The 61,670-nt window shown below is 54.1% G+C and overlaps 4 protein-coding genes across 6 annotated transcripts in view; 1 reads left to right on the forward strand and 3 right to left on the reverse strand.

The window, feature by feature from the left end:
- ALS2CL (ALS2 C-terminal like) overlaps positions 1-14,829 on the reverse strand; it is a 26,472-nt gene extending 11,643 nt beyond the window's left edge. For all 3 annotated transcript variants that reach the window (XR_005781498.1, XR_005781499.1, XM_040445138.1), the window contains exons 1-16: positions 14,750-14,829; positions 10,822-10,947; positions 9,895-10,087; positions 9,528-9,593; positions 8,881-9,046; positions 8,248-8,379; positions 7,570-7,689; positions 6,306-6,364; positions 6,101-6,167; positions 5,462-5,658; positions 4,348-4,413; positions 3,825-3,923; positions 3,560-3,721; positions 2,713-2,824; positions 1,543-1,620; positions 556-686 (exon numbers count right to left, since the gene is read on the reverse strand). Coding sequence is in view for 1 of the 3 variants with exons in the window: in XM_040445138.1 (XP_040301072.1) it covers positions 556-686; positions 1,543-1,620; positions 2,713-2,824; positions 3,560-3,721; positions 3,825-3,923; positions 4,348-4,413; positions 5,462-5,658; positions 6,101-6,167; positions 6,306-6,364; positions 7,570-7,689; positions 8,248-8,379; positions 8,881-9,046; positions 9,528-9,593; positions 9,895-10,087; positions 10,822-10,924 (1,751 nt within the window). In the remaining 2 variants the exon portion in view is untranslated. The remainder of the gene's footprint in view (positions 1-555; positions 687-1,542; positions 1,621-2,712; positions 2,825-3,559; positions 3,722-3,824; positions 3,924-4,347; positions 4,414-5,461; positions 5,659-6,100; positions 6,168-6,305; positions 6,365-7,569; positions 7,690-8,247; positions 8,380-8,880; positions 9,047-9,527; positions 9,594-9,894; positions 10,088-10,821; positions 10,948-14,749) is intronic.
- Positions 14,830-19,929: 5,100 nt separating this feature from the next.
- Positions 19,930-28,826, forward strand: TMIE (transmembrane inner ear). Its single transcript, XM_040445140.1, has 4 exons — positions 19,930-20,173; positions 23,694-23,811; positions 27,092-27,241; positions 27,548-28,826. Exons 1-4 carry the CDS (start codon positions 20,078-20,080, stop codon positions 27,646-27,648), a joined length of 465 nt encoding a protein of 154 aa, XP_040301074.1. The 5' UTR covers positions 19,930-20,077; the 3' UTR covers positions 27,649-28,826.
- Positions 28,827-29,977: 1,151 nt separating this feature from the next.
- Positions 29,978-35,188, reverse strand: LOC121011114 (probable threonine protease PRSS50). The gene is made up of 6 exons (XM_040445139.1): positions 35,024-35,188; positions 34,731-34,922; positions 33,311-33,473; positions 31,981-32,264; positions 30,695-30,861; positions 29,978-30,337 (listed from the first exon to the last, which is right to left on the reverse strand). The coding sequence occupies exons 1-6, from the start codon at positions 35,130-35,132 to the stop codon at positions 30,107-30,109; spliced, it is 1,146 nt and encodes a 381-aa protein (XP_040301073.1). The 5' UTR covers positions 35,133-35,188; the 3' UTR covers positions 29,978-30,106.
- A 1,498-nt stretch (positions 35,189-36,686) lies between these two features.
- On the reverse strand, positions 36,687-60,641 carry LOC121011116 (putative serine protease 46). Its single transcript, XM_040445141.1, is given in 6 exon segments — positions 36,687-37,119; positions 55,757-55,917; positions 56,725-56,824; positions 56,826-56,985; positions 57,166-57,343; positions 59,526-60,641. Coding segments are annotated over 6 exon segments (930 nt in total). The 5' UTR covers positions 59,608-60,641; the 3' UTR covers positions 36,687-36,870.
- Positions 60,642-61,670: the final 1,029 nt, after the last annotated feature.

The raw sequence follows: 61,670 nt of genomic DNA on the forward strand, positions 1-61,670 counted from the left end.
ACAGCAAAGAGTCACCACTTGAACTACGGTTCTCCAAGGAAGAACTCTGTCTCCGTGGGAAGAAGTCTATCCTCTTCTCAAATACCCCACGAGAGTGACAATAAGTCCACTTAGCAAGTTTCCTTCTTCACCTTGGCTACCAGGGAACTCAGAGCCAGGTTCATGCTCAGCCATAACCACTGTGAGGCCTATCTGTATGTTTCTTTCCTTGAAGTCCAACTCGCACTTTTATTTTCCATTTTATTCTTGTCTACGTGTGTTATTTTACAAACTGTCTTGTACCCTTCCCAGAAAAAAAAGCAGGGTGGAAGCAAAGCCTGTGCCTAATATTTTTCTCCGGTTTTGTGGTGTACGAAGTTAGGCCATAGCCCTTGATTCCAAGAGTCTCTGACTTGAGGGCTGTGTGACCTGGGCCCTCGGAACTGAATAAAGAACAAAGAGAACGTACAGAAAAGGCCCTCTGACGAGACCTGAGCCCTTGGGGTGGAAACAGACACACACAGACACACCCCAGTCAGGCTCCAGAATGCACGGGCCGGGCGGCCAGGCTCTTACCTCTTACGGGTGCCACTTGGTTCTGGCGGGAGGGCGGCCGTGTCCAGCAGGCCCTGGGTATGCAGCCCTCCTCCTGGCCCGCTGCCAAAAGAGCCCTCCAGGGTGAAGCCATTGGGGAAGGTGACCTTGCCCTGCAACCAGGGAAGGAGACAAGGTCTGTCCGTCCAGCTGCCTTCCCATCCAATCATGACAGGCCACCTGCTTGTCCATCCTGGGTCACAGAGGCTAGCGTCTGGTGGGTGGCCTTCCCACCATCCGTTCACTCTGCCCCACCCTGAGGGGCTCCTAATCCCCTCACCTTAGAAGCCCCTGACCTAGAGCTGTGCCAACGGCCCAAAGGGTCACCTCAGGTGGGAGACTGGCAGGGAGAGAGAAAGGGACTCTCAGGTCACAGCAGGAGAGCCACTACTGTGGGACTTGGTGGCGGGGACGGGGGGAGGAGGTAAGTCCAGAAGTAGGAAGAGGCCTAGGCAAGGCCTGAGGGCCTGCTGGCCCTGGGAGGGACAGTCCCTGCCTCATGAGTGTCTCATTCATAGCGCTCGGGGCCCACCCATTAGATGCCTTAGTGCCCTCCAGTCACCAGGAGACTGAAACAGCCCCACATTCCCAAAGGCCCAAGCAGGGACCCAACTGCCTTCTGCTGGGTCAGCCCAGGCAGGAACATTCTGAAGGACACTAACTCCAAGGCGTCAGTGCTGATGGAAGGGGTGGATTCCCAACGAGGGGCCTGTAGGGAGACACGGCCAGGCCGCCAGCACCCTGTGCACCAAGGCAAACCCACCTGTCCCCTCTTGACTCTGACCAGGGTTCGAAGTCCACTTCCACGTTAGGGGGTCACCGTGCCCACCCTCTGGACGCAGTGGACATGAGAGAGGCACCTCCCTACCTTCACCCACCGCCCACACCCTCAGCCCTGGGTCCAAGTGGGGAGATTACAGGCTCCAGCCAAGGCTTGACCAGGAGGGGATAGGTCTCAGTGGCCCTTACCTTCCCCACAAGGGTCAGGTCCCTGGTGAAGGTGCCCTCATACAAGGAGTCGTCTTCAGAGAGGAGGATCCCTGGGCCCTAGGGAAGGAAGCCGGAGAGAGTCAAAGCAGTCAGCTAGGAAGGGCCAGGAGATGGGGCCCGGGGAGGGGCCAGCAGGAGGAGAGGAGGCAGGCATCAACCCGGGTCCTGAGCCCTGTCACACCTCCCAGGACCATGCCTAGGTGGGATGCCAGCCCTTGGCCTGCTAAGCCCTGAGCACCCGTTCCATGGGCCTCATCCCTGGGTTATCCTGAATGACTCCCTGGGACCTGGCTCCTCCTTTCCAGTGGCTTCTCTCAGGAGGCCTCCTGGGTGACCTCCCTTCCCCACCCACAGCTCAAGAAGCCCTGGGCTTCTCCTCACCCATCCCCACTTCCCTATCACTGACCCAGGGGGCACAGTGGAACCAACCAGGCTTCCTTGTGACACTGGCCGCCAGGAAGCTCAGAGCCAAACAGGATCCAATTTGTGTCCTATCTGAATCTATTTTGTGTCCATTCTTAGCTTATTGTCCCCCTTCAATCCTTCCCACATAAACAAATGCACAAGCCATAATAACAGTAACAGTCACCAGGCCAGACATGGAGCAGGGCACCTGGCAGGGTGTGAGTGAGGCAGGAGGCAAGGGCTGGTGTGCCCGGGCTCAGGAGACCTGGTGACACTAGGCAGGTTCTCTGACTTCTCTGAGCCTCACATCTGTCAGTCATATACTGGGGACGATGACATGATCCGCGGGACTACGGGGAGGATCCCACGAGATCGTGCTGGGAGGCTGAACCCAGAGCTGGGTATCCAGTTAGGAGTCTATCAATGTCAGTTGCAGTGACTGCTGGCATCATCCTCACCACGTACCTCATTCTTGCTGATTTCACTGTGCTTACAGTAAGTAGTTAACCTGAGGTGCTGATGGGGAAACCGAGACGGGAGGGGCAGGGACTCGGCCAAGGCCAGGGGAGGTGGCAGGTAGAATCCTGCTGAGGTTCTGTCTCCCTCTAGCACCTAGGAACCCAGCTTCCCCCCCCCATCCACCGCCGCCCAGCCTCTGCTTAGCATCCGGACCCTCAGAGCCGGGGGTTCAGCCCCAGTGCAGGGAAAGGGTGGCTCAGGATACACGCGGGTCACCCCACTCACCACCATCTTGTCCGCCTGGAAGGTGCCCTGGTAGCAGACACCTGCCTGGGTGACCATGACCCCTGGGCCATGGCGCTGGTCAGCCTGCCACATGCCAATATAGCGCTCACCCCTGGGGGAGGAGCCAGAGTTGGATCAGAGTCGTTCCTGGGCACTTTTAAGCTGGCAGGGCTGGGGTCAAGGGGTGAGGGTGGTGAGCGGATAAGGAGCAGTGATATCGCCTGAATCTACTCAACTCAGACATGGGGCAAGTGAGGTCAGGACCTCCAAGAGAAACAGAAAATGGGGAGGGAGGGAGCCTGCCTGGGGGGGGGGGGGGGGGGGTGGTATCCTGGCAGGCTTCCTGGGGCGAGGTGGCAGGAAGGATGATGGAATGCAGAGCCGTGGAGGTAGGAGCCTACAACAGGTACGACAGGTACAAGGGGACATTCAGTGGTCTAGAAGGCTGGTCTAGGAGGGGCACGCAGGCAGCACGGCAGGGGTGAGGTCAGAGAGACAGGCAAGCCTCAAATACAAGGCCAAGGACCCCGGGCTTCCTCTCACAGCCCAGAGAGCCTGGACGGGCTGTGATCCCTACACGGGACTAGACTGGGGGTCAGAAAGTCCTCCTGGACAGCGCGAGGAGGGGCCAGTCTGGGAGCCTCCTTAACCAAGGAGGTCAGGGCTCCCTCATCCTGAGCCTCAGCAGCAACCAAGGCCACGGAAAGGAAGTGAGTGACTTCAGAGAGACTCTGAGGGGGCAAACGGACGGGACGCACTGACCACAGGACCCACGCCCTGCTCAGTCTGGTGTGTGGGGGTCTCCTGAGCCCCCTGACCCTGCGGGGGGCGGCCGTGGAACGCTCACCTGTCACCATCCTCCTCGATGCCGTAGCCGCTCTTTTGGCCCCTCTCCCAGTGGCCCGTGTACCTGCAGGGCTGCGGGGCCTGTGGGGGGCTCTCAAGGACCCCGAATCCGTGCCGCAGGCCCGCCTGGAAGTAGCCTTTGTACACCTCGTCGGTGCTGTACCTGCAGAGGGTCACCAACAGCTGGCCCTGCCTCCCGGAGCTCGGCCCAGGGGACGTGCCCGCCCCAAGAGCCCCCCCTTGCCATGGCGCCGAGGGTCACTTACTCACAGATGCCGTAGCCACACATGCTGCCTTCCCACCAGTGGCACTTGTAACAGTCAAACTTGTCCTCGGAGGCCTGGGGCACCAGGCGGATGCCGAAGCTGTCAGTGTGGGTGCGTGGAGGGGGCGGTCAGCACCAGGCTACCACCTTGACCAGGACACCCCGTGACACCCCTCCCTGCCACCAGAAGCGTCCCCACCTCCAAGGGGCCTTCTCAGACAATGAGGAGAATCGCCCAGGTGCTCAGCCGTCTTTTCTTCCCAAGGGCCACTCTGAGGACGCCTCCCCCTGTCCCGCCCCCCTGTGCATCCTGGGAGCACCTTCCGGTCCTGACCACTCCTTCCATGACCCGCCCCTCCTCGGGGCTTTGGTTTCCCGAAGTGCAATAAGGGGAACTGGACCAAATGGCCTTAAGTTCCTGCTTGAGGTTCGGGGATTTAGGATGGGGCCAGGCTGGTGACGGTGGCGGGGGTGAAAACCACTCCCCCGCCCGCCACATTCTCCCGCATCAGCCCCGGCCTTACCCGTGCTCCAGGCCCTGGCAAAAATTCCCCACGTGATTCCGGCCATCTGGCCACTTCAGGGTGCCCCTGGAAGACAGTTGAAGGGCACACACATCAGGCCCGCTCGACCGGTCCTTTAACACACACACAGCCCCCAGCTGACCTCCACCACAGACACTCTGAGAGCCCTAGCTCCCCCCAGACTGGATTCCCTGCCCCCACCCAGCCCTTCTCTCTGAGCTCCATGACCCGCAGGGGGCTCTCAGTCCTTCTCGACTCCTGGCACAACTAGCCCAGCAGCCTCAGGCACACTCACCACACCCCACAGGGAAAGCTCTGGAAACATCCAGGTTCCCTTTTTCCCTTGACCAACAGGAAGCTCAGAGCTAAACTTCAAGCTTAAGTCAAGTGCTAGCCAGTGGCTTCTAGCAACCTCCTCCCCTCTTCTGACACGGCATTGTTTTTTCTGTTTTTTTTTTTTGTTGTTGTTGTTGTTCATTTGCTTCCTCAAGTCCTTTCTGGAAGCAGGCAAGGTATCAGAAACTAACGTGCTTATGAGCATAACCTTGGCAAGTCCCTTCTGCTTTCGGGGCCCTGGCTTTTCCAGCTGGAGCATACGGTGGGGCCACAGGGTCTTGAAAAGCCCACCTCCCTGTGACTGAAGCCAGACTCACCCTATAACCTGCCCTGAGGCCTTGGGCAGGTCATGCCAGCCTCTGGGCCTCCAGAACGGGTGATGACCCTCGCCCAGGGGGGTCTTGTAAGGGCTGGGGGAGGCCAGGTATCTGCAAACCATTTCCCCCACCAGACGGTGCTACGTGAATATGAGCATTATTCTCCCCCCGCTTCCCGAAAACAGTCACTGCAGCCCTGCAAGCCAGCCGCCTGAAGCCTGTCCCATGCCTTCTGGTGTCATCACCCTCACCAAGACTCTACATGGCACGGACCTACTATGGGCCAGGTCCTGTCCAATAGAGCTTAAGAGAGACCGGGGGACAAACAGGCTTGACCAACTGATTCGGAGTAATAGCCTTTGGTCCGTGCCCTCGGGTGATTAGGTCCATGTGGGTCCCATCTGTCCCCAGACTCCCACAACGACCCCTGCCTCGCTCGGCCCGGAGCTCCGGTCACTCACTTGCCATGGGGCCTGCCCCGGCACCACTCGCCCTCGTAGGTGGCCTGGCAGAGCCGACCCTCAGCGCGGAAGGTGTATGCCCCGCAGCGGCAGGTGGGGGGCTCGGGGGACTCCAGGCCCGCCCCCAGCATGGGGAAGTCCTTCTTCCCACGCAGGGCCTGGCACACAGCCTGAGTTACCTTCCACTGCCAGACCATCTGGTGGGGACAGGGGAAACACAGGATAGGTCACTGCTGTGGAGGCAGCCCCTCTAGGAAGCTCCAGATAGTACCCCCGCCACGCCCCTCCCCCTCTGTTCTGTCGTCTGGGGGAAAAGCCAACTAACGGCTCCATGCTGCTCCCTAGGCCCTGCATCAGACCTCGTGTGCAGTTTCGGTGCCTGCCGGGGGAGCCAGACAGAGCCGCGGGGCAGGCACCCGCAAAGGCCCCAATCCCGGCTTCACAGGGCCAAGTACCCTGTTCTCCACGGCACTCTGAGGCCCGACCCGGGCTGACTGCCGACTCGCTGTGGCCATGGTCCCAGAGCCTCCGGGGGGAGGGGGGGGGGTGGTACACCTGTGCCCTCCCCCTGCCCTCCTGCTGCCTTCCCTCACTCCTCTGGCCCCACCCCGCCCCGATTCACAACCCACCCACACTCACCCGGCCCTGGGGGTCCTTGGAGCAAAAGGAGAGCTCTTCCTCAGGTGTGAGGAGATCAAACGTGCACCTAGACAGATGGAGGTGACGAGTAGGCCCCAGCTCCGTTCCGGAGGGTGTTCCGGGAGGCCCAAGCCCTGGGGTGCGGGCGGTGTCAGGTGGGTGGAGGGAGAGAAGGCCTGGGGTGTGATTGGAGGGGGCCGCTCACCCGTCCTGCCCAGGATCCACCCACACCAGCTTCAGATCAAAGGTGTGGACGCTGTGGCCCTGGAAGGAGATGGGGCACTGGTGTCACCCAGGGCCCAGACCAGACGCTCCCCTCCTGCTCTGGGCCAGTCGTGCTCCAGGCACCAACCTGCTGCCACCCGGCCGGGCGTCCCCAGGCTACTCAGTCCGGCTCAGCCAGCCCGCTCCCCACCTCCCTTCCCATCCAAGGGCCTGGCTGGGAACCCTGGAGCAGCCCCTCCCTCGCCTCCGGCTCCATCCATGACCCTGTGCTGCTCCTTCTATCTGGAACGCCATCCCTGCTCCGGAGAGTTGGAGAGTTGACCAACGCCCCTTCCTCTACAAGACTGCATGCAGCGACCTCCTGCCTGACTTAGGTCACTGCCTCACCGCCGCAGGGGGAGGAGGCACCAGGCCCAGGCCCGAAGGGCAGGAGGAGTGTGCGAGACACAGGCAGGGACAAGAGTGGGCCTGGTACAGGACATGCAAAGGTCCAGAGGTAGGAAAGGGCACAGAGCATTGAAGTATCTCATTGGTGTACCTGGGGCACAGAGTGGAGAGGAGCTCAAAGTGAACCAGATTTCAGGAGATACAGGTTTAGACAGGGCAAGTAGCAGCCCCCGCCTCCCCCCAGGCCTCGGCCTCCCAGTCTGCAGGGGAGCCCCAGCCTGGCATTCTGAGGGGACAGAGAAGACAGCGCTATGGCTATCACAAGGGCCGTATGACTTCAAGGGTGGGGGATACTACAGGCCAGGAAACAATCCCAAACCCCAGCCCTGGCTCCGCCCTGACTTCTGCAACGTCCAGAGCCCAGGCCCTGGATCTACACAGTACTTTTTTCTAGAAGCCTCATGTGTGCCTGGATCCATCCAGCCCTCCTCAGTCACCAAGGGCCACCCCTGACCTCCCATCTGGGGCTCCCCTCCTAAGTAAGGAAGAGAAAGAACCAAGAGTTGTCCGGCACCTGCTGAAGACCAACTCACTCACAAGTGTCCCGTTTTCCAGATGAGGAAACCGAGGTACAGATGGTTAGCAACGATGGCAGCCGGGACTGGGACGCACTTCGCGCGGCCTTGCCCGATAGCTCACCCTGCTCCAGGGATGGCGGGGCCTGCCGCCCCCCACCCCCAGCAATGACTGCCTCTCGGCCCCCATCACCTCCCCAAGTTCTCGCTCCCCACTCCTTTCTCAGCCAGGCCCCCGACCCCCGCTGCGGCCCCAGGACCTCTGGGCAGCCCCACCCCAACCTGCAGTAAGACCAGGGCATCATCGAAGAGCAGCACACGCTCCGCCCGTAGCGGGGTGACCGTCACAGGTATGTCCTGGCTGTCTTGCAGGAGTCTGCGAGCAGGGGTGCAGAGCACATCCTGGGGAGGAGGGCGGGGAGGCACAGGGCTCAGGCGCCCCTGTCCCCCACTCTAACCATCTCCCGGAGGCCCCCAGCTCTGTGACAACAGTGGGGCTCCAAGGTCTGGAGGGGGTGGGGGCAGCAAACTGTCTCAGAGCTTCGCTTTGAGGCCCGTCCCACCTCGAGCCACTGCCCCCGCCGAGCCCCCCACAACACTCACCGGGGCTCTGCGGTCCCTGCCTCTCGCTGGCGATTCTTGTCCCCTTTCTCTGTTCCCCTAATTCTCTACACTGGGTCCCAGGCCGGCCACACCCTCTCAGGGCACAGGGGGCTCCCCCGCCGACCCCGGTAGGGGCAGTGCGTGCCACAGTGGGTGGTGACATGAGGACGTGATCGCCGGGTGGCGTCTCAGGACAGAGTCAGTTCTGACTGCTTTTCCCCAGAGCCGGCTCACGGCCTGGCCCAGGAGGCACTCAGCAAGTGCCTGAGGACGGCTACACAGAGGGCCCTCACAGCCACCTGGCCCCTGCCTGATAAGAGTCCCCTTTCCTGACCCGCCCTGAGGCCTCAAACTCACTCTCAGCCGGCTGCTCAGGGTGTGCCAGAGGGCCTGCGTGGCGGTGGCCTGGTCCAGCGCCTGCCTCATGAAGGACTCTAGGTTCCCAAAGAGGGTGGCCGCGTGCACCACCAGCTCCCGAGTGGGGTGACGCTGCAGGGACACAGAGCAGCTGGTGAGTGGGGGACGGGGGTGGGGGTGGGGGTGGGGGCCTGTCAGAACCTTCCGCCACCCTGTGATGGTTGCCCCGGCCCTGGCCTGGCCCCAGCTGGTCAGAAGGTCTGGATCTAAGCCAAAGTTTGTCCTTTTCTCCCTGCCAGCCCTTCCTTGAGGGAGAGGCCAGCATGAAGGTGCTTCCAGAGGACCACTGGGTGACACCCCCCACCCCCCAAAGCTGGACCTGGGCCAGGTGTCCTCACACCCAGTACATGATTCTCCATCTGCTTCCCAGGTCTCTGCTAGCTCCACTACAGCAGGGCCATGTACCCCAGAACAGGGCCACGTCCCCAAAAGCATGGCTGTGTCTTTCTCAAGCCAGGGTTCCTGAGTCAGATGGGTCCCCTGAGCCAGGACCATTCCTCTCCTGCCCCGGCGTCCCTACAAGTGACAGGCCTATTGAGCAGCACCTGGTCGCCCGACCTCCCTGCTACCTACCTCCCCAACGGTGTCCCCGAGGCTCAGCAGGAGGAGCACGTACTGCTGCACATGATGGGCGAGCGGCTGGCGGAGCGCCTGGACCAGCGTTGTGCCCACGGAGGCCTCTGAGCTCACGCCCGACAGGAGCTGCCGCAGCGCCTTCCGCTGGCCCCGCCAGTACTCGCTGAGTGGAGGAAGGGCCACACGCCGCCTTCATCCCCCTCCTACGTTCTGTCCCTGCCACCATCCCCCACCCAAACCCAGCTAATGCCCCCATATCTCAGGAGCAGTCCCAGACCCCAAACCACTCTCATATCACAGGAACACGGTCGCCTGATTGGAGAAGATTCAACGACAATATCTCGGGGTGAAGAGATCATCGAGGACAACCATCCACCCTGAACAGGACGGCCCCTCCTTCCCCTTCCCAGGGTTGGCCTTGGCTAGTGGATATCTGGATTTGGCTCACAGCCTCCATAGACTTCCCCCCCCCCCACCTTCCGGTGTGGATCAGCGTGGAATTGTTAGAACCAGGAGTGTTCAGGATGAGTCATGGGCTGTGACACGGGCTGCTGTGGCCATGGGACTTCCCCAGCCTTCCCTCCCGGACACCCCCACCGACTCAGAGCCCCCACTCCCCCATCCCCGCAGCACCCTGTGCTCACCTCCTCTTCTTTGCTGCCTTCTGAAAGGCCTGCACCACCATGCAGCTAGTGTAGGCTTCGATGTACCTACAGACAGCACAGGAGACACCCTGCAGGCCCAGCCCACGGCCTCAGACCCAAGCCCCTGCCCTTCCGGGGTCCTCGGACCCCACTCACCGAGTCCCCGCAGCCCTGGCCCAACCAGATAATTCTAACTCAGTCTTTCCTCCCTGGGAGGCCCCAAGGCTCAGGTCTGGGGTGTCTGTGATTGTGCCAGGCTAAGGCCCCAGGCCCTGAGGCTGACCCACCCCAGACCGAACCCAAACCTAAACCTGACCCGGGGAGCCCTAGGCCCAGGACGATCCCCCGCCGTCCTCGCCGCCCGTACTCTACGTGCACCCGTAGAACGCGGTCGGCGCCGCACAACAACAGCAGGGATTCCAGCCCGGCGGAGTCCTGGTGGCACAGCCTCCTCCTCAGCGAGTGCAGGCTCTCCTCCGTCACCTCCCAGAGCTGCTGGGAGCACCTGTGTAGCTGCTGCAAGAGCCGCAGGCACTCTCTGCCCTGGGGGTCCGAGGGCTCTGGAGGAGGGGGGGCGGGGCAACCACGCTGTGAGGGGGCAGGGCCTCTCCGCCTCGAGGGGAGGGGCCCCCACAGCCCAGGAGCCTCGGCCAGGGTTCTGCATCCTCCTGGGGTCTTTGGCTCTGGATAGGAAGCTGACGTGGCCCCCTGGAGCTCACCAGGGACAGGCAGCCGGAGAGCCGGGCAGCACCCTTGAGGAGTAAGTGGGGCACATGTCCCCCCCCCCCCCCCAAGCAGGGACACCACGTACACTAACTCCCCCGAGTCTCTGGACTTCCTGGGGTCTGGGATGCTGGGTCTGTAAGGTCCTATGGTCCCCTCCCTCTCACAGATGAGTGGACAGAGCCCCTCAGTGGAAGGCACCTGACCAAGGTCACTTCACAAGTGAGACCCAAACTGGAAGTAGAAACTCAGCATCCTGCTTTCCAGCCGTGCCCTGGGTGAGAGCAGGCTGAGAATCCAGGCAGAGCATCAGGCCTGTGCCCTGGAAGAGGTGGGACTTTGACTCTATGTACAGCTGAGTCTGGGCTAGGGGTCCGTGGCCTGGCCCCTTGGGGTCCCTTTGAGAAGGGAGCAGCCAGCGACCAGAGGCGGAGCCCCAGTCCCGAGTGTCCCCACTCCCGTCTGAGGCTGAGCAGGCTGTGCGTGCCTCGAACAGTCTAACGAGCTAGGTCCCGGGGTCCCAGGATGGTTCCTGCGTCCCCCGCCCTCCCACTGCAGAGCTGAGACTCACCAGCCGTGAGCAGGGGCTGGAGGACGAGGCTGTTGATGCGGGCGAGGGTGGAGGAGAAGACCTCCTCCAGCCGCAGCAGGGCCTCCTCCTCAGGGCTGCACATGGCCAGAACGCTGGACTCGGGGCCTGCGAATGGGGCCCAGACCAGACAGAGGGCGCCAGCGAGAGCACGGTCAGTGCCACGCTCTCAGCCCACGGCCTCAGACCCGGGACTGCCCACAACAGAACGGAGTGGTGAGCGCGGGGCCGCCTCAGAGGGGAACGCCCGGACCAACCACTGACCCCTGCCCTGCTCTGCACCTGGGCCCAGCAGAGGGGGACCTGATGGAGAGGCAGTGAGGGCTCAGAACTGCCTAGGGAAACACCTCTTTTTAGCCCAAAAGGCAGGTGCTCCTCAAGCCCAGTTCTGGCCTGCTCATTCCCCTGCTCAAACATCCACCATGGCTCCCGAGGTTCAGAGTAATATCTAGTGGTGCTCTGACCTAGCTCCCCCTCCACAGAGTCTCTGGAAACAAGGACACGCTGTCAGAGGAACCCAGCTTTTTTCTCAAGGCCGTGGCTCAGGCCATGCAGATGGGCACAGTGAGAGCAAAGGATCATGGGCACAGTGAGAGCAAAGGATCACGGGCATGAGGGCCCAGGCTCCAGGCGTGGCCCACAAGAGTGGCCTACGTGGCCAGTGGAGGAGTTATGGAGGATCTCAGGGCAAGGGAGCGTGGTAGGACCCAACGTCAGACTTGGGGAGATGGATGTGGTGACAGCTGGAGAGGAGACGGGGCCCGGCAGTGGCAGAGTGAGGTCAGCAGGGGTGAGAGCCAGACCCTCCACGCCCCTCAACCTGGCTGACCCTGCTGTGCCCAGAGGAAAGAGGTAGGGGTTGTGGGGGCGGGCAGGTGGGCTTGAGTCTTTGGACTCCCCACCATGGAGTGACGGACCCACCAAGCAGGCAGAGAATCCCCTGAGAATGTGGCTCTCTGACGAGAGGGAGGGTCAGCAAGGGGCCTGGGCTCCAACCCACCCCCACAGCCGGGCCGCAGCCTCCAAACAGACACAGCGCTCTCCCACCAGAGCCGGGTGCCCTCACCGAGCAAACTTCATCTGCCCGAAGGACCAGACCACACATCTCAGGGTCTCTTAGCCTGAGACCCTCAGACTGCCTGTCCCTGGCTCTGACACTCAGAGGCTCTGCCGTTAGCTGACCTAGGTGGGGTGGGAGATATCATCGGGGTCGCCGGAATGGTGACACAGGTGGAGCCCCAGCGCCCTTTCCAGGCCCCTGACAAAACCTACAACTCCCAGGGAACAGGCTCTGGGGCAGCAGGGCGGGTGTCTCAGAACTCTGGCCAAGGGCCCAGGCCCCGGCATTCCTGCCCCACCTTTCCTGCTGCTGCTGCTTCAGGAGGGCGGGGCCTTGGGAGGGACCGACAGGAAGGGGAAGCGGCCAGCTGCCCAGCTGTGGCCTGCTCTCTCTGTGGGCCCCTGTGGCAGCCCCAGTACCTCCCCCCACCCCACCTGGGGCAGAGGGACAGGTGGCTCCACGTCAACTCAGGCAGATCCGCAGAGCTCAGCCGAGGGGTCAGGGGTACAGCAAGTGGGGCCCGTCCCCCCCCCCGACCCTCCCCCATAGCTCCAGAAACTGACAGAAGGGAAAGGCCCTTTGGGGGGTGGGGGTGACCTTTCCATCCTCAGTTGGCAGCCAGTCAGTAGGGGGTGTGAACTGAGAGGCGAGGACACTGGCTAAATAAAGGTGGAGGAAGAAGGTGCAGCCAGGACAGGAGGTGTGGACTAGGAACCAGATCAGGGCGGGTGGGGACCTGCAGTCGGTAGCTCGAGGCCGAGGGGCCCTGAACACCAGGCATCCCCCACACTCACACTGACCTGGGGTCCACCCCAGCCACGTTGCACCCCAGATAGAGCTCTCTGCCCCTCTCCACCTCAGGCGTCCCCCGCCCTTCGCTGGGGGGCTGGCAGCTACCCTTACCCTGGACCCATGGCCCATACCTCAGCTGCTCCCACAGGACCCCCTGCCAACCCCCTACCCACTGCTCAGTCCTGGCCATGCTTGTCCGGAGCCCTGCTCCCCTCTGGGCTTCAGTCACCACCTCTGCGAAATAGGGGTGCGTTTAGATCAGAGCTTTCAAACTATGTTGAGTCCTCCTTAGAAATGATAAACTGGTGTGGGGAGTTGCTCTGGGTGCAGAGACCTGGTCCTCAGCCTCCTTCACCGCTCAAAGCAGCCTAGGGACCCTCCGGATGAGTCTTACAGACCCAGACTGGCATTTACTCCAGGACCCTTCCAGATCTGTGGCTCCAAAGGGACGCCTACCTCTAAGGAACTGAGGTACACTGCTCAGAGAAAAGGCCAGAAGTTAAGCATGGCTGGCGAGGCAGTGGTGGGGAAGGCTGCGGCTGAGGTTGGGGATCTGGTCTGGTGGTGCCCAGGTCCCCGCTCCCCAGCTAGAGAGCTTGGGCCTTCATCCTGGAGGCAACCAAGAGAGTGAGAGCAGGGAGCAGACCACGCACGAGTATGCAGGAGTGTGTGTGTTTGGGGGTAGGGGGAGGTGCTGAGCCATAACGTGAGAGGGACCCAGCAGGAGTAACCCCTGCTCAAACCCATCACACCCCTAACCCACCGGGCTCTGGTCACGAGTATGGCCTCCATACCCTCTCCCTCCACCCAGTTCTAAGGTTCCTTAGTGTTAGGCTGCACATGAAGCACCTATGGAGAAACTGAGGCCGAGGAAGGCAAGAGAGGGCTGAGACGCTATCTGTAGAGCATGTGCACTGCTCAGACCCAGGCCTCTGGCGGCCGGTCCTGCCGGGTCACCTGAGTGAGGTGGTTCAGAAAGGCTGGGCGACTTGCCTCAGGGCACACAGCAAGTTCCCAGCAGGACCCAGCCTCCTACCTCCTCAGGCAGCCTGGGCGCTCACTGTGGGGCAGGGTGAGGACAGAACTGGCTAGTCTTGGCGTGCCCAGGTGAGTCAGCTGCCCTTCCCCTGTCGATCTAACCAGCCGCCAGACCTGCTGTCTCCCCTGCATTCCTGGCCTCTCTCCACGCCTGGTCGCTCTCAGGCAGGGTCACCGAAGCCTCCCTTGCCCTCTCCAAGACCTGGCCCCCCGAGCCCCTCAGGCCCCTGGGCCACACCCTGTCATGGCACCCACTCTGGTATTTCCTGGTGTGGACAAGCAAGGAAGTTTTGCTTGCTCTTGACGTTTTTTTCCTGGGCTGCCCCAGAGACCCCTAAAACAGCCCAGTGGTAGACACAGGACAGAGGAACTGCCCCAGGGTGGGGGTGCTCAACTGTCACAGCTGACCCCTCAGTCTCCACTTTGGCTTCTCCCCCCAGCACTCCTTCTTGGGCTCTCCATGCCTCTAAGCTTCTTGTCCTATACGCCCCCACCCCCAACCCTTCTCAGTCTCTGACAGCTTCCCTGCCCCTCCCTGCCTGGCACCCGCACAGTCACTGGAGTTTCCCAAACATGGGATCCTGTCCCAGCCACCAGGCATTGCCCATGCCGGTCTCACTGCAGGCGTCACCTCCTCCTGGCAGTCTCTCAGGCTGGATGGGGTCCGGGGGCGGTCCTCGCACCCCAGCCCGGGACCGATCCCCTGCGCGGTGCACGAACCCCGAGCGCTATCTCTGCGCTGCCCGTAATTCCGAGCCGGGTAACCGCGGGGCAGGGAGAACGAGGCTGCAAGGCCGAAGGGCCCTGGCACGGGGCGGGGCGGGGAATGGGGAACGGGGCCGGTGCCTTGGGACAAACTCAGACGGCCCCCATGTGAGCGCCGCCTGGGACCGAGGAGCCGTGGAGGGACGGCGACGCGGCGGCCCGAGGGGGCGCTAGGCGAAAGTCCCACCTGGAGTGAGGGGCAAGCGGGAGCACAGGAGCCCGCCCACAGACGCGCGACCTCCGCCCCGCCCTTACCTGCGCGGTGCCGGTGCCCAGAGCGGGGAGCGTCGCCGCGGCCGCTGGCTCCCCGCCGCCCGCACGCCGCCCCCTCCCCGCTGCCCCGGAGCCCGCCACGCCCACTGCCCCGCCCCTCGCCACGCCCCCACCGCCGGCCCCGCCCACCCCGGGTTGTTGCTCGAGGAAGCTGGGGCGTGAGCCGACCGACCGGCCTAGCGATCTACGCGACCCCCGCACCCCCGCCCGAGGTCTAGTCCTGAGGCCTTCCCTGGAGACCTCCGGGTCCGAAAGCTCCCGGGACCCAGTGGGAGTGGGAGGTAGGGGCCTGACCCCCTCCGCCGCCTTAAACACACACACACTCACTCACTCAGGCCCGGGCTCGCCTAGCTTCCCAGGAAGGGCTCCCAGGACCGCCCGGCAGTGTCCGGGAAGCGGCCTCGCTTCTTCGTCCTTGCGGGGCCTTCCCGGGCATCCGCCCCTATTCTGACCGCTCTGGGCCTGGCTGCAACCCCATGACCTCCTCCACCCGCACCGAATCCCAGAGGCCAGCACAAGCGCGGCGCCGGGTGGGCTCGAGAAACGTACCGAAAGTGGGGTAAACCGAGGCTGCCCCGCACCCCCTTGGGCCAGATGTGTATGGCCAGCGACCATTTCTTTCTGTGTGACCTTGAGGAAGTCCCCCTGCCCCCACTCCTGGTTCTCATCATGGCCCAGTAGAGCATGCAGCCTGCGCCGGTCTGCCGGTCTGCTCCAGGGCCTGTGACCTTGGAAAGGGTGGCGGCCTGTGACCTTGGAAAGGGTGGCGGAAGCCTAGTCCCAGGAGGGGGGGGGTGGGGGCCTGGGAGGACAATGGTTCAGCCTGTAACAAAGGATCCCGCTGTCTGCTGCCTGGTCCCCCTCCAGCCACCATGCCTATGCCCCCCCCCCCCCCATCACTTCCCACGGTACACGGGTTCCAGAGGATGACTGGAGTCATTTCCCCTTTCAGGGTTGACAACACTGAGGCCAACAGGCCCCATACGGACAGTGGAAGGGCAAAAAGGGTACCCCACCAACCCCATACTCAAATCTGAGGGGGTGGAAGTCAGGCCCCACCCTGCCAGGCTGAAGAAAGATCCCCAGTGGAGGGGGCACATGGCAGTTCAAGGGGATCCTTCTCAGATGAGCAGGGTCTTGGTGGGTCTGTGGGTCCTCTGGCACGTGGGTGTGGTCAAGCACGGGGTTTCTGGGGCTTGGGGGGAAGGGCCAAGGGCCATGGAGACATGGCCACATAGAGAGAGCAAGGTTGTCCAGGAGGGTGTGGTGAGCAAGGCAGGCAGGACAGAGCCCTGAGCAGGAGGAAGCAGATTCAGTGAGTGGTGTCTCTGCAGCAGCCCGTCCCCTCTTCGGGCCTCAGTGTCCTCATCTGTACCTACAGCTGAGGGAGGGCAGCGCTGGCTGGGCTCAAGCAGGAAGGGAAGGGCCCCCTCAGCTTCCTCCCCACAGCCCAGCCTTCCTGTTCGGCCACATCTAGGGGAATCGGAAAGCTGGGGGACATCTTCCCTTACCCCCCCCCCCCCACCGACCCCCAGAGTGGGTGACCTCACCAGCATTGCCAAGCCCGGTTTTACTATCTGCCAAGTGGGGCAAGACCTGCCAGGCCTCGCTCCCTCTCTCTCTCTCGGCCAGAGCCAAGTAATCTGTAGTCCCCTAGTAGTGCCCAAAGGACAGCCTCCACGGGGTCCACCCGCCCACACAGCCAAGGGCCCTTGCCCGATCCCACCGCAGATGTGCACACACACACCCACCCCACTCTCGCATGCCCTGCACACGTATGTGATTCCACAGTCACAGGAATGTGCGGCATGTACATTTACTTGTGCCACACAGACCCATCTACTATGAACACACTGGCAGGACTTCCAAGTTGCACAGCTCAGGAGGCAGCCCTGTACGTGGGCACGGGCAGACACTGTGCACATCCACATGGACACGGACTTACATACTGCTCCATGGAACACACACTAAGACTCACAGACACACAGAGAGGCAAGTGCAGAGTGTGCATGCACTCCTGTGCACACGAGAGCCTGGGACACGAGCGCATGCTTCTGTATACACAGGTCTCACCAGGCCCGGCCCAGCCCCAGAGCTATTCTGGGCCAGGCCTGGGGCCAACAAGGTCAGAGATTGCCAGCTCCCAGCAGGCCCCAGCCACCGCGTCTCAGGCCTAGACAGCCCAGCCCCCACTCTCAGCCCAGGCCAAGTCCAAGATATCCTGGATCCCAGCCTGGCTCCGTGGCTGGGAAGATACCTACTCCCGACCCTCTGCTTCCCCAGAGCTGAGCCTTGAGCCCTGGCATTTCTGGCTCCAGGAGAGAAGTGTTCACAGGTTCCCCTAGCCACTGTCGACTGCACTGCCCATGGCTTCCAATCCAGCGGTCCTAGAGACTGGACTGGGCCCCTACAGGAAACCCACAGGAGCTAAAAATAGCATCCGAGGGACAAACAGGGTTCCGCAGGCCAAGCATTCATGCCACCATGCATGGAGGGGACACTGTCTTCCAGGGGAATGAGGCTGGGGAATCTGGGCACCTAGAGCTCTGCCACCCCAGACCTGATGGGCCTTACTGGTAGTAGGGTGCAAGAGAATACAGGGACCTCATAAGAAATAGAAAAAGTGGGGCATCTGGGTGGCTCCGTCTGTTGAGCATCCGACTTCGGCTCAGGTCACGATCTCACAGTTGGTGAGTTCGAGCCCCGCATTGGGCTCTGTGCTGACAGCTCAGAGCCTGGAGCCTGCTTCGGATGCTGTGTCTCCCTCTCTCTCTGCCCTTCCCCTGCTCACGCTCTTCTCTCTCTCAAAAATAAATAAACATGAAAAAATTAAAAAAAAAAAAAAGAAATAGAGAAAGTACTGGACAGGAGACAGAGGCCTGGGTTAGGGGCCACAGATTGAGTTTGAGGCCTCAGTTCCTGTGTGACCTTATGCAGGGCACAACCCCTCTCTGGCCCTCAATTCCTCATAAGTCCACAGAGAAGAGGAAGAAAAGCCTTCGAAGATGGAAAAGGCTTTAGCTTCAAGGATGTTTCGCTCACCATGGTATTTCACCTTTTGGAGAATTGGAAAAAACACCAATGTTTGACAACAGGGAATTGAGACAATACCCACAACAATCATAACGACTAGCATTTCCTGAAGGCTTGTGATGCACAGGTGCTGTGATACCATAGTTACACCCATTTTGCAGATGAGGGATTGAAGCTCAGAGAGGTTCAATCTGAGGTCTGAAAGCTGTCGATGTGATCATGCCCCAGGAGTCTTAGTTTTAGGCTTCAGTACCTTTAGAAGTTATAAAGTTTAAAGCTACAAATCTATAGGAAACCTAATTTGAAAGTTTCATTTCTTAAAATTTCTTCGTGCTCATTTAGTTTTGTGAATTGGGGATAATAACTTCAGTTTTGTTCAGTCAACTTTCGCCGCCTTCAGAGAGCGAAAAAGGAAATTTAAATCATTTTTCCTAGCAGGGAAAGCTAGCAACTCAGCACTCCATAATCCTTAGTTCAATATAATCCTCCTAACAGCCCTTTGATGAAAGTCTTGCCCTCTCCATTCCGTAGACGAGAAGTTCAAAGCAGAGAGGGGTAACGGCTTGCCCACGGCCACTGTCAGGCCCACTAACCTCAGCCTAGTCCAGCCAAGGCCTCTCTGACCCTGTGTCCCAAGGGTGACTTCCCTGGGTGGTCAGTGCGGCTTTCCCTAGCCTGGCCCATGACAGAGGCATGAGGAAGCAGACGCTTCAGCAAGTCATTTGGGCTTTAATAGAATCCCTATTTGCCTGGCTGGGGCAAGCCTGGGGAGGATGGGGTGGCCCAGCCCACTGAGACCCCAGACTTTGCCACTTACTGTTGAGGATCCCTCAGGCCAGCTGTCCTTTGCCAGTGGCTCTCTTGTTTCCCTGCCCGCCTGTGATTTCCCACCCCTGTCACCTGTGGGTGTCCATGGCTGGCCCTCTGCTCTCTGCTGTAGCTCTCACCTTGGCCCTTGCCCATCTGCTGCACCTCCAGGCAGGAGCCCTACGAGGCTCTGAATCTACAGGGTCAGGAAGGAAGGAAGGAAGGAAGGAAGGAAGGAAGGGAGGGAGGAAGGAAGGGAGGGAGGGAGGGAGGGAGGGAGGGAGGAAGGAAGGAAGGAAGAAAGGGAGGGAGGGTGGGAAGAAGGAAGGGAGGGAGGGAGGAGGGAAGGAGGAAGGGAGGGAGGAAGGGAGGGAGGAAGGAGAGAGGGAGGAAGGCAGGGAAGAAGGAAGGGAGGGAGGGAGGGGTGGAAGGAGAAGTGAGAGAAAGGATGGACCAGAGGAGTCTCCCCACCCCAGACCACCCTCCTCCTCCTCCTCCTCCTCCTCCTCCTCCTCCTCCTCTTCATCCTCCTCCTCCTCTTCATCCTCCTCCAAAGCCCTCTGGGTCTCCACAGCTTCTCAGACCCTCCATTGCTCCATCCCTGGGTTGTCAAGGCTCATCCTGGGGTCAGGACCAGAGTACATGTGGGCCAGGTTCAGTACGAGGTCAGGATCATGGCTCAGACTGGAGTAAGAATTGGGGATCAGACTGGGGCAGAGGCTCAAGGTCAGCCAGAGTCAGAAAATGGTCCTCCAGCCCTTCCAGGGGGAGTCGTCCCAGTCCCGTGGGGCAGCAGGTGCTGGCTTCTTCAGGAACCTTCCATAGCACCCGGAACTAGCAACTCTGACCATACCATCCCCTGGTCCCCAACCCCCACTCTAGCTCTGGTGTCCAGAGTGACCAGAGCCATTTCTGGGCAGGAAGCCAGCCCAGAAAACCCAGGACATCCCTGAGCGCCTGTCACTATGGCAACCTGCCTGCCATACCGTCCCCCCACCCCCACCCCCACCCCCTCCGCCAGCCTGGGTCCAGCAGGGTTTTTCAAATTCAGAACGTCAGACTGGGAAGGGCCTCCCAGATCAGCAGATTCTAACTCCTCCCCTTGCCCCAGATGGAGAAACTGAGGCCCAAGTGGGGCAGGGGAGCTGGGGCCTGTTGTTCAAGGACCTGACCCCAGCCTGTCACTCTCACTCCTCTCTGCCCGGCTGGATCGGGTTAGGGGAGGGAGACCTGGACTCGGATCCACCGGGAGGGGGGCGGGCCCTCCATCCGCGGTGATGTGGGGGCGGGCGGCAGGGAACCAGACACCGACGATGAATAAATGATGCCCACTCGCCGCCTGCGACCAGATCGTCACCGCGAGCGCCGGCTGCCTGGCGGGGCAGTCACCGGGCCAACCGCGCCCGGCCCCCCGCGTCGCTGGCTCCCCCCACCTGCGGCCTCGCCCGCCCGGAGCCTCGGGGCGCGAAGATGGCCGGGCAGCAGCGAGGCGCGGGGCCCCTGTGGGCGCTGGGCGGCGTCGCGCTGGGGGTCTGCCTCGCGGGGGCCGCCGGGCAGCTGGTGGAGGTGAGGCGGGGCGGCGTGAGGGGCTCGGGGAGGCTGTGACCGCGTGGCAGAGGGCTGGGGACGCCCTTCTGCCTTGGGAGCTGCCTTTTTCCCTTCCTCCTGCCCTCGGGGACCTGGATTAATGGGGGGACCCCCCCCCCCCCGGGGGGCGTCCAGGGGGGGGGGGGGGGGGGGGACTCAGCCCCCAATCTTAGGGTCCCTGGTCTAATGGGAGGGCACAGCCCCTGACTTCAGGAACATTAGTCGGGTGGGGGAGACTCACCCTGATCATAAGGATTCCAAGTCTGACTGGGGATACAGCCTTGCTCAGTCGCTGGGGGACACAGCCCTTATCCTCTTGCCTTTGTCCTAATGAGGGCGGGGGGTGGGGGGGGGGGGGGTGTAGGGAGAGGCATGATCTTTGGTTTCAGTGACCTCTATCTAGTCTGATAGGGGAGATCTAGTCCCTGATCCTAGGGTCTGCCAGAGGAAAGAGCTTCTGCCTCCAGAGATCCTTCAGGGTCCCCTGCCTAATGGGGGAGACATAGCCTTAGGAAGCAGGCGAGGGCATTCCAAGCTGGAGGGTAGGGGCAGGAAGAGGAGGAGACCCTTTACAGAGCAGCGGTGTGTTGAGTTCAATTCCATGTGGAGCACTTGGCCCTGGAGGGGAGAGGCAGGCAGGCCAGGACCCAGGGACTCACTCGGGGGTCTTACTTGGTCCTGGTGATAATGGAGAGTTGGCAAAGGTCTCTGAGCAGGGGAGAGTTGTGATGGGTCCTGGTGTGGAAGGAGGAGGGTAAGTTGGGAGAGGGCGCACGGCTGAGAGAACTGCGGGGAGGTGCCGTGCCGCCCAGCAAAAGGGAAGGAGGACAGCCCGGGGGGGTTCGGGAGCTCAGCTGGGGCCAGGCAGGGCGGGGAAGGCAAGAATCGGGGCCACCTGCAGCCTCCCTGGCCCCTCCGTACCCCATTCTTGCTGAGCTGAGCAGGGGAGCCAAAGAGGCAGAGCAGACCCAGAATTCTGAAACACGAGGCCAGAGGGAGAAGGCCCAAGAGGCAGGGCCAGGGAGGAGTGGGGGGTTAGAGCCTGTGCAGGCAGAAGCAGAGAGGAGAGGCCAGAAAGACAGAAAGGCAGGAGTCAGCAAGGTGCCCAGGAGAGCCCTCGGGGGCAGGTGCCAGGAGACAGGATGGAGAGGGAGGACAGAGCCTTATCCTGAGGGTCTAAGAAGACACAGCCCTGAATCTGAGGGTCCGAGGGACATGAAGACAGAGCCCTATACCCCGATACTAGCCTGTCCCTGCTGCAGACCAGGGGGTGTGATCAAAATGCTGGGCTGGAGTCGGATGTCAGCTCCAGTGTCCCTGTAAGGGGAGCCAGGCTGGCTTGGGCCCCGCAGAGTGTACCCCTTAGTGGCTGCCCTGAGGCCTCCGGTGCAGAGCTGAGCTGGCCTGGGTGTGGCAGAAGACTGAGGGTGGGTGTTGCATCACTTCTGAGCCAAGGACTCTTCCCCTCAGCCCCCAGGAGCACATCTTCTGCCGGCTCATCAAGGAAAATTGCATTTGGAGTCCATCTGCCTGCCATCTGCCTACAGCCTGAGCAAGGGCCTGGCTGAGCCCAGGGGACCCAGGGAAGCACCAGAGAGATGGGGAGGGCTGAGTCCACGGTACCACCCACCACGATCCCTACAGCCATCATCCTCCATCTGATGGAGGCCGGAGCTCCCAAGCTTTAGAGTTCAGACCCCCCAGCAGTGCCCACCACGAGGAGGTGCCCCACTCTTACGTGTTACCCTCTACCTGAGATCCCTATCAGGGAGAGATCGTAAGCTCAATTCCACCCAGAACAACGCTGGAACAAGGTGTCAGAAGTGGGCTCTCAGCTTCCCCGGGCTCAGAATCCAAGATCTCTTCTCTGGACCTCGGAGTCTTCCAGCCACACAGCCCAGCCAGGCCAGACACACTGAGCCTTAGGACCCCGGCCCTGACTCTACAGACAATATGTCTGACCACACGCTCGTACTCCAACCACACGTGTGCCCCGTACCCACAACTATGTGCCCAAACCCTATGCGCTCCAACCCACACACATGTGCCCTGAACCCCCAGATGTGCCTGACCCCACACACATGTGTCTGACCCTGCAAACGGATCCAGGCCCCTGGGAGGATGCTGAGGAGGGTTATCTTCTTGTCAATTTTCCCACTCTACTTGGGTAGAGAGAGCTTCCCAGAGAACCTTGGAACCACCCCACGTTTAAGTTACAGATGGAGAAACTGAGGCCTAGAGGAAAGGAAACTCCCACCCCAGTTTACCCTGGTTAAGAGAAAAAAGCTGAGGAATCATGTATCAGTCCCAAGCACAGAGATGCCCTGTGTTACCTGGGACAGGTTGCTGATCCTCTCTGAGTGTCCCCAAACATGCCGAAGGGTGGTGTTCATTAGATGAGGAACTTGTGGTAGGTGCCAATCCATGCTCATGTACCAGGGGAAAGACTGGACGGATGGTTGAGTTGTGAGTTGCCTTTCCTTCCCAGAGAGCCAGAAAGGACTCCTCAGGTCGGTCCATATTCAGTTAATCAGGAGACAATGAATTCCACAGATGCCCCAGGGTCCTCTCTCCCTCTAAACGCTAACCGCCTCCCCCCTCCATCCCTCAGCCAAACTTGGTGACAGAGATAGGGTCATATCCCTCTCGGCCCCTTAGGTCAGGGAGAGGTCCTGCCTAGACCCACTAGGACAGGGCTATGTCCCCCAGGGCAGGGCCTTGTTCCCCTAGACCCCCAGGGCAGGGCTGTGTCCCCTCAGTACCCCAGGGCAGGGCCGTGTCCCTAGACACCCAGGGCAGGGCTGTGTCCCACTGGGAAGGTGGGAGGTGGCCTGCTAAGCTCTGCACAGGCTTGTTCCAGTCATGCTTTTAGCTTTCGGCCTCTAGGTGTCGCTGCCTCATTGCAGACAATTTATCTGGTCCTGTCCCAGGAGACTCTGGCCTATCCTTCTGGTCAGAAGAGGTGACTCTGGCAGGATAGGTGACTGTTGAGGTCACCTGGTGGGGGTCCTGGCCAGACAGCCGAGCCACGGGCCCTGAGTCCAGCTTCACAACCCACCCCACACCGAGGGTGCTTGAGAGCAAAGTCCCCCAGGGCAGCACAGGCCTTGCCTTGTCTCTGGCCTTGGTCCTGAGACCCCATCTGCCTGTGGGGCCCAGGACTGGAGCAGGAAGAGACCAGCAGGCTGCCGGAAGGGGCCTTGAACCTCATTGGGACAAGCCATCCACCTTTGACCCTTCAGGCCTTGGTGTCCTCAAGCATCCCAAGTACCCTTGTACTCCAGGTCCCTGGCTCCATGGTTCTGGAGCTGCTTTCTTCCCTTGCTCTAAATCCGGAACTTCCCAAGGTCTAGGACGTTGACTGTGAATGTCGAAGACTCTAGATTCTAGGAGATTCCAAAACACTTGCGCTGAGTCCTTGCTGAAACCTGGGCCTCTCTCGGCCCAGCCCCAGCCCCCGGCCTCTGCCTGGCTCATTCTTCTCTCTCCTGACCTGCAGCCCAGCACGGCCCCGCCCAAGCCCAAGCCGCCCCCATTGACCAAGGAGACCGTGGTGTTCTGGGACATGCGCCTCTGGCACGTGGTGGGCATCTTCTCGCTCTTCGTGTTGTCCATCAGTGAGTAGCTGCTCCCCGCCCTCTACCACCCCACGCCACCCCCTGCACCCCGCCCCCGGCGCCACCCCCAGGGGCTCAGAGCAGCAATTCCGGGCAGTACAAGCAGGCCAGTCGCCCGCAGGAGGCCCACTGTGGTTTCTGGCACCTCCTGATCTACACAAAGTCCCTGTGGAGGGCTGACAGGCTGGTGGTGACCTGAAGTATTCTGCCCAACTGGGACACAGCCACATGGCAATTACGGTAATTACAGGGGACTCCACTGAACCAGGATGAGGACGTGTCATTTTTCCCTATCGCTGGCCTCCTGATGCTTCTCCTGCTGTTTGGCCAGGCTTAAAGGGCCCACACCCAGAAGCCCCAGCAAGGCCATCCTTGGCCGCAGCCCAGCCTGGAGGCTCCCCAGACACCCGGCAGATGTGGCTCCCAGGCTGCAAACCCTGCCTTGTCAGATCCCGTCCCCCTGGAATGACCCACACCCGCCTCCGTTAAGAGCAAGGGACCCCTTCCTCTCCTGGGACTGAGTTGCTTGACTCCAGCTCGCAACAGAGATGGGCTTGGCGTGCCCCCTTCGGCCCTTCCAGAGCAGGGGTCTGGAGTTGGAGAAAGAGGGCAGAGAAATGTCGGTGGATAGGGAGACCACCAGGGTGCAAAGCAGAGTCCGACGAAGGTTCCTACACGTCAGAGGTTTGGGGGAGACGCAGGCAACGAAGGGACAGAAAACCCCCTCGCCCTGCACAAGCTTCATGGAGGAGGGTCCTCTCCGCTGCGGATGCGTGTGGGGACGCATGCGGTTTGGCTGGGTAGGCTGCCCCCCCAAGAATTCCAGGCAGAGGGCATGGTGCGGGCAGAGCAGGGACTGAATGGCCTCCACACAAGGTCTCAGGTGACCCCTAGAGGACTTTTACTGTGTGCCCCCCAAGTCGGATAAGTTCGAGCTGGAGCTGGCTCAGGATGAGGTCCCCTGGAGGGCAGCGCCACAGCAGAGGGCCCACCCAGATGTGAGGACTCTGAGGGAGACAGGGACATATGATTTGCATCTGTTTCTCCTGGCACCAGAAAGGCCCTCCTTATGGGAAAGTCTCCACGCACACCCCCACCACCATTTCTTCATGGCTGGGGTGGGAGCAGGATCTGAGCAAGGGGCTGCATTTCATTCCTAGCCCAGGTGAGAATCAGTCAGGCGTCTCTCTGGAGGCCCTACTGACACACCGTTGTGGCTACAGCCCCAGCCCAGGTGCTCAGAGAGGAAACTGTGCCCCCCAGCCCGCAGCACCAAGAGCATCTGCCCATAAGGAGCAGTTCAGGGTGCGTGTCCAGGGAGCAGCTCCGGGGCACTCCACGGAGCAGGGGTGAAGGCACTGAGGGGCCTCTAAACACAGAACGGCCTCTCCAGACTCTGCTGGGCCCCGGACAGTGGAGGTGCCCAGGGCCACACAAGAAAGTTGCAATGACAGACCCGAAGAGGGGCTTGGACATGAAGCACGCAGACCAGCCCCTACTCCTCACCCTGCTTCCTAGGAAAGAGGAAGGGAGAGTAAGGGAGAGTCCCAAAGTCTTCTGAGCAGCAGGGCACCACTTGTTACCTTCCATGCAGGGCTCCATGCAGGGCCCTAGGGAGTAGGGATGGCATCTCCCGGAGAGGAAACCTCTTTCCTGCTTTCCCGGCTGCTTGGGCCCAGAACCTCGTGCAGAGGGGCTGGGGTTGGGTGGGGGTGCCTCTGGGGGTCCTTCCAGCCTGGGGACTCACATTCCAAGCCCCTGCCTGGGCCCTGGGACTCGATCCAAAACACATGGTTTTTTTCCCTTCGTTGAAGAGAAGTGACTGGGCCAGGCTGGGTGGGGCAGGCAAGGGGCGGTGTGTGGGCCCTGCTCCAGCTGCCAATGGCTGAGCTCCCTTCAAAGCTGAGGCCTCATAGAGCCTGGGACCAGCCTCTGTGGAGAACCTGAGTAAGCACGGTCAGAGGACGTGCCTGGTGGGGTGGCTGGAAGAGACGGCCCAAGCCGGTAGGACTAGGGCCATAGGCCTACACACAAGGGTCTGGAGAAGACCAGAACCCAGCTCTCCGGATAAGAAAGGTTTGCCGTTTACCCCTGGACAGCAAGGTACAGACCTACTGCTGGGGCCTCGTGCAGCCCCCCAGAGTGCCCGGATGCTGTTAGCTCCCCCTACCCACCCATTCGGGAGTCTAGTTCTGTCCTCAGCAGCAAAGGCTTCGAGGCCATCTCATGCATGTATGCATTCCTTCCTTCCTTCCTTGTTTTTCATTCCATGAACCTGGGGGAGACTTAGCGGGGCCACGATATTTGGCTGAAAGAGTCACACCAGTTGACTCCAAAGGGTGCTCCAGCCCTGGCTACATTGGTCTGATGCATCTTCCCTAAAATAGGCCTGGCTTGTCCCGCTTGGCCGTCCTGCCCCCAGGAGTCTGCCAGGAAGTTATGTCTTGTCATCTGATTTATAATAGGAAGCAGCCCCGTCCCCTCCCCTGAGGCTGGGGCCAAGGTGGTCAGACTGTGGGGCCTTAGAAAAATAAACTCAGTCCAGCCGGGCCCTGGCAGCCCAGCACTGCCCTGCCCATCACTAGACAGTCCAGCTTCGTTCCCTGGCCCAGCTCGCGTGGGCACAGCTGCCCTGAGCCGGAAAACCGCTCCTGGAATAACTGTGGGAGGTGAACGCCCCAGGGCAGGGTCTGTACCCTCTCGTGGGCTCTCGTGGGCTCTCACGGCCAAGAGGAGCTCAGGCTTGTCCTCAGGGGGGTTGAGGAGGACACAGCTACGTCCTCCAGTGTCTGAGGTCCTCTCAGGAGCCTGGGGAGGAAAACCTAGGAATTACTAGGAGCTGAGAGACCTGGGTGGGAACACAGGACAGCCTCCAGGTAGCTGTAGCGTGAGTCACCGTGCAGTCCTCTGCCCTGCCCTCCAGGGGCCTCCATCGAGTCAGAAACTGAGACCAGTGACATGATTTAGGATCCAGGGCAAAACGAAAGTATGAGACCCCTTGTTCACAAATTGCTAAGAACATTGACGGCAGAGCATTAAGCCAAGCGCGAGGCCCTTCCAAGAGCGGGCCCCCGTGTGAAGCCAGTCCTGCTCTGGAAATTGCTGAGCTGACCTCGGAAATCCCAGAGCCCACAGGGGTTCTGTCCAAACACAGAGCCTTCTGCCAGAGTCTCTTGGGTGAGACACATTTAGGTAGATGAAGGCAGGTCTGCAATGTGGGCACCATTCCTGGGGTGTCTGAGCTCCAGCCTCGGCCAGGCCTGCTCTGTCGTCCCTACAGTTATCACTCTGTGCTGTGTCTTCAACTGCCGTGTGCCACGGACCCGGAAGGAGATCGAAGCCCGGTACCTGCAGCGAAAGGCAGCCAAGATGTACACGGACAAACTGGAGACTGTGCCGCCCCTCAACGAGCTCACAGAAATCCCCGGAGGTGAGCAGACCGGGGAGGGGCCCCCAGCTGCACCACCGCCTGTCCCTGCCGAGCCAGCCAGACCCTCAGTCCTGCCACCAAGAGTGGCCCTGCTCCCCGCCTCTGCCCCAAACCTGTCCCTGGAGACCAGAGCACAGAAATGGGCCCGAGTGAGAGAGACCCAGAGGCAAGTAACACCCGGAGTTCTTCTGCAGGCAGGAGAAGTTCGGTAGGAAGGAAGAAGTGAAGGGCTGGATGTGGGAGGCTCTGGTGGGGGCCCTAGGACCCTGCCTCACTCCTGCTACCTGCCTTTCCTCTACCCCACAGAGGATAAGAAGAAGAAGAAGAAGGATAGTGTGGACACAGTGGCCATCAAGGTAGAGGAGGATGAAAAGAATGAGGCCAAGAAGAAGAAAGGAGAAAAATGAGAAGGGCTTCCTGGAGGTGGCAGCTGGGGCTGGATAGCCCTGGGGCTCAAGTCCAGGCCAGGGTCCAGGCACCTCGGACTCCAAGCTCACACGTGGACCACAGAGGTTGCAGAACACCCTCTTCTCAGCTCCGACAGGGTGGCTGAGGCCCCATCGTTACGGCCCGTCAGGGGCAGAGACAGGACTGCCTCAGGTGTCCTGCCTCCCGGCATGGACTCAGCTCCTGTCGCCTCACCCATGTGGCTGTTCAGCCAACGTGGTCTCTGGCCACTGTTGCCCTGCAGATCCAGATCACACCCACCCGGACGTGCCTCTGTCCCTTCCGTCAGGAACAGCAGTGGCTCTACAGGGTTGACGGGAAGCAGTTTCCTCTCTCCGAAGGGGATGGCCAAACTGGATGGGCTGCAGTGTGAGGCCATGCCCAGAACAGCCACAAGGAGGCAGAGGGTGTCTGGGGGAAGCTTCAGCTCTCAGACCTGGCTAGACAGCAGCCCTGGTGGCCAGAAAACTGTTCTAGGCCCCATGGGGGTGCTGGCCAGGATGGTGAACAGAGAGGCCCAGAGGCAGGGGCTCCAGCCCAGCAGATACCCTGTGCCGAGCAACTGCGATGGAGTGGAGGCTGCTGGGGGCCTGAGCGGAAGGCCTGGGGGCTCAGGGCTGGGAGCTGCAGGGCTGGGTCAGGGGTGCAGAAGGCTGAGACCAGCAGGCCAAAGGGAGAGGGGAAGAAAGCTGGTACTTGGGCTCCATCTTGGGGATCCAGGGAATCAAGAAGCCCAGGGGAGGTTTGGGCCATGCTGGCGGTCCCTTCTCTGTGGTGGCGGTGGGGAGGGGGTGTCAGGGCCCTAGGGGATCATCGCAGAGGGCAGTTAGGGGCCGGCCACCCCCCCCGCTTGTGAAACAGAACAGCACACAGCTTCCTCCTCTACCATCTCAGCTCTCATGCCTCAAAACATCACTGCTGTCCCGAAGGGGAAGGCCCAAATACCACCTAGAGACTGAATCTTTGGGGACGGGACACTCAGAGGGGCTTCCAGATGGCAGCGAACCTCTGCTGAGGCGCTCAGGTCTGAGCCTGCAAACCAGAGGCTCCTGAGCTGGGGAAGCTGCTGGAAAATCTCTCGCTGCCTCGGCAGCCTGCAGACACTTGTAAATAAAGCTGAGTGCCTTCTCGTACCCGAGTGACCTGAGATGACCCCTCGGGACGCCCTATCCCTGAAGCATTTATGTGCAGGGTGACGTGGCAGTGACGGGTGGCACCGGCCAGGCTGAAGCTCCCTCCCCTGACTATTCTCCCAGGCTGAGTTAGGATGAGCTGGAGGGAGAGGTGGAGGCCGAGAGAGGCAGAGGGACAGCCGCAGCCAGCTGGGCATTAAAATGGGGGAGGAAGCCGCCCGCTCTCCGCTCCCCTCCCCTCCACTTTGTGGCTTTCAGTAGGCCTTCCGTGGCCTGAGCCTTGTGCTGGGGACACGGAGGAGTCAAATCTGGATTCTGACCTACAGCTGGATCACTGTTCTACAAGAAGACGCGAGTCTACAGGCAGACACGAGTCACGGAGCAGCGAGGGGGCAGAGAAATTGCAGAGGACCCGCTGTGGGCGCTGAGAGTTCAGTCCGCCAGGCAGGAACACTGACTCTGCCCTCAGGGTCCAGCCTTATGGGCTTCTCATACAGCAGGTTCAGGCTGTGGCAAAGGTCATTAGACCCATACAGGCCAGGGCCCTCCTGTGTGGCCCAGGCAACAGAGGCCCAGAGGAGCAGGGGCCACTTGAAGTCAAACAGAGAACCAGCTGGTAAAGCCTCGGGGGTCCAGGCCTGAGCTCCATCTGCCCTGCCAGCTGCTCCCTGGCCTCTGCCCCGGGGTGTCCGCTGCTCTTTTATGGACAGGCATGGCTGCTGGCGGATAATGTCTGGTCCCAGTGGGCACCTGCCCCAGTCTCTAGGCAGGGGGCGGGGCCGGACGATCAGAGTTCACTATGGTGCTTCAGGACAATGACAGGGTGTGTTCCAGCCACCAAAGTCAAGCAAAGTATCACAGAAAAGAACACACTCACCTGCGGGGCCCAGACAGAGCTGCACCTTTACCCCAGCCTCACTCTGCGTCCTGGCAGCCCAGCTTGAGCCCGGACAGAACACTCTAGGCCATCCATCACCCCAGCATCATCCCTATACACTCCCACCTTCTGCAAGAGCCACCCCAAACCTAGAGATGGAGGCAGACCCGGGGGGGGGGGGGCTCTGCGCTTTTCAATAGAGACGGTCTGGAGTCCCCCCATGAAACCCCCGTGTGGCTTGCTCACCTCCCGCTCGAGCGCACCCAGGAAGGAGGAGGCTTGTGGAAGAAAAGTGTTTAATTGAGCAGCCCATCTCTGCCCCACTTTGCGGGGCTGGGAGAGCTACACCTGCAGCCTTCTGGGCTCAGAGGGGGAGGACGGCACCCCCCCAGGGACGGCACAAGGGTGTCAGAGGGCAACGAGGAGGCTGAGGGGCAGTGCTAGCACCAGGAGCAGGGCCCTGGACGGGGCTGGCAGGGCCTGCCCATTGACGCGTTCCCAGATCCAGTGACGGTAGGAGGTGACCTGTAGGTAGATGGGCGGGGCCTTGCTCTTTTCGCAACCTGGGCCCCAGCTCACCAGTCCCACCAGGTACCACGTGGTGTCCACAGGACAGACCAGGGGCTCACCGCTTATCTCCTGTGGGGAGGGGTGGCGGAACAAAAAGGGTCAGGGGAGCCAGGTGTGGCTGGAGGGAGACCTGCCCCAGCTCAAGGACAAGCAGGGACCTCGCAGCACATCTCTCCCACAGCCCCCCACCGCCCTGCCCGGGGGGTGCCCTCGAGATCCAGACTCAGGAGACCCTCCCTCAGAGGGGTTCATCTCCCCTCTCTCATGCCAGGTCCCGACCCCCCGTCTTCCCACCGCCCCCCCTTCTCTCTCACCCCTCCCTCCGTGCTCCTGTCCCTTCCCCTTCCAGCCCCGCTGCCCTGCACCCCAGCACCCCTCCTGGCCATGCACCCTTGGAGGTGAGGGAGCACGAAGAGGAGCACTCACATAGCAGAAGTGTTCCCTGTCGGAGTCCTCGGCACAAACCATCTGGGAGTCCACGATCTGGACCATAGAGGGGACTTTGGAAAACTTGTGGTAGAACTGGTTGCATTTTTTGTTGCTCAGGATGGTGACCTCCTTCTCCTGAATGGTCCGGAACTGGGGCCACATGCCTGTGGGGCAGGCCCCCCCCCAGCTCAGGCTTGGTGCTCTCACGGCTGCAAGCCTGGCGGCCCTCCTCCCTGCTCCTGGCCGCTCCACCAACCTCTCAAATGGCCCCCCATGGACAGCTTGGAACAGGCTGCCCTCAGTCTGGCCTTGCTGGGTCTGCTCTCACCCCGGCAGAGTCCAGTCCGCGGGGTCCGTTCCTGCCTCAGCGGCTTGGCTTCTGACCCTTCTGCTCCCGAGGCCTGCCCGGCCCCACGCCGGTCCAACTCTCCGCTTTGCTCAAGCCCTCCCCAAAGGCCTCTTCTGCCCTCACTAGCCCAGACCCCCCCTCTGTGGGCCCCAGGCACTGTGTGCTTCTCTCTCTCCTCCTCCTCCTCCCCCTCCTCCCTCTCACCAGTGTGTCTTTGTCTCTAGCCAGGAGGCCCTGGGGGACAGACTTCCAACCATCCCCAGCCGTTCCCCAGATAGGCCACAGGCAGGAAAGACAAACAGCCACCCCCACCCCCAGGGTGGAGCTGCTCTTTTTAGGCAAGTCGGCTCGGTGAAGCCACAGGCAAGAGCACCTCTCTTGTGAAAAAGAGGAGCTCCCTAAATGGACTGGGCACTCGTCAGACTCCTAAAGAAATGCCCCCTGGGGGGGCCTGGGATGACAGGCTGCTCTTCGGGCCTTGCTCCATCCCTTGGGGGGACAAAGGGATTGAGGCCCACTGGGGGCAGGAGGCAGCCACACGTGGATTCTGAGTGACTCCCAGCCTTTGGGTGCGGACTGCCCTTAACCAACCATGTGAGGCGTCAGGGGATCTTTTTACAGAACCTCGTTCATGGCACTGCAAGATGTCCTGCTTCAAGTCCTGATGTCCTACGACTGCGTGCAGTCAGCAAGATATTACTCTCCACTCCCTCTGCCTTCAAGGAAGTCCTGTTTACATGCCCCGGCCTGGGGCGGGGGGTTCATGGGCACTCTGGGGCCTCTAAGGCCTGAACGGCCACGGAGCACTCACTGCCGAGACCCCCAAGGGGAAGGAGGTGAGAGCCGGACAAGAAGATGTCTCAGACCCGGGCCTGCACCTGGGTCCTCTCCCACACGCTCCCCACCCACCCAGTCTGGGGAGGCTCTGACTCACCATCAACCCTGGGGAGTCCCCAGCCTGTCACAGTGCAGACAGAGTGATCCTTCACCTGGAAGTCCAAGTTAGGCAGGCAGATGGGCCAGACGTACGTGTTGTACTTGAGTGCCCATGCAAGCTTGACAAGGGCAATGTTGTTGGCCTGGCCCACCCAGGACCAGTACCGATGAGACTGGTACCTCTCGTTCACGATGACCTGGAGTGCCGGAACGTCGGCGGTAGTCTGAGATATCTGGTCAATCCTTGGGCTCCCTGCCCGCACTGAATAGATAAAATCATTCCTGGGAGAACCACGAGGGGGGTCTGTCATCAGCTCCAGGCACCCCACCCCCGCCCCCACCCCACTGTTGTACTCTGAGCAAACCCAGGCAGGCCACCCACCTGCTTCAAGCCCCCCGAGCCTTTCTCTCACGACAGATGTGGACAGGGCCCTGCGCACAGACCGTGTGGTCCAGCTTTCACAACAACCCTTGACTTTGTGGAGAGGAAAACCGAGGCTCAGAGGAGCCCAGCAAACAGCTCAAGGCTACACAGCTAGGAAGTGGCAGAGCTGGGATGTGGACCATTTTTCTCTGGTTCCAAACTCTGGACTCTCTGTCTGGCAGCCCGTGCTGGGCCCTGGAAGTGACAGGGGCCCAACACACTCAATCAAGGCAAGCATCCGTGGCCTCGCCCTCCAGCCTCCTTTCCCGGCATGCCCCTGAAGTCTCCACCTCGGCCTTCAGGCGTGGAGCATGCTTTTCCGTGGTCAGCCCTCGAAGCCAGCATGGATGTTGCATCCGGGCTGCTGCCCTGGCCCCCTGGAACATGTGCAGCCCCCTCTCTTGTCCCCACACTGCCCAGACTCCCCTGTCTTCTCATCTGTGTTTCCTGGCACCCCAAGAGGAGTGATGTGTCCCCTCCCTGCCCCCAGCACCCAGGCCGGGGCCTGGCTCCAGAGGAACGTCAAAGGCTTTGAGTCGAACGAGGAAGAAATGAGTAAGTAAAGCAAAGGGTGTGAAACAAAAGAACTGGGAGCTCTTTTCTGTGGACAGGAGGAAGGAGGCCTGCCCTGTGGCTTCCAAGCCCCCCCCCCCCACCCCCGTCCTATCTGTGGCATGACAGCTCAGGACAGGGGAGCCAGGTGAGGGGAGCAAGCACCCGGCTTGAATCCAGAAGGAATCTGCAGGACTCAGCCTCCACCTGCTAAGAGCTGAAGTGGGACTGAGGCTGGGCCCATGGGGTTCTGCAGAGGCCACAGTTGCTGCCGAGGGACCAGCTGCCAGGAATGACTGGGCCCCAGTGGCTCCAGACGCCTTTCTACCCACCAACCTAGGTCCCAACTCACCGGATCAGGCAGTGGGCCACGGTCAGCACCCACTGGGAGGCAATGAGGGTGCCTGCACAGATATGTGTGCCATTGGCCCGCACACTGACCATCCACGGCCACCGTCGAGCCATGGCCTCCGGGTCCCTGAGGGTGGGGTCTTCCTCAAAGGAGGAGCCGCAGGCTGAGGAGGAAGGTGAGAGTTTGATGCAGGATGGGACCTTCCAGCCCCATCGCAAGTCGCCTTCCCACCCCTCCCCTCAGCCCGATTTCCCGCCTCTCGGGCTGCTGGCCCACGCTCATGCGGTGATTCTCTTTCCCCACTGGTCACCCTGTTATGATGCTGTGCACGTGAGGACTGAGGTCTGCAGTCTCCAAAGGGCCTCAGTGCTCCCCAAGTAATCCCTCTCTCTGGTCCCAGGCCCCAGGGCATTCCCAGCCACCAGCCTGGTGCAGCACTGGCCCCTTTGTCCTGGCCGAGAAGCCCCTGAGCTCTGGCCAGAACCTCCAGAAACTCATCCATGTTTCCATCTGGCTCCCCCTACTTTGGCCAAAGCAGACCCCTCTCCCTCCTCTGGGAACCCCTCCTGTGAGTCAGTGAGGAAAACAAACCAGACGACCCAAGAGAAAAAGGAGCCACGTGCATGAACAGACACATCCCGAGGAGGGAACCCCAGCAGCCAGCCAACACAGAAGCTGTTCAGCCCTGTGAGTCCTCAGGGAAATGCAGACTTGCATCACAGTGAGGTTCCGCTCCACCCCACCTGCCAGGCCAACTCCAGGGTCCCTGACACCATGTATTGGTGAGGATTACCGCCCCCGACCGCCCACTCCCCGCTGGAGCGAGTGTCAGCGCGTGCAGCCACTTTGGAAAAAGTTTTCAAACTGAAGATGCACATCTCCGACCTCACAGCAGCCCCCCTCCAGGGTTTTTCCAGGGAGATTCGTGGATTGTGAGATGAAGGTGCATGGGCCAAGACCAGCGTTTGCCAAGGCTAACATAGGAGAGGGGAGGTCTGCACGCACTGGGTCCTGTGGGAGAGCCTTTCTGTGGCAGCTAAACTGTGTGCATGGAGTTCCAGGATAAGGAGTGATTCCGCGGGTCTCTGTTCAACATGCTGGAGGGCCACTGCTGCAAGGCTCCCACCCCAAGACTCCCTGAAACCTATCCTGGAGATCCCCTAAGTCCTTGGCTGGAAGCCTGGGTCAGTTCAGGGACGCAGGGACATGCAGCCCGCCGCAGGCTCCGCCAACTTTCCTGGCCTCCTACCTCACCAGGATGGGGGCCTGGCCCACGGTAGATGCTCAATGAACCCTTGGAAAAGGAACGTCTCTTCCCACTTCTCCCTGCCCTTCCTCCTCCGCGCCCTCCGTCCCTAGGGGTCAGAGGTCCTCAAGACTGCCCCGCATCCTCCTCCCCCGGGGAGTCCATAGTACTCACTGGGAAATAAGCTGATGCCTTCTTTCGAAACAGGGCTGGTCTGGAGGGTCAAGGGCGGCGACAGGACGGTGGGGGCCTGGCGAGGAAGGCGAGGCCCGCCTGAGGGGCAGGTGGCAGTGGGTGCACAGGGGACGCCAGGGTCGGCCGGAGCAGGCTTGGAGGGTGTCCCGGGAGTCTGGTCCGCCAGGCGGCCTGCGGAAGGACACAGAGGGGTCAGACGAAGCCCGGTGAGGGCCCAGACGAGGCCCGGTGAGGGCCCGGGGGAGGCGGACGGGGAGCGGGACGGGGCTTACCAGCGGGCCTCAGCAGCAGCAGCACCAGCAGCAGCAGCAGCACAACGGCAGAGGCCCTGCGGCCCTGGGGGCCCTGCCTGCGGGCCCGCTTCCTGCACTGACGCTCCATTGGGAGTAGCCGCTTCTGCGCCGCGGTGCTCCTCTCGCGACGGCGCCCCCAGTCGGCCTCCCGCGCAGGCGTCTGCTGCGTGGGGAATGCGGGCGCCCCCCAGTGGCCACCCTCGGTGGCGCTCCCCGTGTCCGCCCGGCCCGCGGGCGCCCCCTACTGATTGGCCTCCCTTCCACCCTCACTGTGTCAGGGCCCCAGGGCGCGAGCTACCGCTGGCGCCGCGGGGCCACGCGCTTTCTGGAGTCCCTCGGGCTACCCGCAGCCAGTTCCTGCACCTCCTCCCTCCTGCAGCCCACTTGCCCTGCTGGGGCCTGCTTCCACCCTTCCCCTGGTGACATGAGACCCGGCCCCTGGGGCTGGCCTCCAGGGTCTTCAAGTGGCCCGCCTGCCCCTTAGCCTGCTGACTACTGTAGGGCTTTGACCCCGGGGCACTGCAATTGATCAGATGGAAAGGTTTTCAGGAATGATTTTTTGAAGATTAAAATTTTAAGCAGCAATCCCCTCCCCCCTCCCCCCCCCCCCCCGACCATTCAGCAAATGCTCTTCTCTTATAGATCCATCCGCTTCGGAAAGACGGCAGAGGAGGTAGGTGAGGTTTCTCCTCAGAGAAAGAGTGATGGTAACCAGCAGAGCCTCTGGGAGCAGAAGGCCACTTGAAGGTGGGTTGGAATTTGGGGAACATTTTGATGGCTCCGTGACACAGACAGATAACACAATTAAAAAGTGTCGTGATGAAATCCTATGGGGGGCTTAAAACTGCTGGGAAATTCTAGGTGACAGTGGAAGCAAGTCAGGACATTCTAACTTTTGCCAGGACCCGCTGTCTTGGAGGACACTCAGGCTGCCCGTTCAGTGCCCCAATCTCTGCGAAGACAGCAAATCACACCCGCTACGCTTTTGGCGCCCAAAGGGCAAGGGCTCTGAACCTGAGGCCGACCGGGTCTGAGCCGACCCCACGCCTACCTCCGCACGGAGGCAGGGCTCTGGCTCCCTGGGGCGTTGATGGAGGTCACTGAGGCGGCTTGGGAGCTCAGGGCGCAGTCACCTCACACGATTCATCCCAGCAAGTACTCTGCCTTGCCCCGCCCAATTCCCCCCCCCCCCCCCCCACCCCGTCACCATCCACCTCTGCCAGGGAGGGAGGAGGAACCGGTCAGCTTCTGTAGACCCTTAGGGGGATCTGAAGGGGGTTGGGAGAGGCTCACAGGTTCTGGAACAAAGTCCATAAATGCAGATCTGGTCATTGTGAGTTTCTTGGGAAGAGGCCAAATTCTCTTAGCAAGGCCCGAGGGAAACTCTCGTCAGAGGCCCCAGGGAGGGCCATGGGGACCCAGGGAGTTGCTGAGGTGGTGACAGGATTAAGCAGGGTTTAGGGGTCACAGAGTCCCACCCCAAAGTTGGCAGAAGGGGAGAGCACAGCCCCGAGGAGGGAAACATGGCCAGCACAAAGCACAAGTAAGCCCCTCAGGAAAGGCTCCCCTTGAGAGGACAGACAGGCCCCCCGGGGCTGCGGAGGCTCCGGAGGGTTCTGGCCACAGTCAAGAAGAAAGATGATGATTTCTGTGGCGCAAAACTCAAGAGCATCTTCATTGAACAACTCTGAACACAGCAGCTCTTGGACCCTCCCCCAAGGGCGCTCTGCCCTGATGTCACGTGTCCCCTGGGTCTCCACTTCTCCTGAGGGCAGACGGAGGGAGGAAGAAGTGGCCTCCGGGCGGGCCTGCCCTGGAAACACCGCTCACAGGAGCCACATGGAGCCCAAGGACACCAGCAGGATGTGGCCAGTGACCGGGCTCAGGAAGGCAGCGCTGGCCCTGCTGATGAACCTCATGTCACTGATCTGCTTCTGGATCCAGTAGGTGAAGTGGGGGGTGCTGGTATAGATGCTTGGGAAGCGTCGCCGGTTGCAGCGAAAGCTCCAGCTCACCACCCCCACCTGGATCCAGGAGTTGTTCACCTGACACACGAGGGGGCTGCCAGAGTTAGCCTGTGGAGGGGAGGGGGGAGACGTGAGGGAGGCGGCAGGAAGGGAGAGCCTCGCTGCAGGCCCTGCCGAAATTCACACCTTCCTGGGCCATAGGCTTAGCATGAGCTGCGTTAGGCAAGTGCTGTCCCTGGTCACATGGCTATGAGCCTGCTCTGTGGCACAGAAGCTCGGCACCGGGGCCCTGGCTCAGGACCACACTGGCCTCTCTCTCCCTTCTCCTGCAACCTCTCTGACCAGAAACCCCGGGTCCTCTACCTCTGTCCTTCCTTAACTCGTGGGAGGCCTCCAAGGTGTTGCCCTTGACCACCTTCTTTCCTATACTCCTGCTTGCAGAGTGAGCGGTTTGAAATGCAAACCAGCCCCCTCCTTGTTGTGCAAAGCATTCTAAAGTTGATATGGAAGGACACTGGGCCATGAATTCCATGACAGGTCTGAGAAAAGAGAGCAAATTGGAGAGTCCGGCTGGTGGTAGATTTGACCTAGCAGAGAGTTAGATATATTTCAAAGCTGTGATTACAGAAACTGGCACTGACATAAAAATAGGAAAATTGACCAATCATGCAATGGAGAGCCAACCTGATGTCTGCATGTGAGGAGATGTGGCACATGTTCCAGAAAGTTCTGGGAAAGGTGGTCTCTTGTAATGGTGGGAAAACTGATGAAGAAAAATGAACTTGGGTCCTGCCTGCCATAACAAAACCTCAGAGGAATTAAAACCCTCAATGTGAAAAGTTAAAAAGGTAAAGCTCATTAAAAACATGTAGGATCATGACTTTGACTTAAGATGAAGCATATGGTTTTTAAAAAATTTTTTTAACATTTATTCATTTTTGAGAGTGAAAGAGACAGAGCATGAGTGGGGGAGGGGCAGAGAGAGAGGGAGACACGGAATCCGAAGCAGGCTCCAGGCTCTGAGCACTCAGCACAGAGCCCGACGCGGGGCTCGAACTCACGGACCGTGAGATCATGACCTGAGCCAAAGTCGGACACTTAACCAACTGAGCCACCCGGCACCCCGAAGCATATGTTTTAAAACAAAACTCGGGGCGCCTGGGTGGCTCAGTCAGTTAAGCATCTGACTTCGGCTCAGGTCATGATTTCACGGTCCGTGAGTTTGAGCCCCGCGTCGGGCTCTGTGCCGACAGCTCAGAGCCTGGAGCCTGCTTCGGATTCCGTGTCTCCCTCTCTCTCTCTGCCCCTCCCCCACTCATTCTCTCTCTCTCTCTCTCTCTCTCTCTCTCTCTCTCTCAAAAATAAACATTTTTTAAAAATTACATAAGACTCAAAACCCACAAACTTGAAGAAGGGAGATGTGTTGGGCTTAAGTACATCAAATTTATGACTGTTCAGTGAAGGACACCATATCTCATTGAAGATAGATGATGAATTAAGATAGGGCATTTATTCGGTCTAAAACCAACTAGAGGTCAATATTTAGTATATGTAAGGACACCCTGAACAGTAACAAACAGAGAAAGAGACTTGGGAGACTTCTGGGGAAGGTGATGGGAGTAGGAGGATCCTGGGCTCACCTCGTCCCATGGATACACCTAGAGAACACCCACATCAGAGTAAATAAACCAGAAAATGACCCAAAGCCTGGCAGAACAGACTCACCACAGCTAAATGCAGAGAAAAGGTCACCTTGAAGAGGGTAGGAAGGGTGGACAGCCAATCAGGAGCCAAACTGACCTGCAATACTGTCTATGGGAGGAAGGGATGCCACAGGTGCAGGGCAGGGAGAGGAGCAGACCCCACACCAGGCACCCCAGGCATAGGGGATCCCCACTGGGAAAATGAATCATCCTCATACATTTGGCTTTGAAAACTAGAGGGGCCTAACTTTGTTGGTTCTTGCAAGCAGTAGAGCTTAATAGAACTTTAAAAATCAGTGGCTCAGCTCTGGGAGAGCCAGAGGGTAATAGGAAACTGAGTCTTTGCTCTTAAAGAGATGGCATAACAAACAGCCAGGGAGATACAGCACAGAAGGAGCAGCTTAAAAAACACCTAGGGTATATGAAAAGGAGACGTACTTACTAATCTCAGAGTGTGTGCTGGAGGGGCAGGGATCTTTGGGAGACTTCTCCAGGAACAAAAGGGCTGGCAGGTGCCGCCTGCCTCTCCTACCCCCCAGCCTAGATATACAGACACCTGCAGGAACCAGCTCATTGAGAACACTCTCCACCTAGTTTGCAAACTAGGTGCAAACCCCTGCATTCACCCCTGCATTCTCCTATGGACACGCCCCCTCTATCCCAGCTGGCCTCAGCAGTTTTTCCAGGCAGCCACAGCTCATCCTCCTGCAGTGACGAGCACAGCCCTTGCCGGCATTGGGCACCCCACATCACATTCTCCTATAGACACACTCCCTCCAACATGCCCTTGGCAGGAGACAATCCAAAGCAGTGCCACAGCCTAGCAGGGTGCCAGTACCACTCCAAGGTGACTCCTGCCCCAGGGAGAGGGGAAGATAACCACACATACCAGTCCATCAGCGGTCCCAGCAGTGGACTGAGGGCAGACATCTGATCTGACCGCAGGCCCCACCCACTGATGAAAGTTTTCAGGGGATGACACAGGGAAAATACCCAGCGATTCAGTGCTACCACAGTTCTTGCAAACGCCTGGACTGACTCAACTCAAGCTGAAGGCAGCCCCAGACTGACCCACTAACAACACAGAGACCAAACCCTACCCACAACAGGCAAAGAGGGCCATTGCAGGTGACTGGACTGAAGGCAAACATGGCTCAGCCACAACAGTAGGGTGCACACAACACACATAGGGGACACCCCTGAAGTGCCAGGTTCTGGTGAACAGGGGATATTGCAGTGCAGGGCACAACAGGACCTCTTCTTCATAAGTTTGCTACTTTCAAGAACAGGAGACACAGCTGACTTTCCTAACACAAAGAAACAGACACAGAGAGTTAGACAAAATGAGGAAACAGAGGAATATGTCCCAAGTGAAAGAACAGGAGGACAAAATCACAGCAAGGGAGCTACACAAAATAGAGATAATATGTCTGATAGAGAATTCAAAGTAATGGTCATAAAGATACTCATTGGACTTGACAAAAGATCGGAGGACTCCAGTGACCCCCTCAACAAAGAGACAGAAAACAAAAAAGAATCCATCAGAGATAAAAAAAAAAAAACTCAAATAAATGGAATTAAAAATACATTAGAGGGAATTAATAGTAGACTAGAGGAAGCAGAAGAATGGATCAGTGACCTGGAGGACAGAATTATGGAAAGCAATCAAGCTGAACAGGAGAGAGAAAAATACAAGTGGCCAACAGACACATGAAAAGATGCTCAACATCACTCATCATCAGGGAAATACAAATCAAAACCACATTGAGATACCACCTCACACCAGTCAGAGTGGCTAAAGTTAACAACTCAGGAAACAACAGATGGTGATGAGGATGTGGAGAAAATGGAACCCTCTTGCATTGTTGGTGGGCATGCAAACTGGTGCAGTCACTCTGGAAAACAGTGCGGAGGTTCCTCAAAAAATTAAAAATACAATTACCCTACAACCCAACGATAGCACCACTAGGAATCTATCCAAAGGATACAGGAATGCTGATTCACAGGGGAACATGCACCCCAATGTTTATAGCAGCGCTATCAACAATAGCCAAATTATGGAAAGAGCCCAAATGTCCATCAACTAATGAATGATGTGGTATCGGGGCCCCTGGGTGGCTCAGTCGGTTGAGCAACCAACTTCGGCTCGGGTCATGATCACGTGGATCATGAGTTCAAGCCCCATGTCAGGCTCTGTGCTGACAGCTCGAAGCCTGGAGCCTGCTTCGGATTCTGTGTCTCCCTCTCTCTCTGCCCGTTCCCTGCTCGTGCACTGTCTGTATACCTCTCAAAAATAAGTAAACATTAAAAAAAGAAGAAGAAGATGTGGTATATACATACAATGGACTACCACTAGGCAATGAAAAAGAATTAAATCTTGCCATTTGCAACATCATGAATGGAACTGGAGGGTGTTATGCTAAGTGAAATAAGTCAGTCAGAGAAAGACAAATATCTTATGGTTTCACTCACATGTGGAAGTTGAGAAACTTAACAGAAGACCATGGGGGAAGGGAAAGAAAAAAATAGTTACCAACAGAGAGGGAGGCAAACCATCAGAGACTCTTAAATACAGAGAACAAACTGAAGGTTGATGGGGGTGGACCACCAAGCCAGCCCTATACGAAATGTTAAAGGGGATGCTTTAAGTGGAAAGGAAAGACCATAAGCGGGAGTAAGAAAAGTAGGAACCACAAAAGCAGTAAAAACTATATCTATAAAAATCAGTCAAGGGACTCACTAAATAAAAGGATGTAAAGTATGACACCATCTACCTAAAATGTGGGGTGGTAGCGGGGAGAAGAAGAAAGAATGGGTTCAAACTTAGGTAACCATCAACTTCATATAGACTGCTATATGCAGAAGATGTTACATACAACTCTAATGGCAAACACACATCAAAAACTGGTCATAGATATGCAAAAAACAAAAAGAAAGGAAGCCAAGCATATCTAAAAGCCAGCAAACTGTGAGAGAAGAGAGTAAGAAAAAAATCAGAGAACTACAAAAATCATAAAACAAGTTAACGAAATGGCAACACATACACAACTACCACTAATTACTTGGAATGTAAATGGACTAAATGCTCTGTCACATTCAGTGATGGAACAGACAAAAAAAACAAGAGCCATCTGTATACTGCCTACAAGAGACTCATTTCAGATTGAAAGATGCATGCAGATTGAAAGTGAGGGGATGGGGAAGCAGTGATCATGCATATAGAATTGGGGGGAAATGGGGCACCTGGGTGGCTCGGTCAGTTGAGCGTCTGACTCTTGGTTTCAGCTCAGGTCATGATTTCATGGTTTGTGAGACTGAGCCCCACGTCAAGCTCCAGGGCACTGGTGTGGAGCCTGCTTGGGATTCTCTCACTCTCTTCCTCCTGCCCGGCTTGTGCACATGCCCTCTCATGCTCTCTCTCTCTCTCTCTCTCTCTCTCTCAAAATAAATAAACTTAAAAAAAAGAGTTGAAAAAAAAAAAAGCTGAGGTAGAAAAAGAGTTGAGGGAGACACAAGAGTGTCCACTCCAGTTGCCAGCTCCCTGACAGTTTGGCAAGGCAGGGAACCCCTCATCCCCCAGGAGCACCGGAGGAGGGAGACGTGGACGAACTTGGCAAGGTTTAAATCAAATTGATTTTTAAATCGACACTTGTAATCAGACAGGGCGTATAGTAACTAAAAGTGACTGAAAACTGTATACTCTGCCCCAAATGATGTTTGGGGGAGGGAAGAAGCTTTGACATAGGACATGTGGAGGGGAGTGACTTGAAAAAATAAAACCGTTTCATGTGGATTCTCTAACAAATTGAGACTCCTCAGCAAACAAATACGGGAGGGGATATGTAGCACAATATCATTTATGCAAGTTAAAATACACATTCAGCAACACTATGTATTTTTCAGAGACGCAGACATCTTTAAAGAGATGTAAGAAAGAGATTTGAGTAGGTGCCTTTGCAGGGCAAGAATATGAAAGATGAAGGGGAAAATCAAGATGCTGATAATCAAGCTAATGATAATGTGAGGGCCGTTCCCCAGGAGAGATTTACTGGACTCTGGGAGCTCAGAGAAAAAGAGAACTCAGAATAGTGGAGAGAGAGAGAAATCTCAAAAATGGACATTCTCTTACCACAATGAAATAAAACCAGAGCCCATAACAAAATGGGAACTACCCCATCAAAGGAAAAGTTAATTTTCAAAAATGTTCAAGTAAAAACAGAATTAAAATCCACGATTGTTGTGTAGGGCAAAAAGAATACCACATGTGGCAAAGTCCGGGGGATAGGGGCCTGAACTGCACAAGGAAGAGTCCCAGTCTAAATATTTTTACCGAACAAGAGAGAATGAAACTAAGTTATTCATTATTATCATCAATTATGTATCCCTGCACATTCAGCTCAAGACACTTGAAAAGGAATTAATAAAGACAAAAAGGAGAACATCCATGCATTAGAAAGCAGAAAATCATAGCCTTGAGAAGTTAAATCAAGAGGTCATTCTTCAAAAACAACAAAATAGGGGGAGGGCGGGTGGCTCAGTCGGTTGAGCGTCTGACTTCGGCTCAGGTCATGATCTTGCGGTCTGTGAGTTCGAGCCCCGCGTTGGGCTCTGTGCTGACAGCTCAGAGCCTGGAGCCTGCTTCAGATTCTGAGTCTCCCTCTCTCTCTGCCTCTCCCCTGCTCACGCTCTGACTCTCTCTCAAAAAATAAACACTAAAAAAATTTTTTTTAAACAACAAAATTGATTAGCACCTTGTAAATCTTTCCAAGAAAAACAGAAAGAGAAGGAGATGCAAATACTTTGTGGCATGAGTAGAAAAGAGGCTAGAACTGCATCCAGGGAAAATACACTCCCTCAGAATCTGAAGAATGTAACTTCCTCTTTACGTATTTAAATTCTGGATGAAATGAGTAATTTCTAAGAAAATGCAAATCATGTAAGTCCAATAACCATGGGCAAAACAACTTGAAATACTGTCCACAAACTACCCCTCAAAGGAAAACAGTCCCACGTGGTTTCCTGGGTTAACTTCTCCCCGGCATTCAAGGAGCAGGTAATTTATGTTTTTCAAATGTTCCAGAACATGGACTAATATTTTTCAAGGGAAGCGTAGTCCTGATTCTATGCCTTGATACAGGGGGTGCCTTTCTCAACACGCCTTTAAAAGGAGCCCAGCCTCACTGGAGGAAGAAGACAAAACACAAAGGCCGTGTGGGTCGTGCTGTGTGGATGGTGCCCCACGGGACACTCCCTTCCCAGGCCAGTACCCTTCCTGGGCCCTGCACCCACACTGTCCTGTGCCTGGCCCAGGGCCCAGCACGGGGTGTCTGTTGGATGAAGGAACAAATGAAACACGTTCTAAAACAAGACATTATAAATCTGAATCCGACCTATGAAGGAAAAAAAAGTACACCATGAACGGGGAGGGCGATCCTGCACGCAGGGGACACAGATCTGAGGGAATCTGTTCATGGAGCTGACTCAGCACATCCCATCAGAGCATGGAGTCATCCTGACAGCTACAGAAAACACATTTTAGGAAGCAGGGCATTCATTCCTGAAGTAAAAATGCCATAGCGGAACAGGAAGGAGTGGCTCTCTCCCTGAAAGACGATATGCCAGATGAGCACCACGCTTCATGATCAAGTGTGAGAAGCGCGTCCAAGAAGGTCGGCAACAAGAAAAAACACAGCTCCATTCCAGGTCGCTCAGAGGAGAAGTGCCCAAGGCAATGAAAAAAGTAAATATCGTGGAAATAAAAGAGGCAACATCATTGCTAATGGCAGCTCATAGGAGTGTAGGCCTGGAAAGCCCCAGAGAGTCAACTAAAAACTCTTAGGTAAAACAGAAGAGCTCAGCTCACCCTTTTCAACAAGAGGATGAGTCTGGGGATGGAAGTGAAGAAAGTGAAAATGAAAGGAAGGTCTCATCCTGCTGAGGAGGAAGCTGAAGATGCCAATGAACTCTGGATGTTCATATATTAATATTAAATGTTAAATATGAGCACGGAAAATGCAAGGTGACCGATAGCAGACTGAAATTGAGACATGACAAATTACAAACCAACAGCAGAAAGGCGGAAGTGGAAAACAAAATCAACCCAAAAGGCCAGGTGGGGGAACAAAACCCAACATTCTTTTTGGTAAATGGATTAAAGGATATTCTCCCAGATGTACCAACAAAAACAGCATCCAGGTTTATGCTGTTGAACAAGAAACAAACTTAAAACAAAATGGCATATGGGATGCTGGGTGGCTCAGTCGGTTGAGCATCCAACTCTATTTTATTTTTATTTTTTAAAAAAAAATTTTTTTTCAACGTTTATTTATTTTTGGGACAGAGAGAGACAGAGCATGAATGGGGGAGGGGCAGAGAGAGAGGGAGACAGAGAATCGGAAACAGGCTCCAGGCTCTGAGCATTCAGCCCAGAGCCCGACGCGGGGCTCAAACTCACGGACCGCGAGATCGTGACCTGGCTGAAGTCGGACGCTTAACCGACTGCGCCACCCAGGCGCCCTATTTTTATTTTTTTTAATGTTGATTTATTTTTGAAGAGAGAGAAAGAGATGGAGCATGAACGGGGGAGGGGCAGAGAGAGAGGGAGACACAGAATCTGTGTCAGCACAGAGCCCGAGAGCCCGATGCGGGGCTTGAACTCACAAACCGTGAGATCATGACCTGAGCCGAAGTCGGATGCTTAACTGACTGAGCCACCCAGGTGCCCCAAGAGTGTGCAACTCTTGATCTCAGGGTTGTGAGTTTGAGCCCCACAGTGAGTATAGAGACCACTTAAAAATAAAACTTTAAAAAAAAAGAGAGAGAAAAAAAAGAAATGCCCCCTTTATTATATCCTACATTCCCATCTTGTTTTGGTCTGTTTCTGCCTCTTGCAGTCTCATTCCTTTGCCAACACCACTCTTAAATTATTGTAGCTTTTGAATTCTTGTTTTTCTTTTGTATGTGGTAAGGCAAGTCCTCCTTCATTATCCTCCTTTTAAAGAATTTGCCTGGCTGTTCTCCCACGTTCATTCCAACTGAACAATTTTAGAATAATGTCAAAAAGAAAATCATGTGGCAATGTTGGTGGAAATTAATAGATTAACTTAGGGAAAATAGACTATTTTGTTCTATTTCTTTCTGTCTAGAGCGAGGGGTTTACAGCTTTCTCCATATAGTTACTGCCTGATGCTGCTTAAGTATATGCTTATGTGTTTTGTATGTCTGCTGTGAGCAATATGTTTTCTTTCATTATATTTTCTGCTTAAATATATATACATTTATATATACATATTTATATATATACATTATATATATTTCTATATATTTATGTATACACATACTATATATATGTATATATATACACAAGGTAAATATATTATAAGGTAATATATATATACACAATATATACGTATATGTATATACAAATACATGTATATATATACAAGGTAAATATATATATATTTACATATATATATTTACAATATGTATATATACATATGGTAAATATATATATATTTAAATATATATATTTACAATATGTATATATACAAGGTAAATATATATCTATATTTAAATATATATATTTACAATACATATATATACAAGGTAAATATATATATTTACAAATGTGTATATATATATATATATATATAGTGTGTGTGTGTGTGTGTGTGTGTGTGTGTATTTACCTTGTAACAAGCATCCTTTCTGGATCTAGTTGATTCTCTTTAATTTTGTAGGTCCAGAGACCATCATCTATATACAGTCATCAATTTACCTCCTTCTTTTCAACATGTGTACTTCTTATTTTTCTTGTCTACTACAGTGTAAGAACTATATTTCAGAACAATTAGTCTGTCTTCCAGGAGACACTGTGCCTTTTTTTTTAAAAAGGAACTTTGTTTTATATTTTAGAGAGAGAGAGCAAGTGCGAGCCAGGGAGAAGGGCAGAGGGAGAAAGAGAATTCCAGGCAGGCTCCACACTCAGGGCTCAATGCAGGGCCTGATACAGGGCTCAATCCCACGACCCTGAGCTGAAATCAAGAGCTGGATGCTCGGGGCACCTGGGTGGCTCAGTCGGTTGAGCATCTGACTTCGGCTCAGGTCATGATTTCATGGTTTGTGAATTGGAGGCCCATAACGGGCTCTTAGGCTCTGCGCTGACACAGATTCTGTGTCTCCCTCTCTCTCTGCCCCTCCCCACTCACGCTCTGTCCCCCGTTCACGCGCTGTCTCCCTTTCTCTCTCAAAAATAAATATGCATTAAAAATTAAAAAATAAAACAAAGAGTCTCACACTCTTCTGAGCCTGCCAGGCTCACCTAAAGGGGGCATTTCTATTCATTGCCCCAAAACACATTAAAAGCATTCAATAAAAGATAATTTACATAACTGGCTATGTTTGGAGAAAAATAAAATGGATGCCTTCTCTCGACCTTCCAGATGAAACAAAATTAAAATGTTTAAAGAAAAGAATTGAGAACACGTATGAGTGAATAATTTATCTTATATGTTATATATAAGATAACATATCTTATATGTTATAAATGGTTAAAATTTCCAGTTCCCAAAGTTTTTAATAACTTTTTTATTTTGAAATAATTTGAGACTCACAGAGAAGTTGCAAGTATAATATTTTTACCCAGATTTACTAATTGTTCATGTTGTACCATATTTGTTTTATAATCTTTCCCCATACGTGTATATGTATGTATGTATGTGTGTGTGTGTGTGTGTATAGATACACATATATATATACACCATTTTAAATTAAGTTGAAAAGACATGATGCTCCTTCCTGATAATTACTACAGCATATAATATCCAGAGTGTTGACAAATCAATAAAAACAAAAGTAGTTTAATAGAAAATCATGAGCCAATGGCAGGGAAAAGTGTAAATGGTACACTGAACACAGCAAGCATCTTTATCTAGACTCCCTTTGTCATTTTACAATTGATTTAGAAGGTGAGTTCTTTCTCTGACCCTGGGTAAACACTTGGGCAAAACCAGAAGGTTTTGCTCCCTGTGGTTAATGTAATCATAGGCGCTATGAGGACACTGTCACATAAACATATCTCAGTTCAGAAATCAGAATATGCGTTTCCACACAATAATTACAACGCCAGACTTGATTTAAAGTAAGAACTTTTCCCCACTGCTGTCTAAGGCTTTTGGACGCCTGGGAAGGAGGAAGCCAGATCCGCTCCCCTCTCCCCGCCCTCCCTTCCTGCTCCTTCCCTTCAGCAACCGCTCCAACCCCATCTTGCTAACCTGTTTCCTGTACCTGCCAAAGTTTAAGCTGGAGGGTGAGGAAGCAAGAAAACCAGCTTATCCCCCAGGTACTTCCTGCTCTCTGGGTCTTGAGCAGATTGACAGCTGACTCTGCCCCTGAGTGGGCACATATCACACTCCCTGAATGATCTTGTTGAAACCCCTCCCAGGAGATCTGACACCCCACCCCCATCCCTTAAAGGGGGAAGGGTGAGCACACGGGAGCAGCTCTTTCCAGAGAAATCCTCCTCATAAAATCACCTCCCACTCTACTCTCTTGACCCTTTGGTATGTACACATAGTGGAATGTCACACAACTATCTCTGAACCCTGATACATACTGTATTTTGATGACTTCACTGAAACTTCCTATTTAATATCCTGTTGCACCGGCAATTTACAAAATTGCTTGATTTCATGAAATTAAAGCAAAAATAAAAGTTTTAGTCTCCCAGAGGAACAAAAGTTAAAATAAAAATAATGCCTAATGCTGATGATGATGTAGAGAAAAGGGCCCTCATATACTGTTGGTATTAGTGTAAATGGGTCAAAATATTTGAGGAGGCTAATTTGTCTGTAGCTCTTAAAATGTTAAATGTGCATACAACTGCTCTTGTAATTACACTTCTAAAAATTTATTTTAGAGAAATACTTGAACAGATGTGCAAAGATCTATGAACAAAGATTTTTACTCTAGCATGGCAGAAAAATATTGAAATGAGTTCAGATGTCTATCAGTAGAATGGTTAAATAGATCATGACACAGCAATATGAAAGAATTACTATTCAGTATTCAACGAGAATGGAAGGCATTTATATAGATAGTCCAAGACAGTCCAAGATCTATTTCAAGTGAAAGTAAAAAAGTTGAATAAAATTATAATACAATCTTTCATTAAAAATAAAAACTAGAGGGGCGCCTGGGTGGCTCAGTTGGCTAAGCGTCCAGCTTCGTTCGGGTCATGATCTCACGGTTTGTGGGTTTGAGTCCCGTGTTGGCCTCTGTGCTTACAGCTCAGAGCCTGGAGCCTACTTCAGATTCTGTGCGTGTGTGTGTGTGTGTGTGTGTGTGTCTTTGCCCCTCCCCCGCTTGCTCTCTGTCTCTGTCTCTCTCAAAAATAAATATTAAAAAAGTTAGAAATAAATAAAAACTAGAAAACAACCCTAAAACTTATTTAGGGTTTCATATATGTATAGAAAAGAAATGTTAAGGATAGAAGCTAAATAACTTAGGGTGGAAATTTCTGGAGAGTTTGATTATAGGAGAGTCTCATTTTCTAATTTTTGCATTTATGTACTACTTTTTAAAGGCAATGCATCCATTTCCTTTCAAATCACACTCTATGTATATATTCTTAAGTAAGGTAGTGATAATTGAATTCACAACAGTACAGAATTTAAGAGATGAAACCAACGTTTAGTTAAAAGATAAGTTTTGGGCACCTGGGTGGCTCAGTTAAGCGTCTAACTCTCGATTTCGGCTCAGGTCATGATCATAAGATCAAGTCCCGTGCCAGGCTCTGCACAGGCAGTGTGGAGCCTACTTGAGATTCTCTCTCTCCCTCTCTGTCCCTTTCTCTCTCTCTCTCTCTCTCTCTCTCTCAAAATAAATAAAAATTTTTTAAAAAGATGATTTTATGGTTTTAAATACTTCAAATGCAAAACTAGAAAGGGTAAATCCTTTTGTCCAAGAAGACAGAAAAAGAAAACCAAATCAAGCCCAAAGGAAGCAGAAGAAAAATTAATAGAAATAAATAATAATGAAATAAATGTTTAAAACTTAACTGCATACCAGGCTGCCAGGCAAGTTACAACATATTCCATTTAACTGGTATCGCCATAGAGCCTATTTTATGACCACACAGAAATTGGGTTGGAAATCATTAACAAAACAAATAAGTACACATGTATTTGAAAATCAAAAAAACACACTTCTAAATAAGTCATGGGTCAAAATGAAATAAGAATGGGAATTATAGAAAATATTTAGAGCCGGGTAACAGTAAAAATGCTACATATTAAAATATGTGGCATTAGGCTAAAGCATTTACTAAGAGGGGAATTTGTAGCCTTAAATACTTGTATTAGAAAAGAAAAAAGTAAGGGGCGCCTGGGTGGCTCTGTCAGTTAAGTGTGAGGCTCTTGATTTTGGCTCAGGTCATGGTCTCAAGGTCTGGGAGTTCGAGCCCGGCATAGGGCTCCATGCTGACAGTGCAGAGTCAGCTTGGGATTCTCTCTCTCCTTCTCTCTCTGCCCCTCCCCCACTCACACGTGCTCTCTTTCTCTCAAAATAAGCTTTAAAAGAAAATTTAAAAGTCCAAAACTACATTGGATGTCTTCTTTATCTATTCATCTATGGATGGACACTTGGGCTGCTTCCGTATCTCGGCTATTGTAAATAATGCTGCAATAAACATAGGGAGGCATATGTCTTTTCAAATTAGTATCTTCAGATAAATGCCCAGCAGGAGAATTAATGAATCATAGAGTAGCTCTATTTTTAACTTCTTGAGGAAACTCCATACTTATTTCCACAGTGGCTGCACCAGTTTGCATTCCCACCAATGGTGCAAGAGGGTTCCGCTTTCTCCACATCCTTGCCAACACCTGTTGTTTCTTATGTTGTTGATTTTAGCCATTCTGACACGTGTGAGGCAGTATCTCATCGTGGTTTTGACTTGTATTTCCCTGATGATGAGTGATGTTGAGCATCTTTTCATGTGTCTGTTAGCCATCTGTATGTCTTCTTTGGAAAAAAATGTCCATTCAGGTCTTCTGCTCATTTTTTAAATCAGACTGAGTTTTTTGGAGGGTTTTTTTTTGGGTGGGTTTTTGGTTTTGGTTTTTGGTGTTGAGTTGTATGAGTTCTTTACATATTTTGGTTACCAACCCTTTCTCAAAAATATCATTTGCAAATACCTTCTCACATTCAGTAGGTTGCCTTATCGTTTTGTTGATGTTTTCCTTTGCTGTGAGAAGCTTTTTTAGTTTGATGTAGTCCCAAGTGCCTTAATTTTGTTTTGCTTTTGTTGGCTTTGCCTGAGGGGGCAGATTCAACAACAAATTGCTAAGAATGATGTGCAAGAGTTTACTGCCTATGTTTTCTTTTAGGAGTTTTATGGCTTGGGGTCTTACCTTTAGATCTTTAATCCATTTGGGGCTCATTTTTGTGTATGTTGTAAGAAAGTGGTCAAGTTTCATTCTTTTGCATGTAGCTGTTTGGTTTTCCCAACATTATTTATTGAAGGGACAGTCTTCCCCATGGTATATTCTTGTCTCCTTGGATTAACTATTGATTTGTATCTATTTTTGTTTCAGTACCATATTCTTTTGAGTTACTCTAGCTTTGTAGTATAGCCTGAAATCTGGGATTGTGATACCTCCAGTTTTTTCTTCTTTCTCAAGACTGCTTTGTCCATTCTGGATCTTTTGTGGTTTTATACAAATTTTAGTATTTTTTATTCTAATTCTGCAAAAATTACTATTGGTATTTTGATAGGGATTGCATCAGATCTGTAGATTGCTTTGGATAGTATGGACATTTTAATGATTAATTCTCCCAGTCCATGAGCATGGTATATCTTTCCATTTATTTGTGTTATTTTCAGTTTCTTTCATCAGTGTCTTACAGTTTTCAGAGTACAAGTCTTTTACCTTTGGTTAAATCTATTCCTAGGTATTTTATTCTTTTTGATGCAATGATAAATGGAGCTGTTCTCTTAATTTCCTTCTGCTACTTCATTTTTAGTGTATAGAAATGCAACATATTTCTTTATATTTTGTATCCTGTAACTTTACTGAATTTCTTTATTAGCTCTAATAGTTTTTTGATGGAGTCTTTAGGAGTTTCTACATGTAGCATCATATCATCTGCGTATAGTGACAGTTTTATTTTTTCCTTACTAATTTGGATGCCTTTTATTTCTTTTGTTTGTCTGATTGCTGTGGCTAATCTTCAGTACTCTGCTGCATAAAAGCAGCAAGATAAAGTAAAAACCAGGTGAAATTTTTAAAAATAAAAAATAAATAAATTGGCAAGTGAACATCCTTGTCATTCCTGACCTTAGAGGAAAAGCTTTCTGCTTCTCACCACTGAGTAGGATGTGCTGTGGGTTTGTCATATATGGTCTCTATTATGTTAAGGTATCTTCCCTCTATACACACTTTGCTAAGAGTTTTTACCATGAATGGATGTTGAATTTTGTCAAATGCTTTTTCTACATCTGTTGAGATGATCATATGATTTTTATCCTCCATTCATTAATGTGGTATATCATGTTGATTGATTTGCAGATACTGAACCATGTTTGCATCCCTGGAACAAATCCACTTGATCAGGTGAATGATCCTTTTCCTGTATTTTTGAATTCAGTTTGCTAATATTTTGTTGAGGATTTTTGCTTCTATTTTCATCAGGGCTATTGGTCTGTAACTTTCTTTTTTTATAGTGTCTTTGTCTGGTTTTAGTATCAGGGTAGTGCTGGCCTTGTAGAATAAATTTGGAACCGTTCTTTCCTCCTCAACTTTTTGGAATACTTTAAGAAAGATAGGTATTAACTCTTCTTTAAATGTTTGATAGAATTCATCTGTGAAGCCATCTGGTTCTGGACTTTTGTTTGTTGGGAGTTTTTTGATTACTGATTCACTTTCACTACTAGTAATCAGTCTGTTCCAATTTTTTTTTTTCCTTCCTGACTCATTCTTGGAAGATTGTATGTTTCTAGGAATTTATCCATTTTCTTTGTATTTCTGTGGTGTTGGCTGAACTTCTCTTTCATTTCTGATTTTATTTGAGTCTTCTCTCATTTCCTTGATAAGTCTAGCTAAAGTTTATCAATTTTACATTTTCAAAGAGCCAGCTCTTAGTTTCACTGATCTTTTCTATTGTTTCTTCAGTCTCTATTTTATTTATATCACTCCAATATTCATTATTTCCTTCTACTTTGTTCTTATTCCTTCCTTTGTTCTTATTCTTGTTCCTTCAGGTGTAAAATTAGATCGTCTCAGATTTTGTTTCTTGATGTAGGCCTGCATTACTATAAACTTGCCTCTTAGAACTGCTTTTTAAAGCATTCCCAATTTTGTTTATTTTCTTTGGAAAAACTGCTCATTACTTTCAGTGTTATGTTATTGTTTATTCCGGTCTCTATTTATTTCTGATTTTTTTATCTCCTTCCTCTACTAAATCTCAGCTGTTTCTTCTTTTTCTGGTTCCTTGTGGTGTAATGTTGTTTATTTCAACTTTTCCTCTTTATACGAGCATTTATAGCATAAATTTTACTCTAACATCTGCTTTTGCTGCATCCCATAGGTTTTGGAATATTGTATTTTCCTTTCTTTTGAGACATATTTTAATTTGCCATTTTATTCCTTATTTGGCCCATTGCTTGTGCAGTAGTGTGTTAATATTTACATATTAAATATTTAATATACACATTGTAGATTTTCCAGCTTCGTTTTACCGTTGTTGATCTTTAGTTTTATACCACTGTGGTTGGAAACTATCCTTGGTATGATTTCAGTCTTCTTAAATTTGTAATATTTATTATGTCTCTTTTTGTGGGATTTAACCAGAGGATTCTTCTATGTGTACTTGAGGAAAATGTGTATTCTATTTTTGTTGGGTGGAATGTTTTATATTTATCTTTTAGAACCATCTATTCTGAAATATGCTTCGAGTAGAAAAAATGTTCTTGTTGGAAAAAAGCGGTAACTTTAACTGAGGGTATTCATTTAAAATAAAACATGTCAGAGGGGAGGTGGGTGGGGGGGTGGGTGGAACAGATAAAGGGGATTAAGAGTACACTTATCATAATGAGCACTGAGTCATGATGTATGAAATGGTTGAATCACTATATTGTACACCTGAAACTAATATAACACTGTATGTTAACTATACTGGAATTAAAATTAAACACTTAATAAATTTTTTTAAAAACTGCTTTTGCTGCATCTCAAAGAGTTTGAACCATTGTATTTCCATTTCCACTTGTCTCGAGGTATTTTTTAATTTCCTCTTTGATTTCTTCATTGACCTGTTATTTATTTGGTAGCGTGTTGTTTAGCCTCCACATTTCTGTTTTCTCCAGTTCTGGTTTTGTTTTTTTTTTTTCTCGTCACTGATCTCTAGTTTCATACTGTTGTGGTCAGAAAAGATGCTTGATAGGGTTTCGGTCTTCTTGAATTCACTGAAATTTGCTTTGTGGCCTAACATGTGATCAAGCTCTCCTGGAGAATGTTGTATGTGCCCATGAAAAGGAAGTGTATGCTGCCGTCTTTTGTTTTTTGATGGAATGTTCCATATATATACTTTTTTCTGTATATTAAGTCCATCTGGTCTTGACTTCAATAAAATCTAAACTGCTGCTCAGCAAAGGACAGTGTAAACATAATGAAAAGATAAATTAAAGAACCGGGACAAGATATTGGCCAATTACACAAGGAACACGGAACCAAGATCCAAAATATAAAATACAATAAAAAGAAAAAGGCAAACAATAGAAAATGTGCAGAACAGCTGAGTCAGTGATTCACAGAAGAAGAGTCACGAATGGAGAATGCACACAGGAAGCGACGTATAGCTGCACTGGCCACTGGGGACACACGCTGCAGCCACAACGGGATACTATTGCTCTGTTTCTCATCTAACAGGATGGAAAACGTCTTATAGTCTGACAATACCAAAGATGTTGCCAACAATATGGAGCAGAATTCTCAAACACTGATGTAAGAATATGGATTAACACGATCCCTTTGGAAAACAATTGGCAGTAACAATTTTAATTTTTTAATGTTTTATTTATTTTTTTGAGAGAGACAGGGACAGAATGCAAGGAGGTTAGGGGCAGAGAGAGAGGGAGACACAGAATCCAAAGCAGGCTGTCAGTACAGAGCCTGATGCGGGGCTCGAACCCACAAGCCGTGAGATCATGACCTGAGCCGAAGTCAGACACTCAGCCAACTGAGCCACTCAGGCGCCCCTTAATATTTTTTTTTCTATTGAGAGAGAGAGAGAGCAGGGAATGGGCAGAGAGAGAGAGAGAGAGACAGAGAATCCCAAGCAGGCTCCATGCTGTCAGTGCAGAGCCTGATGTGGGGATTGAACTCATGAACCACGAGATCATGATCTGAGCTGAATCAAGAGTCAGATGCTCCACCAACTGAGCCCTCCAGCGCCCCAGCAAAAACTATTAAAGATGAAGGCATGCACAGCCTATGACCCCCCAGTTCCCTGCAGGACACATCCTGTCGAGAAATTCTGGAACACGTAAATAGGGAGATGTGTGTAAGAATATTCAGAGCAGCGGTTTGTGATATGAAAAAAACCCTGAAAACCACCTCAATGCTATAAACAATAGAGTGTATAAATTGTGACATGGTCACAAGAGAATATCCTAGCTCGAGATGTCAATTAATGAATGAGAGCTGCACTTTTCAATAGGGATAAATCTCAAAAACAATGTTGAACCAAAGATGCAAGAGACAGACACACGCTTACGGAACGATGCCATTTATGAAAACCAGTTCTGCCAGCACCGGGCCCCCATCTGGGCATGTGACTGATGTTCAGAAATGTCCAAGAGACCTGAAGAGCACTGCCATTATTACCATTATTGTGGACAGGCACAAGGAGTTTTTTCACCCTATTTTACAGACTTGGAAACTGAAGGCCAAGGAAAGGAGACCTTCCTCAGGTCACCGAGTGCCGTGTGAGAAGGAAGACGCGATCCCTGAAAGTCCCCTGCCTCCCCTGGGCCACACACCCTGCACCTGACAAGAGTCCATGCCCAATTCTGAGGAGGCACACAGCATGTCCTTCCCAATGAACTTCTCTTTCTTCAAGAAGAGAAACTGGTACTGCTGACGGCAGATACCGTTGCTAACGATCCTGACGGCCACCTCCTGAAGACTGTAGGGGCTACTTGAGGTTTCTGAAGAGACAGAGAGAGAGACAGAGAGAGACAGAGAGATCCTGCCTCATCATCCCTTCAACTATTTGACACATCTCCATCTTGAAGTTGTCCACATTCACCAGGGTTGTGAGACAGGGCTACTGTCCCGGGATGGTGATTTATAAAGGCCCCATCCCACAGCCTGACTTTTGAAACACCCAAACTCCTTAGAAAGACCAAGCAAAAGCCTCCCAGGGGGCTCAGAGCAGCATCTAAGCCCTGAATGAGGACCAGGAGAGACTACTGCAATAGTTTAGGTTTCAACAAGGGTGAAACCCTACTCCACGGCTACCTGCCAAGGTGTCAAGACCCAGGAGCCCAAAATGTGCCATCCCCTGGAGGGCAGGATCCCACAAACACTCCTCGATTCTAGGGCTCTAGGGTGGCACCAACCAGGGATTATTGGTGCCTCGAGGTAACAAGTATGTATGATGGCTGTCCAGTGCCTCAACACTTCCTGAGATCATGGCCCATGTGCCACTTGTAGACAGGGAATCCCATTAGTGGCCCAGGATTAATCTCCCTGCCATGCTGCAAGGTGAGGGGTTGGCACTGGACTTAACTCTGGGAACTGAGGCCCACGTAGCCCATGTGTGTCCTTTACACTAGAGCACTATGGATCTCTTCCTATCAGCAAAGGTCAGGATAGTGTGTAGCAAGCGTAAGTGCTCGGGAATGTTCGCTGAGGGACTGAACGAGTGAAGAAGGGAATGAACAAACGAGCCCACGTCAGAGCTGTGTTCCGAAGAGGCTGCAGTCTTGGGACCTCTGCCTGCCTTTACTCACCTTGTTCATTTTTATGTCCCCACCCGATCACCCAGCACATGGTCCCGAGCGAGAGCTTGAATTTGGTGTTGGGTAGGCAGACAGGCTGGATGAGGGGGGAGCCAGGAGATGGGGTCCCTGAGCTTCAGGAGGGCAATGTCCTGGGATAGGAGGTTGTGGAAATCCTCGTGGATCACGATGCAAGTGAGCAGGAGCCAAGTGCCGTTTTCTGAGACCTGCTGGACTCCCACCCTCACGGAGTACTTTTTGGGGTCCTTGGATCTACAGGGCCATAAGTAGGAGGCAGATTGCCAGCAGTGAGGCCATACGTGGTTGCAGACACACAGACTGAGCACAGGGTAACCCAGCCAGGCCCCTACTCCCAGATCCCCAGATCTACTGGGCACCACCCCCCACGCCAGAAAGCAAAGCCCCTGGGAATGGCTGGCCACCCCGACTGACCTCTCTAGGCAGTGCGCAGCCATGAGGACCCACTGAGTGTGGATGAGGGAGCCGCTGCAGATGTACGCGCCCAGAAACAGGATGCTCACCTGCCATGGCCACTTGCCTACCTCTACCAGCTTCCCCTTCACCATCTTGCAGGCGATGTTGGTTTGACCACAGGCCTGGAACCAGGGCTCTAAGGAAAAAGGTAGAAAGGGGGCCATGCCAGGCCTGTGCAGACTCTCAAGACCACTGCACATGGCAGCAGACTATCGAGGAAGAGAGAGCCCCATTCTGGCCACCACACATGTGGGGAAGGGCTTCGCATACAGCCCTGCAAGTGACAAAGGCCTAGAGGCAGCAGATGTCCCACATGTTAAAGCAGTCCCCCACACAATGGGAACTGGACGGCCACCACCCCCAGGGTTTCTCTCTGCCAGCTCGTTTACACAAGCAGATGGCTAGGGGAGTGAAGGAGGAGACTCATCCGAGGAGCGAGTTGCCAGTCAAGGGATAAGTGATGGGGCACAAGTGAGCAGGACGGCTTACGGCTGTGGTCAGAAAGCAATGGACAGTGATGTCGCCTGGTACAACTCCAGCGCCTGCCTTCACAGGTCACCTCCCCGAGGTGTGCTCTCTGTGACCATATGAGAAAGTGAGTAGAGATGCTTGTCAACCCCCTCCTTGCCCCGCCCCACCCCCCAACAGCAGGAGTGGGAGAAGAGGGAGCTGTGCTGAACTGGTTTAAGACTGAGATCTTGAACTGGACCATCTCGGACTGGTATTTAATAACTGAACATCGAGGACAGGAGAGGGAGAGATTCTGCAGCCAAGGTTGGAGACCAAGATTAAAGACAAATAAAAAGGGTTTTTTGGATCTAGCCTGCTGTCAAGGTTGGACTGGCCAACAAGCTGCTAACATGCAGTCACAGATCCTCATGGAGGCAAAGCTAGACATGTGTTTACGACGTCAGAAGCTGGCATGATTCCAGAAAGTCTGTTTCCCTCAGCAGCTCAGTGTGCAATGCCAAGCAGGGCATCAGGGACTCAGCAGCAGTAACCAAGGCCTGTCCTTGCCTAGGGAGGGTCCATGACGGCGGTGGAGGGGTCCACTGATAAACAGACAAGGTTAATAGCCTATGATGACCCCGACACATTAGTGGAAACATCTGGTGTGCCCTGCCTCACAGGAAACCCCGCCCCCCCCACACACACACCATTGATGTTTTGGCTCATTCTGCTATGTCCCAGGGCTCCTGGTACCATCAGGTGTAGATGGTCAGCTCCCTTGCCACAGACTTCCGCGGCTAAATACCTTTACCCTCAACCAGGGTCTTCCCCACGGGCCCCCACATCTTCACTGAGTTTTGTCCTGCCTTGCTTTCTCAAGACTCCACTGTTGCCCATGTCCCTATCCAATGGCTTGCTGTCCTATTTTCCATTTCCCCCCAAGGGGGTGCCGCATTTCCAGCTCTTCTCACATGCTGTGGTAGGTCCGTGGCTACCTTGTGATTCGGATTACAGCCTGCCCCGATGGGGGCTGTTCCACTTTGGGAGGGAAGAGGAGTTCCAGAGGCTTGCTCTCTCCTTTCTCACAAAGCTGAGGGCCCCGTGGAGCCAGGGTCCTGCAGAATGAGCCTCACCACCTAAAAAGTGACAGTCCTAGGGGGCGGGGTTGGGCTTCACCGCCACACTCCGCACCCTCAGTGTGTTCCCCAGGCTCGGGGAACAACACTCCTCAGAGCTCACATCCAAAACACAGACTCCCACCTCCTTACAAAGGATTTGCAGGATTCAGCCTGGAGATGCCAGCACCAAGGACAGCGGTTCAGTCAGAGGGGAGCCATGATGGATTGTTTCGGGGTGTGAGGTGTCGCGGATCAACCTCACCATGGACACGGCATCACCATCACACACACAGGGAACACTCAGTGGCTAGAGTCTACTGAAAACCAGTATTGAACCCTGGCTCCACAAGCCACCTAAGTCCCCTGGGCCTTGGTTTCCCGTTGTGAAATGGAGACACTGGTAAAGGCCACCTCACAGGGTGTTGAGACCTTACAGAGGGTGAACAGTCACTCATACCTCACACATTGTCATCCTAAGTCCTGGTTCTCCTAGATTGCACCTCCCAAACAAGCTCATCTGATCCCCGTCTGTTAGCTTGTTCCCCGATTTCTAACAAGACTCTTCCCTCGTGTTCATGGTCACCCTTGCCAACTGGAAGTGCTTCGACACTATCTGGGCCCCTAAGTTGGTACACTGTGCAGTCTGGTGAGGATGTGCCCATCAGGATATGGGCAAATTCAGGAAGGAGGACAGAACCCAGGCAAAGACACCCCCTCCCCTGCCCCTCTCCCATGTCCCAAAAGCCCTACCTTCTGAAAAGAGGGAATTTCCAAGTTTGGCAGAAGAAAATGGAGATGTGAGGCTCTGAAGATCTCCTGGCCCACATGCCATGGCTAGCAGGTGCCTGACCTACACTGGCCCTCATAATAGGATGTGGGGGTAGGGTGGGGCAAAGCATCTCTACTGTGTGAGAATTCTAGAACTCACGGTTTGTTTATTCACGGTAGCAGGGACTGGGTCTCTGCCCCAGGGTTTGGGGCTCACTCAGCTAGGGCAGCGGCAGGATCCTGAGAAGGAGACAGTGCGGTCATGGCAAGGTCCCGCTGGGGCCACAACAGAGGCTGCTGCTAGGCACCTCCCTGGAATGATGCCTCTGGTACCCTGAGCCCATGACAGCACCTGCCATCTGGCCCACAACAGTACCCCCCGGGCTCAGCCTTGGTCTTGATGCTGCCCCTCTATGCCCAATCCTGAGCCCATGACAGCACCTGTGGACCCCAGTGCCCAGTCCAATCTCCTTCATGAAACCCTCTTCAGGGCACCCGGGAGGTGTGGAAACTGAGGCACTGAGAAGGAGATGGCTAGTTCCTGCTGCGGGTGACTGAATAGAACTGGAGTTTTCCTTTTTCCCACAGGTTCTGCATTTTCAAGAAAACAGCTCCTGGGTAGAGGGAGGCCCAGTGTTTGGGGCCGTGGAACGTGGCTTTCTAAGAGGAAGCAGCTTGTAAGCCTGGGTCTTCATGAGTCATCAGAATAAATGACTTGGGTCCCCTTCCCACCACCCCACTGAGGTCCCTCCCCAGGGCTCCCATGCTCCTCACACTGTCCTTTAGGACCACTCCCTTCTGCCGCACCCCATCACCACTACTGCCGAGGACTCAGGGTAACGAAGCTGCTCCCAACACTGCTGGGGGAGGGGGATGGTCCAGGCCACTGCTGTCCCCACTCTGGGATCATTCAGTAAAGCAAAGTATGTGCCCCACAACCTGCATGTCCCCTTCTGCTTGTGTGCCCTCCAAACAGGCATGCACAGATACAGCAGGAAAGATCCAAGAGACGGCTCACGGCAGTGCTGCTGGATAGAGCCCCAACCGGAAGCTACCCGACAGCCATCAAAGGTGAGATGGGAGGGGCGCCTGGGTGGCTCAGTCAGTTAAGCACCTGACAGTTCGTGGGTTTGAGCCCCACGTCAGGTCCCATGTGCTGACAGCTCAGAGCCTGGAGCCTGCTTCCCATTCTGTGTCTCCCTCTCTCTCTGCCCCTCCCTGCTTGCTCATGCTCTCTCAAAAATAAATAAACGTCAAAAACAATTTTTTTAATTAAAAAAAAAGGCGGGATGGAGGCTCACAATTACTCACCCAAACGAAAGCAGACCACCACACGCAGCAACACGGCCAATCCCATCAACGTACTGCTGAGGGAAAGAAGCCGGACACAAAAAGGTACATATTGTATGAAACCAAAAACAGAGACACATGGCAGAAAATCAAGGAAATGATTATCCCTACAATCAGATTTACCCTAGGGGGAAACAGGGAGTGGGGGGGGGGGGAAGAAGAAAGGAAGAAAAGAAAATCCAGAGAAGAAAAACCCTATCTACTCTTCTGCCTTTGTGGAAAATAATACTCTGGGGGGATCAATCAATGAAACAAAATAAGACAGTTCAATGAAGACCATCATATCTATCATCATTAGCAATGTGAATACAACCCTCTACTTTTAAAAGTAAAAGATCTTACAGTGGGTAGGAAAAAAGTCTACTCATGTGCTACTTATCAGGGACCCACCTAAAACATACTGACACGAAGCAGTTGAAAGCAAAAAGACAGGCAAAATATAGTGAGTATATACAAGTGAAAATAGAAATGGCAATGTTTATCTCTAGAAATGTGATTCAGGGGGTGCCTGGGTGGCTCAGTCAGTTAAGCGTCTGACTCTCGATCTCAGCTCAGGTCTTGATCTCAAGGTTGTGAGTTCAAGCCCCACGTTGGGCTCCACACTAGGCGTGAAGCTAAGAAAGGAGGAAAGGCAGGAGAAAGGAAAGAAGGAAAGAAAGAAACAAACAAATGTGATTCAGGTCAAAAGCTTCAAACAGAAAAAGAAAGTTACTTTGTGTTGGGAAAAGATGAAAATGCTAATGACTACATAACACCATAGAGTTCTGTCCACTGATC

The sequence above is a fragment of the Herpailurus yagouaroundi genome, unplaced genomic scaffold (genome assembly GCF_014898765.1).
Source record: "Herpailurus yagouaroundi ecotype Mexico unplaced genomic scaffold, PumYag 193, whole genome shotgun sequence".
Lineage (NCBI taxonomy): Eukaryota > Metazoa > Chordata > Mammalia > Carnivora > Felidae > Herpailurus > Herpailurus yagouaroundi.

What these genes read in the sequence shown, in the direction of transcription:
- LOC121011114 (XM_040445139.1), bottom strand. Translation starts at nt 35,132, where the DNA reads ATGGAGCGTCAGTGCAGGAAGCGGGCCCGCAGGCAGGGCCCCCAGGGC. An exon ending in GCTGCTGCTGAGGCCCGCTG is followed by an intron (nt 34,923 to 35,023) that starts GTAAGCCCCGTC and finishes GTCCTTCCGCAG; the next exon opens with GCCGCCTGGCGGACCAGACT. An exon ending in ACAGGGAACACTTCTGCTAT is followed by an intron (nt 30,338 to 30,694) that starts GTGAGTGCTCCT and finishes CCCTCCCCACAG; the next exon opens with GAGATAAGCGGTGAGCCCCT.
- TMIE (XM_040445140.1), top strand. Translation starts at nt 20,078, where the DNA reads ATGGCCGGGCAGCAGCGAGGCGCGGGGCCCCTGTGGGCGCTGGGCGGC. An exon ending in CCGCCGGGCAGCTGGTGGAG is followed by an intron (nt 20,174 to 23,693) that starts GTGAGGCGGGGC and finishes CCTGACCTGCAG; the next exon opens with CCCAGCACGGCCCCGCCCAA. An exon ending in GCTCTTCGTGTTGTCCATCA is followed by an intron (nt 23,812 to 27,091) that starts GTGAGTAGCTGC and finishes TCGTCCCTACAG; the next exon opens with TTATCACTCTGTGCTGTGTC.